Below are 72,089 nucleotides of genomic sequence, written 5' to 3'. Positions count from 1 at the left end.
CAGGTAATGGAAGATTATATTCTAGTTGGTACATTTAGAGAAATATACTCCGACATAAAAAGGTTTAAATTTTGTTTTGTCGGGGCCTGTTTTAACTTGCTATGCGGTATGGGCTTTGATCATTTGGTCTCTTGTGGAAAGTTGTCTCATTGCGTATTATTCCACACATCTTCATTTTATACTGAGCAGTATTTTTATTTTTAAACAAATTGTTGAAAGGTTACTTGTATGTGTTCTGTTTGTCAACAAATGTGAGTTCAACTATCCAATGGTTATGCTAAATATATATTGTTATTTGCCGTGTAAAATATCGTCCAGTCTTGCTTTCAACAATAATGATATAAACATTCATTTAAAATGTATATATCATACTTGTAGAATATTCAAATGATTTGCACAGCCTCTAGACCATGATAGTCGTTTCGTTAAAGGTACATTTTTTTTCAATAGACAATCGGTATTCCTATTGGAAAAAACTGTGCTCATCTTCGTGCCGACTTATTCTTTTGTTCTTACGAGACAAACTTATTCTAAAAGTTTCTCACCTACATTGCTACTGGAAAATAATTTTGAACTTTACCTTTGTTTATTTGAGTATCTAGATATAAGAAGATGTGGTATGAGTGCCAATGAGACAACTCTCCATCCAAGTCAAAATTTGTAAAAGTAAACCATTATAGGTCAAAGTACGGCCTTCAACACGGAGTCATGGCTCACACCGAACAGCAAGCTACAAAGGGCCCAAAAATGACTAGTGTAAAACCATACCAACAGGAAAACCAACAGTCTAATCTATATAAAAAACGAGAAACGAGAAACACTTATGACAACCACTGAACATCAGGTTCCTGACTTAGGACAGGTGCAAAAAAAATGCAGCATGTTCAAACGTTTTATGAGGCGCCAACCTTCACCCTACCTGAAACAATAGTGTGAGCATCACAACATAGAAAGACACACTATAAAATATTTATTGAAATGGCTTAACTCAATCAAAAGACATATTAACAAAAACAAGTGAACATACATTGAACGAATAAATTTGATCTATGACACAATGTTAATACAAAATTGATAAAACAAGGGGGTTAGATTTAAAACAATATCAGAAAAACAACCATAACCTTGGACAAAATGCCGCCAAATAAAATAATGTACACAGGTAAATAAAAATAATATCAATAGCATTGAAAATGAAACTGGGATATGGAACAACGTCAAAAATTCTTCTGACGTATCATATCCAATAATAAGCATCTGTTTACATGTACTTACGATTTTGATGACCTTATATACAATCCTCAACTTCGTACTTTATTCATCCTTTTTAACTTTTTTTATTCTAGCGTCACTGATGGGTGATTTTTTTATGAAACGCGCGTCTGGCGTACAAAATTTCAATCCTGGTATCTATGATGAGTTTAATTATACCTTGTTGAAATTACAATTGTCCAAAACCATATGGCTGAATATTTTCATGGAAGAAGTTTTGAAACTAAAGTCAAGGGCAAATGAAGCCTTCAGATTCACATTTTATTGCAAAAACGAAATGAGTCAATCTATCATCTATATCTTTTTATTACTAATCTTAAATATCTGTGTAGTGTTTTGTGGACTATTTCTTTTTTGCTGAGTGTGAAACCGCATTGCTATAAGACGTGTCACGGTACTTTTCTATCCCAAATTCATGTATTTAATTTTGATGTTATATTTGTTATTCTCGTCGGATTTTGTGAAATGTCTTAACGTCTTTTCTGTTATATTCGTGTGTTATGGTGAAGATAATTAATCACCCCCTTCATTTATTAGATTTTAGTTTGGTTCAACGAAATTTATACAATATATTTGGTTTACAGTTTGATTCAGAAGAAACACCGACATAGCTAGATAATACAATTAATTATCTAATTACTACCACAATTTGATATTAATAAGTATTGTAATTTTCATTGTTATTAATAAATGTAATGTCAGTAGTATTACAAATCTAATCTTGAATCAATCCTAATCATATCTTATTTTTGGAAAATATTTTTACAAATTCAAATGTGACGTCACTTTGTGTGTTTTTTTAGAATTTCAAATGTGACGTCACTTTGTGCGTTGAGGCTTTGGCTAACTCGGCTGTGTATTTTTATGTTTTGGATTAAGTTGTTTTATGTAATGTATCCGTTTTTATTCTGTAGTTAGTCCCCACTTCGGTTTTATCATGTATATCTGTTATATAGTCATTTAATAAAATTTACTGATTGCAAAATTATAAATTATTCTAAATAATAAGGATGTTCTTGTCCCAGGCAGAAAACCCTGGCCGTGTTAGGCGCAACTTTTTGGAAGTTTTGGTCCTCGGTGCTCTTCAGCTTTGTACTTGTTTTGGCTTTCAAATTTTTTTCATCTGAGCGTCACTGGTTGGTTTTGTGTGGACGAGACGCACGTCTGGCGTATTGAATTTTAAGCTTAGTACCCTTTGTTAGCTATTATTCGTACGTTTCTTTGTCCTATATGTTCTCCCATTTATTTGTATTGTGGTCCTGTCATGTGATGTTGTCGTTTTGGTGTTGTGTTTGACGTTGCCATAAAAGCGGGAGGTTTGGCATGCCAAAAAACCAGGTTCAACCCACCATTTTTTTCTAAAAATGTCCTGTACCAAGTCAGGAAAATGGCCATTGTTATATCATAGTTCGTTTCTGTGTGTGTTACATTTTAATGTTGTGTTTTTGTTGTGTCGTTGTTCTCCTCTTATATTTGATGCGTTTCCCTCAGTTTTAGTTTGTAACCCGGATTTGTTTTTATCTCTATCGATTTATGAGTTTCGAACAGCGGTATACTACTGTTGCCTTTATTTTGTACCATGATAATGTCTATTTTTCTTCTACTTTTTATTTTTGATTGCCCCCTTGGTGACCTCTCCCTTTTATTTTGTGATAAAGCATATTCTTAGAAAACAAAGCCACATACCCAATTGTATTGTTATGTATGCTTTTAAAAGTACAAAGGAAAATATTTCTCCCTGAAAACTGAACCTTGCTTCTGCAGTATCCTACTAATATACATAAGAAATATTTTTACTAATCGAGGAAAATATCTGTACCATTGCCAACACAAACGCATTGTTCAACTTTATATTTAGTTACAGAGGACATAATTCTGAATAAAAATCAAACACACCTTGAGAAAACAAATTCTTAAAGGCAACTTCACAAAACTAGATCTACAACATACGGTCACTGTAGGTTCTGAAATCGGAACGATAATATCTTACGACGGATGGACACATTACAAGCCATTGGCGTAAATGATTACAATGTATACATAAGACACCTTAAGGTCAGAAAGATTTAGATTGACCCTCAATAGTTTCAGAATAGGGCATTTGAAATATGTGGTTTAATCATCCATTTTGCATGTTATACGTTTAAAATATATAGAATATTGTTATCATGTCAAACATAATGCCTACCCTTAGGGCATTATGATCATTTTAAAAGGAGTTGCATATAAAATTAATTTTAAAGCTTTTTCAAACTGATCAAACTAATTATTAAGATAAGTATTCAAGTATTCAAGTAAACGATCACATGTTTTACCGCTACTTTATGTTATTACTAAAACTGAGTCGATACCTCTGTTTGTTGACTGTTATTCCCTGAGGGATTCACCAGCCCAGTAATCGAAGTACTGGCATGAACATACGGATATTGTGTTATTAAATTTTGAAGGCATACAAAGCTATGATTCCTTAACCGGCATTGGCAATATATTTTTGTCCTTTTTTTGGACTTTCAAAGGAGAGGCGAAAGATACCAATGAAGGGACATTTATTGTCGAAATGCGCATCTGGTGCCATTAATGTTATTTTGATAGATTTTTCTGTTTTTAAATTATTCTTCGAAGATTATTTTCCGGTAGGCATTTAATATATATTATGTTAAATCATTGATTCCACCAAGAATCGGTTTACATTACAAAGTTTATTAGGACAGAAATGACAAACAATTTGTGTAGTAATGACAACTGTCTTGGCGTGAAGGTAGGATTATCCCAATTTAGAATTTACACATGAAGGAAGACAGATATGCACCACTGTAACTATTTGATATGACGAATATTTTAAATATACAACATGCATATAGATAAACAGATATATCAAATGAAATATATGTATTTAAAACATCAAAATCACATTTAAATAGATTAACAGTCAGGTGATTACAAATCGTATAATTCTTATACTGGTTGATCTACATTGAAGTATATCTTATAAAAATAAGAAGATGTGGTGTAATTAACAATGAGACAACTCTCCACCAGAGACCAAATGGCATAGAGGCTAACAAATATAGGTCACCGTACGGCCTTCAACAATGAGCAAAACCCATACCGCATAGTCAGCTATAAAAGACCCGGAAATGACAAATGTAAAACTAACGGCCTGATTTATGTACAAACCAATGAACGAAAAACAAATATGATATACAGCAACAAACGAAAACCACTGAATTGCAGGCTCCTGACTTAGGACAGGCACATACATAATGTGGCGGGGTTGAACTAGTTTGCTGGGGCAAAACCCTCTCCCTAACCAGGGACAGTGGTGTAACAGTTCAACATAAGAACAAACTATGAAAATTAGTCGAAAAGGACTTAACTCATCAGATCGATACATAGCCGAAAAACAACTTTAAACAAAAAACACAGACCGGACGCGGAAGGGTATATATACATCCCACAACAACAAAAAAAAAGATACTACGTACAGGTCGTAGAGAACTCGCAGTTACTGAAAAGTAAAATAACAAAAATACCAAACTCCAAGGGAAATTCAAATCGGAAAGTCCTTTATAAATTGGCAAAATCAAACGCTCAAATACATCTAACGAATGGAAAACAACTGTCAAATTCCTGACTTGGTACAGGCATTTCCTTATGTAGAAAATGGTGGATTACACCTGGTTTTATAGCTAGCTTAACCTCTCACTTGTATGACAGTCGCATTAAATTCCATTATATTGACAGCTAGTTCAAACCCAATAACAACTAATAAAAAAAATCATGTATCAAAGAATAAGATATCAATCAGTACTCATCACACATCCTATGGATTTAGTGTAAAGACGTCATTAACAGTCAGAGATAAACATGACCTTGTGCAATGCCAAGATAAAGGTATCGATAGATAGAACCGTGAATGTGCATCTGTATATAACAATGATATTTATTTTATTTTAATTTACTGATAACAAAATTAATAAATCAATATCTATACCAATAAAAACAATCTTCTAATTACAGTGTTGAATTAGTAACATTTTAGAATAAGTTAATTGAAAGGATCGACATTGTTACCTGGATCTTATCTAATTTTCTATGTATCTATGCAATTTAGTAAAGTTTTTAAGTGATTTGTGGTGACGAAATCTCCCTGACTAAATAGTTTACCAGTAATACATAGATTATGTTCATTGAAATAAAAAAACGTCACTACAGACACGGGCATAGCGAAGAAGTTGTGACATATAAACACCGAAAGATGATGCCATAAGGAACACCACCGTCCTAAAAGGGAAAATTAACAATAGGAAACGTTAAATCGTCTCTTTTCTCGTAACTTTTTGTGTACAGTTTCCTGTGTAAACTGAAATATCTATTTCTAGGAAAGGACAGTTATTACCCTTTATATTTCATTTATTTAAAGTATGTTCCTTTGGGTAAATGTCGGTAGTATATTTAGTAAATTCTCGATTATTTCAAGAAAAAAGTGTTGTTGAATTTATTAATTAAATGCCATTTAGACGGGACTTTAATGATAAGAAGAGACGAAAGATATCAAAGGGACATTCAAACTCATATGTCGAAAATAAACTGACAACGCCATGGCTAAAAAAGAAAAAGACAAACAAACAACAGTTCACAAAACACAACATAAAAAATCTAAAGACTGGGCAACACAAACCCCACCAAAAACTAGGGTGATATGAGCTTGGCAATAAACTGTAATTCATAAAAGTACAAGAACAAGACTGCTATTGAAAGGGCACAATTGGTGCGCCAAGCAATATCTACAAATTGTCGATAAACCGTATTGCCGAAACGTACATAAATATTGTCAAGGAGAAAATTAACAGCTTAAATCATCTCATCATACTTCCAGTAAGTATATCTAGCATATTTACATTTCTTATAAGAGAAAAAGGCTTTAAATGAGTTGCAGCAAATATATTTCTACTTCAGAGGACCCCATAAAAAGTACGGGAAACTATAGTAAATACTAGTATATAGGGATTGATCGCGCCAAAAAGTTAAAAACGAAAATAGCCTAAAAATCAGAAAAATAAGGTCAAAATCGAATTCCCCAGGTGAAGTTTTGTTTAAAAAACTTGTTTTAAACAGTTTTTTAAATTAGAATTACAATATCTAACAGAAAGACGTCTGGGTAAGTGTACAAAATGTCCACGCTTCCGTTACTCAGGTAGGTATATCACGTGACAAAAATTCCATTATCGGTGACCTCTACGTCATGAATATTCCTGAAATAAGTTACGTCATTGTCAACCGTAACGTAAAATCAGCTGGGTTTGTTTACAAACATTACAATGTAAATACGGAAATGCCGATAAAGTTAAAAGATTTGTTTATTATATGTGAAAGTATTGAGAAAATTTTTCAGTGGTGTATTTCTATAGGATTAATTCTAGATTTAACTGGAGAGGTATGCAAAAGAGGGAAGAAAGATACCAGAGGGACAGTCAAACTCATAGATCGAAAACAAACTGACAACGCCATGGCGAAAAATAAAAAGACAAACAGACAAATAATAGTACAGATGACACAACATAGAAAACTAAAGACTAAGCAACACGAACCCCACCAAAAACTGGGGGTGATCCAGTGGGTGATCTCAGGTGCTCCGCGAAAAAGTGTAGCCACGGACATTTTGGATTAAGAAAAGACAGTTCTTTTTCAAACGACATTTTTTATTAGAAGTGCAGCAACAAAAAATGCTGTAAAAAGGTTTCTATCAGAAACGGATCCTGGTTTCAAGGACATAATTTAAGTTTGGAAAAAATATTATTCACTACGTATTTCTGGATTTACAAAATAGACCAAGAATTTGTAAAGCATGAACTTTCCATTTGTAACCAAACAATCGTAGATTGGTACAATTATTGCCGTGAAGTCTGTATAGAAATTTTGAAAACAGATAGTGAAAAAATAGGAGGAGATAGCGTAATTGTTGAAATTGATGAAAGTAAATTTGGGAAAAGAAAATACCACAAATGGCGTCAAATAGAAGGTCAGTGGGTGTTTGGAAGTATTGAAAGAGACAGCCAAAAAAGTTGTTTTGCCACAGTGGAAAATCGAACAAAAGAAACATTACTCAAATTAATAAAACACAATATAAAACCCGGAACAACAATAATTAGTGACTTTTGGAAAGTATATGATTGTCTAGGTTCAGAGGGATTTGAGCATTTGAAAGTCAATCATTCCGTGAATTTTGTAGACCCAGAATCAGGAGCGCATACAAACACCATTGAAAGTACCTGGCGTGCACTTAAAAAATCACTACCAAAATACGGCACGGTAAAATCACTTTATGATACTTATTTCAGTCAATATTGTGTACGAAAGAAATATATATTCGGCTCTGAAGACCTTTTCATAGCATTTATAACCCTCATTAAAAAAGTGTATAACCCAGAAAAACAAAAACAAATATTGATTACGACAGAAATTATCACCATCAGTGAAACGCAACCTGCAACCAAAAATCCCAGAGTACAACACGAAATAACAAACACATTAAATTCTAGTCTGGATGATTTTCAAGCTTAAATGGGTAAGTGCTTTAGATTTATTTTAAATTGTTCAGTTACACTAGTTAAAAGCAATCTTTAAAAATCATTTGCATCTTCGTCTTTTGAAGTGGTAACAAAAATGGCCGCTGTTTATATTCTAGCATAGCAACGTAAATTGGGGTTATCGGTCATGCGCATAAATTGTGCATCTTCCAACTTCCGGGGTCCGCTAAATTAACAGCTTAAATCATCTCATCATACTTCCAGTAAGTATATCTAGCATATTTACATTTCTTATAAGAGAAAAAGGCTTTAAATGAGTTGCAGCAAATATATTTGCAATCATATTTTGTAAACGACCATTTAATTACATAGGAACTCTTTTGTTATGCAAGATTGTGTGGAAGTGTAGTCTAAAAAGTAGAAAGACAAAACTGTCAACAGATTCAAAAGGACCATCAAATAAAGGACTTAATTAATCTAAAACATCAAAAGAATTTTTTATACTAAAAAAAATAGTTATTTCCACTATTATCATGTGTTTAAATACAAAAGTTAATGATAAGTTCTTTGATAGCAATTAAGGAACTAGTTACAAACACTGAAATATTAATTGCAGAACACTTACTAGAGGCCGAGATTAAACGATGTTTTACGGTTTAGGTAACCAATACATAGTAGAGACCTTCAAATGTTCAGAAGAGGCCCTAAGCTGCGATGCGGTTATGGTATGATTGTTTACAATATGACTCTTTGTGGAGCGCACGGACGTGAAGTAGATGAATTTACAATTTCATTCTTAAGGACTTCCGCGTAGTATCTACGGCATACCACCACCACATCGGTGGCTGCTTTTTTCGGCCGGTACAAACACAATACGCTTTGCGAGTGCTTAAAGTTCTTATTCTAGAAAAAGGCGTATCATATACTCTTTTATTTTTTATTAATCATATGTGTTGCAAATTATCGGCACATATATAAATAATTAACGATGAATATACATTAAGAGGCATGCAATTTCACATCAATTTGTTCGAAATGATTTCATACAGTATTTTAGTTATCAACTTTTACGCATAAGAAAATCCTTTCACAATTTAGGAATATATCTCCATCATTCAAAGCTCTGATTCCTTTCCCGGTTGTGGTTATACTTTAGGTCCTGTTGGTTGATCAGCTCTTCAACGTTAATTGTCGAAATGCGCATCTGGTGCAGTAAAATTGGTACCGTTTAAATTATTACAGTAAGTGTTGTAAAATTTCTAACTATCGCCAACAAGTAGTGGCTGCATGCAGATGTAAAAATAGCTAACATGCTACAATTCAACCATTTTAAGCAGCAGACCAAATATAAAATCATTCTCCTCCATAGAAGATACTAATATCCCTTATACTTTGCGTGCTGTAAATTTCATAAATTTTTACGCTATCGGTAAACAGATAGTGGCTACACGGCAGAGGTAAAAAAATCCTTACACACTATAAATCAATGTTATCTGGCTACAGACCAAATATAAAAGTATTCCCTTCCAAGAAAGCCATGAACAGTTTGACGAAAATTTTCCACACATGGGTGGACGCTTTAACTAGGTCAAAAGGGTCAAAATACCTCTGAAATATCTAACCTCTAAAAAATGGAACGAAAAGGGTTAGGACGATTCAAATACGGTCTAGTCTGTGAAAATGAACTCACTTCTGTCGTGTAGTTCATAAAACAAATTAACACTGTTATATAGAGGATGAACCTCTAATTTGAAAACATATAAACTAATGTGCGTATTGTTATGCGTTTACTTTTCTACATTGGCTAGAGGTATAGGGGGAGGGTTGAGATCTCATAAACATGTTTAACCCCGCCGCATTTTTGCGCCTGTCCCAAGTCAGGAGCCTCTAGCCTTTGTTAGTCTTGTATTATTTTTAATTTTAGTTTCTTGTGTACAATTTGGAGTTTAGTATGGCTTTCATTATCACTGAACTAGTATATATATTTGTTTGGGGGCCAGCTGAAGGACGCCTCCGGGTGCGGGAATTTCTCGCTGCATTGAAGACCTGTTGGTGACCTCCTGCTGTTGTCTTTTCTATGGTCGGGTTGTTGTCTCTTTGACACATTCCCCATTTCCATTCTCAATTTTATCATTCAAAAAACGTAAACGCAAAGAACAACACCAACAGACTATCACCCAAATGAATTTCTTTTGTCTGACAATCCAATAGTCTCTTGTCTATGTGTAGCAAGGGGGTCAATTCTCCCATGAGACATCGACAACAAGAGATCAAGTTGGATCACAATTATGTACGTTTACTGATTAATGAGTAAGATATTTAACACCCAGTCTACCATAAAATCATGCAAAACAGTCCACAAGGGGGTCATCAGATTTAATTGAAACTTTGAGTGCTTAAACAACATTGTAAAAGAAGTCCATAAAAGAAATATTTCAGCTGGTTCCCATGCCTTTCAGTTAGGAGATCCTGTAATGTACCGGGAACCAGTTTCCCCATGTTGGAGGCAGTAATTTACTATGAAAATGACAAATTTCAACTCCCTGAAACTTATGAATGCAGAAAACAACGAGATAAAAATGACGATTTATTGAATAATCAAGTGTTGAAGCTTTAGTAACTCGTCAGTACTTGAATTTACAAGAAAAAGTTTGTGGATTGTTCCAAGGGAGATAATCCAGTAAAAAAAGTATTTTCAGAAAATCATAAAAAGTACATATTCTTAAAATTATCTAGCCTTTGGTCCATTAAAAATATAAAGATAACTCCCTATGTTTTATTAATTGGAATACTTAATTGTGCATTTTAACTAGTAAACATGTTGGGGTCTCATTGTAGTACATTCCAGAATTATACCTTTTTCTCTCAACAAATCAATGAATTTAAAATAGTATTCTGTAGATAGTTTTGGAAATGTAGGTGTTTCTTTTTCAAAAGCGCTATAACATTTAACAAAATAAGTCAAAATAACGATGAACATAGTTCAATTACAATTTATGATGCCATAAATATTGAATTTCTATGGTACAAAGGGAGATAATCCAGTAAAAATCTTAAAATCACATTTTTTTAAACTTACCAGCTCTCTGTCCATTAAAAACATAAACATATCATCTCTATTTGGTTATTTTAAGTGACAGAGTTAATAACGCATTTTAGCATATACGATATGTGGGCTCTTGTTTTAGTACTTTCTAGAATTCTCCTTGAATAATGTCCAAATTTACAATTTCTCTTACAGAATCAATGAATTTTAAATATCAATCTGTAGATAATTTTGGAAATGTATACATATAAAATTTACTTTTTTTTAAAAGCATTATTATACTTAATAATGTGAGTTAAACTAACAATGAAGATAATACAATTACAATAAATGGTGCCATAAATATTGATTTTGTGCTGTACAAAGGGAGATAATTCTTATAAAAATGCATTTTCTAAAATCTTTAAAACGTATCTATTATTTCTTCAAATTAAACATTCTGCTCTTGATACATCATAAGTGTTTCAATATTTCTTTTCTTTTCATAAAGTAAAATATAAAACAAAGCATACCAAGGTGTAATAAGAGAATGTTTAGACCAAGAAACTGATTGTGAATTTTTTCTATGATTCTGATGAAAAATGTCAAAATTTGCAATATCTGAATAAATTTAAAATTTCAATCTGTATATCCATGTAGTTTTAAAGCGTATTTTTTTAAAAAGAGCAATAATCTACATGTAACAAGGTGTAGATAGCTAACAAATTACAGTCACCATAACATTACCAAGGGGATAATACAAAGAAATCTAATTATGAAAACAGGCTTCTAAAATAATTTGTGCTGTCATATTTTAATTAGAGTTAACTCGTCAAAATTAAACTCATCTCATGTATTTTAATTTTTCTTTCTACGAAATGATTGTAAATCTATTTTTTTTTATTGCTTTTTAAAGTTTCTATCTATAGATTGTATTTTTCAAGATACTTGGCAAAAATACAAAAAAATGTAAAAAATCTTCATTAATTAAATATTTCTTTTTTTTTTTATTTTACATATTTTACTGATAAATGAACTTAGTTCTTTTTACAGTTAACAAGTAGTTACAGTCTGGGGTTAAAATTTGTTACATATCTATTACTTTGGCAAACCTTCATAAAAGTTTATAGAACTTTGGCAGAAGCTTTTCTATGATTAAGAGATAATGTCTGAAGCGAACTTTTGAAAATATATTTTTTTCATTTCAGTATTTTTCTGAAAGATGGACTTAGTTTTTTACAGTTTACATTTACAGACAATCTGGGATGTTTTTGACATGGTACATTTGTTAACATTCATGGATTGTTATGAAACTTGGACAGATGCTAATCTTCAAAATCAAGAAATAGCATATAAAAAAATGATTTTTTTTAATTTAGTATTTACTGATAAATGGACTCACTTTTTAGGTCAACATTACACTTAAACCCTGACAGCAGCAATCAAGGGCGAGACACAAGAATCCGAGGACTCCCTTACCAATTTTGTATTGTAAAGTATCTATCTATTGCAAAATTTAAAATAATAGGTAAAATTATGTCATTTAAGGGTAAAAACTTCAAAACAAACTCGTCTGACAGTTTTGACGTAAATAGATGGAAGGGAGATCTCAACATTTTGAAAATTCCTGCCCCTTTCAGATTTTCTCTATCTATAGCAGTTTTAAAGATAATAGACAAAACTAGCATTTTACCCCGTAATTTCTATTTTAAGCCGTGTCGGCCATGTTGGTTGGAAAAAAGAAGGTGGTCATCGCACACTATTTCTAAAACTCGATACCCCAATGGTGGTTGTGGCCAAGTTTGATTAAATTAAGCCCAATAGTTTCAGAGTAGAAGATTTTTGTAAAATTTAATGGACGACCACAACGGACGACTGACACCAATTGATGGGAAAAGCTCACATTGGCCCTTTGTTCTTAAATTGTACTTTGAAAATAATTTCAGAGACTGTATTTTTATAGTTGGGTAATCTGTTCCATTAAATAAAAAGCGTGTGTTTACAAAAATAACTAGACATGATTCTTATACTGCCAAAATGTAGTCAAACTTAGAATTCAACTGCCAGACTTGAATGTACAGTTCATGCTGGATCCATGGAACAAACACTCAAGAAAATCATTTGACTACCAAATTGTGAAGCAACAGATGTATTTCATGATACATTCACAAATATTTCTTTTATATAAACACATATATTAGACAGAAGAAGAAGCCAACACCACTCGTTATAATGTCCTCAACTGATCTTGAGTTCAATAAATTCAATATTTACAGTAGCACTCCAATGAAGTCTGAATCATGTCCTACATCTGCTTCGTCAATTGTTTTCACTTTATTAGAATTGTCAACCAATTCATTTGTTTTCTTTTAAAGTAAAGTTTCCAAATAAGCTTCTGGTCTAAATTGATGATAACCTTTCTTTTAGTGGAAACATTTTATATGGTGTTGTTTTTAGAGCGATTGCAAATGCCTTCATAACGAAATCTGTTTCAAGTTTTTTTTCCTTACTCAAAAAAGCATACAATACAAAAATAAGAATATGTGGTATTATAATAACTTCTCTTTCAATTTTTGGGAAATTTTACAACTTTCTTTGGCTTTTTCAAAACTCAGCCTTTATTTGTCAAATCTTCATGGATTTCTTAGTTTATTTTGGAAATCTAACAAACTGACTTTTACATGTACAATGTATGTCGAAACTTTCTGATCGAGACCTTCAAAATATATTTCTGTAAATTTGAAAGTTATTGCAATATGAATAACACAACAGATTTTCAATGTCACCCGTCTACTAAATTTTTGAACAATGTTCATTTTCAAACTTGACTGGTTGTCTGTAGAAAGCTACTACATACATTTCATCCAAATTAGATAAGATTAATTATGCAAGAAAGTTTACAATCCGGACCGATGCTCGGACGGACGCAATTTTTATTCAATGAATATAATAAATCTACCGTTAATTCCCACCTTTAACCTACCGAATAGTAAAATTGATCGACTCGTGTAAGTAATAAAAATAAAACAAATCAGCTGAGTAATTACGCAACATCCTCAGATGAAAATCGTCGCTATGAAGTCAGTCGGCTGGCGAGATTTAGCGATTTTCAAAATTATTTGGCGACTTAAATCGTCATTTCGCCGGCAAGATTATGGCCTGCAGACGAACGAACAGCATTTATATTTTCCCGGCCGCAATGTGATGCTGAGTGGAATAACAAGAACAGATATGGGGTATTTGTCAAGGAGACAATATTTCATCTCAGAAGTTAACTAACCAAACAAAATGTACACCCAGAAGTCGCCACACGATCTGCAACAAACAGGGAAACCCACACCATATAGTTAGCCCTATATGGCCCAGACTGTGACATGACTTTTTTGCATTTCATTTTTTGTAAAATATTCAATATGATTTAAGTTTGCTTTAATTGTTCTCACATTTTTGACGGTCACCATGAATACGCAATAATAATATTAACCACATTAATTTCTGAATTCACAGTATTTCAAATTTTTCTGCCTAAAGTCAGAATTCTACCAAATTTTCTTTGAATTTAATTGCAACTAGGTAGAACCGTTTTAGTGAATTAAAACTAATGTCTCCCCTGTAGAAGTCACTCTGGTATAAAAAAAGATTGGCATTGCAAGTAAGAATATATGGTTAGTACGTGGAAATATACACTGTTTTCAATATATTTACCAATTTATGAAACGAGGGGACAGGGCATGAGGGGCAAAATATATGTTACACTTAATTGGTCTAGTCATGATATATTTATTAGAGTACATGGTTTAGGGGTGGGTATCTCTAGTTATGATATATTTATTAGAGTACATGGTTTAGGGGGTGGGTATCGAACAGATATATAAGAGGCACAAACCACAGAAAAACATATATGGTGTACTTAAAGGTGTTGTCATGCTGATTGAGAATATATATATATATGATTTAGAGGTAGGGATATGAACATATTTCAAGCTATTTTACCATCAATGGTATGTAGGGGCAGGGCATGGCCCCCATGTTGAACTAAAAAGGAAATTAAGATTAAATATGGGTTAAGAATGGGGTTCTGAACCCTTTTTTTTAAAGATAAATCTAAATAACAACATTATTTTATGAGGGACGGGGCATGACCCCCAGGCACAAACCCTTAGCTGCACTGAAAAGGTATTGCTTACTTCCACTTCATTTTAATTGTGGTGGATAGTTGTCTCATAAGCAATTAGTCCACATCTCTTCATTTTCATATTGACATGGCAAGAAAGAATATGTTTGGGTTTAGGGTGATATATGAAATTAAATATTTGACCTTGACTTTTTATTTGACCTTGAAGGTCAAAGATCAAGGTCATCATCCATGGTACGCAACACATGATATCGAGGTGCTGCACTTATGTGTCAATTATTAAAAGACTTTGTCAAGGGAGAGGAAAAGGAGTGCTCCAGATAAGAAAATGTAAAACAATCAAGTATTTTGACCTTGATGTCAAAAATCAAGGTCATTTGACGGTTTTAATTTTTATGAGATACACTGTTTTATTGTCATACACCTTCATGCCAAATATCATAAGCCAGTGTCAAAAGATAAATAAGTGTTCATGATTAAATACACGGATTGTTGTGAAAAATACGTGAAAATTACACATTTTTATTCTGTTGCCATGGTAACAGTGTAGGAGACCCCAGCTCAAAAATCATAAAACTTGTAGCACTTTATAGAAATATTTAAAACATTAAAAAATTCATTGTACTTTACAAGATTTCGTGTCTTTTTGTTGATCTTTTTAGGAAGTATCCAAAAAATGTCCAAAATGCCCTTTTTAGACCGGTCAGCCCCAAAATATAGCTATACTCAAGCACACATTTTGTCAAGTTTAGAAGGACGAATGATGCTTGTTATAAAATAAATTCAAATATCAGCTAAACATAACCATATCTAGCATATTCAGAGTAACAAAATTGTGACATTTTTGTGGTAATTTTGGGAAATTACGCCTTTTCCAATAGATGGCGCTGCAAAATCTAAAAAAAGCCTTAAATCAAATTTTAAAGTTAGAATTTTTTTTTCTACACTTGACTATCATAACATTTGTGCAAAATTTCATTACATTTGGTTGACATGTCATGTGGACCCACTTATAAGCCTTTTGCATGGTGTTATCAAAGACTGGGTGTTAAGAGCATAATATTGTATGATTGATAAAACATTTAATACGCATATATTTTGTATTCATATATCAAAGTGAACCAAATTACAGTTTTAACAACTCAGAAATGTTACCAACTAATCTTAAATTGCTATATACTATATATCTAAATATCAATGTATCCAGTTATTTGTGTGTGTTCAACCAACCACACTATAAATCATATATAATATCTTTGTTAATGATACATTAAAAATAACAATTATTTTGTTATTACTTAATTAACCTCAGCCTGGAGTAATCACTGGAAGGCAAACTTCAATCACTAATGTGACTGAGAGTATTTAAAGAGTGAATTTCTAATTATCATAGCTTATTACTATTTCTTTCTTAAAAATGTATTCCGAATTTTGTTTAGGTTCTCTTTGATTGCCGGAATTACTCAGCATACAGGATACTTAACAATATGTCATAACCTTAAAATGGAGAGAGAATGGGAGATGGGATAAATCATGGAACTTTACTCTGTTCTGTCTTAAAGTAGCAAAATAGCAAATGAGAAATAGCCAGAATAGTTTAATCTTCTATTTATATTTACTTTCTAGAAATTAAATTGAATACAATCTGTGTTTGGTTCTGATCTAAGTCCAGCATACAAGAGCAGAAAATGTCCAAATATTTGGAAACTTAGAAAAATCAACTGTACTAACCAAATGCAAAACTACACAATTTTGTATTAAGCCATATATTCTAAACTTCAGTGGAACTGCTTATAAATCTCATCAATCATGATAAAAATATGAAGAAATGCAGCGAAGATGAAATATATGACTGCAAAAACTGACCAAAAATCTGACAACATATCTGGAAGTCTGACTAGGGAGAACTAGGTAGAAAGAGCACACGGCAAACGGCTGGAAGGTTTAAATACCCAGGTAGACTGAACGGGACAACGATCAGTCTTAACGGGGTTACAACGGGGAAACGAAAGGGAAACTGGAAACGGGCGTGCACAGTACGAAAAAGAATCCCCGATTGCTAGGAATAAGAAAATAGAAAGTAAACAACATGTTTACGGAACGCAAAAATCATCTTAGTACAATTCACAATAATAATTAATAATGTGTTAATACAATAATCATGTAAAAATCAATCTACAATCACTATAGTATTCATACACTGCTTTGCGGTTGCGGTACGTAAAGTTCACCTGAGGTGACACATAGTCAAACTAATTTGCATTATCAATACACTAAAATCTCTGTGCCGGAAATGGCGGCCGAAGTACGAGAGTGAAATTTTACTTCATAAGTTATTTGTGTTATACATAAATAAAAATGATTGAACACTGGGAAAACCGAATGAATAGAACACTGAAAGAATATGGAATTGAATTAGACAGATGAGAACCGATGTCAAATCGAATCATAGCCGAAAGCAGGTGCGTTAAAGTTAAAACACACTTGTTTTTCAAAGGAATTTACCTGACCAAGTCGCTACAATATAACTGCTTAAAGGAGCATAATTGTTTTTAATCACCTTATTTGGAAATATTTTGTATCGGAAAGATTCAGCTATCAATAGCTTTCCTCTATCGACTAATGTGTATGCAAAGCATGCCCCCAAAACAATTATAAAAAATACGTAAACAAAAACAATCACTGAGAGGCAATAATAAACTCTTATATGGGATTTCGTTTACGTTGAATCGTTCGTTGATCTCGGCTAGCTGATTATTTTTTTCTGCCTTAAATTCTTTCTATTTAAAGATATTTTAAGATTGAAGCAGACAAGCAAAAAATCATTAAAACGGAAATGCATGTATCTACAACATATAGTTTTTTTTAAAGAAAAATGTATGGATTTGAAATTGGAGATTAACGATTTTAAGACAGATTGAAGAAAGATTTTCTTCAATATTATGTGCTTTCTATACAAATTTTCACCAATTTTGAAAGAATTCAATCAGTAATATTTCACAGAATGAAAAAGATAAAAGCATTATTTTTTTGATTTTCAGTTAAAGTTCAACGACCAAAAGTATAATGCCGCAAATATCGAGGCTCTCAACAGGGAACAAACACGAACAATTGTGTGAACAATATAAAGATATATTTCATGGACTGGGCAAACTTAAAGAAACACAAGTGAAAATTCATGTTGACAAAACAGTGAAACCTATAGTTCAGCCACATAGAAGGATACCTTTTCATATAAGGAAACAGGTAGAAACCGAACTTGAAAGGTTAGAGAAGTTAGACATTATAGAAAGGGTACATGGACCAACTCCCTGGGTTTCACCTATAGTTGTAGCACCCAAACCTAAAAGTCCAGGTGAAATAAGAATATGCGTAGATATGAGACTACCAAACCAGGCTATACAACGCGAGAGGCACATAACTCCAACTATTGATGATCTAATAGTTGACCTTAATGGAGCAAAGGTATTTTCCAAAATGGACCTTTTAAACGGGTACCATCAGTTAGAACTTACACAAGAATCACGAAATATTACTACTTTCACAACACATGTTGGACTAAGAAGATACAAACGTCTAAGCTTTGGAGTCACGTCTGCTGCTGAAATATTCCAAAATACGCTAAGTACAGCTTTAGAAGGTCTTAACGGGGTGAGAAATATCTCCGATGATATCATTGTGTTTGGAGCATCTCAAGACGAACATGATACACGACTGACAGCCTTATTTCAACGTATAAACGAAAAAGGTTTAACGCTTAACAAAAAGAAATGCGAATTTAATAAAGACAGCTTGGAATTTTATGGACATATATTCAGTTCAAAAGGAATATCAGCAGATCCGAGAAAAGTTGAAGCAATTCGTAACACCAATATACCGAGTGACATATCGGAAGTACGTAGCTTTTTAGCGATGACTAACTACGTTGGAAGATTTATACCAGAATATTCTACAATAACCGAACCATTAAGACGTTTAACTAAGCAAGGAGTGACATGGACATGGACTTCAGAACAACAACAATCGTTTGATTCACTTAAACAGGAATTAATGAACAAAAGGATAATGGCTTATTATGATCCAAGAAAGGCCACTGTTCTTATAGTTGATGCAAGTCCAGTAGGTGTTGGCGCGTTACTTACTCAGGATGGCAGAGTGAACGCATACGCAAGCCGTGCGCTTAGTGATGTAGAAAAACGATACAGTCAGACAGAGAGAGAAGGACTAGCCATAGTTTGGGCTATAGAACACTTTCATCTGTACCTGTACGGACACAAATTTACACTCGTTACCGATCATCAACCACTGGAATGCATTTTCAACAATCCAAAATCGAAACCGCCAGCGAGAATTCAAAGATGGAGATTAAGACTGCAAACGTATAATTTCGATGTTAAGTACAAATCAGGAAAATCAAATGCCGCAGACTACATGTCAAGACATCCGAATATTAACGAAGCAAATCGAACAGATCATTCCGAGGTAGCAGAAGAATTCGTGAATTATATATCAGAGAACGCAATACCGAAAGCAATGACAATTGAAGAAATTGCATTAGAGTCCGAATCCGATATGAATATTCAGAATGTTATCAAAGCCGTGAAATCGGGAAACTGGGAAAATTCATATGACAATAAATCTCTTGATACGTTTGCTCGTTTAAAGAACGAATTAACGACAGTGAACACAGACAAAGGAGAAATATTGATGCATGATAATAGGATTGTCATTCCGCACAAACTTACAGACCGAGTTATAACATTGGCACATGAAGGTCATCAGGGAATTGTGCGAACAAAACAGTTACTAAGGGAAAAAGTTTATTTTCCTGGTATAGACAAACGTGTAGAAGATACATGTAAAGCTTGTATTCCATGTTTAGCAGCCACGCCAAAGAAAACTTTTGAACCGTTAGCTATGTCAGAACTACCAGATGCACCATGGACATATCTTAGCATGGATTTCTGTGGACCATTTCCAAGTGGACATTATTTCATGGTGATAATGGATGAGTATTCACGATATCCAGTTGTAGAAACACTTACAACAATTTCTGCAAAAGCGGTTATACCACTACTTGACAAAGTATTTTCAACATTTGGAATACCAAATATAGTAAAAACCGATAATGGAAGCCCGTGGCAAGGAAAAGAATTCAGAGACTTTGCGACATATAGGGGATTTACGCATAGAAAAATAACACCATTATGGCCTCAGAGCAATGCAGAGTGCGAGCGATTTATGCGTAGCATTGGGAAATCAATCAGAGCAGCACACACGCAACATCAAAATTGGAAACAGGAAATGTTTACATTCCTCCGTAATTATAGAGCGACAAAACACGCAACAACGGAAGTTTCACCAGCAATACTTTTATTTGGTAGAAATATCAAAACCAAATGACCAACTTTAACACCAAAATATGAAGATAAAGAGATTCGAGAAACCGATCAGAGAAAAAAAGATAAAATGAAGGACTATTCAGATACAAGAAGAAATGCTGAACCGTCATATTTACAAATTGGTGACACTGTATTGGTCAAGCAAGACAAACAAAACAAACTGTCAACTCCGTATAACTCTAATCCATACAAAATAGTTGAAAGGAATGGTACAATGTTAACAGCTAAAAGAGATGATGGACACACGATCACTCGAAATTCTTAGTTTTATAAGCAAGTTAAAATACCACCGACAATTGTAAATAATGAGAAAAAAATAGAAGAACCAGCAACACAATTAAGGACGTCAGGAAGGATAAATAAAACACCGGCGTACTTAAATGATTATGTAAAGTAATGTTATGTAAAGTAATGTGTAGCTAGTGAACAGGCATAATAATCCTGAGCTCACATTTAACTAAGCATCACGCTTAGTATTTATGATCAAGTGAATAAGTTTTAATTTTCTGCGTATCGTATGATGTCTTTAGTACTATTTAGACCGAGAATACCAAAGGATTTTACACTTTAATTCAGTTGTGATTCATTCATTCATTCATGATATTAATTGCTATGTTTACCGCACAGAAAACTATGTTTACAACATTTAGACATGATTACACCGCTGTTTTATGGACATCGTTAATGTATTAAAGAAAATTCATTTTATGGCTAATTTCACAATTCATTAATTTTATTTCATTTTATTATTCTACTGACTGATAAAGATTAAATCTAGAAAGGGAGAGATGTAATGTATTGAAATTGTTTATCTAAGGTCACTACAGAACTTAATTACTTTAACAGATGCAGACCGTTATAATCGCGTCTTATCATGTGTGTAACTTGTATTAGTTTATCAGTTGTATTAAAACCATGAAACTGTGCAGACGACTTTATTACCTCTCTAGCAATTAGTAGCTATTTTATATTATCATTTTTTTTTATTCTTGTCTTTCATTTTTGTTTATGTGCTTTGTCTATATGCCATTTTGTTTTTCTTTGTTGATATATTTGTTTGTTTTTATAGTAATTAAGATTATAACACAATAATGACTAATGTACCCCTATTTTTGACATTTTTACCTATTACAGTCCTTGGATGGTGTAAACTTCCAACTCACACCATACACCATTCACCATACACCATTACACCATACACCTTGTGCCATTACACCATACACGTTACACCTTTGCACCATACACCTTACACATTACACCATACACCATTCCCCATTCTATCTACACGATCCGAAATTACCCATAATGCATTTAAATTTCAAAGAAAGCGTGCGACTACAAAATTATTTATTTGTTTTAAAAAACGAATTTTGATCACAATATTGTAAATTAATGTATAAAATTAAAATCTCCGTGGTCATGCCTATGATGGTTATATAAACAATACAGATTAAATATATATACATTTATTTGTAAATAAAGTACGCATAAAACTTTGCTTGAAATGCAAATTTATCCGCGATCTGCCTATCTATAAATTAAAAACGATATTGGTTACAATGCTATTATTATCGGTTTTAAAATGTAGCGTAAATCTTATAAACTTGGTTTTCAGATAAAATCGACAAACAATGCCAAAAATGAATAGTACCTAGGGAGCTACCATTTGATTTTTATGGGGCGGGGGGGGGGGGGGGGGGGGGGGGGGGGGGGGGGGGGGGGGGGGCTAGGATGAAAAATTTTGTCCTGCCTTTTTATTTTTCCCTCTATTCGGTCCTGCCTTTTTATTTTTCACTCTATTCGGGTCCTGCCTTTTTTTTAAGTTTATCCTGACTTTTTTTTTACATAAATTGTCATCCTGCCTTTTTTTTTTGCAAATAATGTCATCCTGCCTTTTTTTTTACTCAATATCATGTCCTGCCTATTTTTTTCAAATTTCATCCTAGCTTGTCTCGCAACAAAATTTCAGTAATTTTGATACCTCGATCATGCTGACTCATATCATGCATATAAAAAAATTATTTTAACGTATCAACCAAAACTGACCATATTTTCACTTTATTATGTAAATCTATATAGCCGCATATAAATCAGCAATATTTTGATGTCAGGATGGATTGTATAATACAAATGACAGCAACATTGCAATACAACTTGTACAATAACAACAAAAATTTGACCCCATCAATCTAGATTGCCAGCATGTCCTCTTTTTATTCAAAATATTGTCTCGCAAGAAAATTTCAGTAGTTTTGATACCTCAGGCTGACTCGTATAACCAAATTATTTAAACGAATCAACCAAAACTGACCATATTTGCACTTCATTATGTAAATCTATATAGCCGCATAGAAAATCAGCAATATTTTGATGTCAGGATGGATTGTATGATACAAATGACAGCATCATTGCAATACAATAACAACAAAAATTTGTCACCATCAATCTAGATAGCCAGCATGTCCTCTTTTTATTCAAAATATTGTCTCGCAAGAAAATTTCAGTAGTTTTGATACCTCAGGCTGACTCGTATAACAAAACTATGTTAAAGCATCAACCAAAACTGACCATATTTGCACTTTATTATGTAAATCTATATAGCCGCAGAGTAAATCAGCAATATTTTGATGTCAGGATGGATTGTATAATACAAATGACAGCAACATTGCAATACAATGACAGCAACATTGCAATACAATGACAACAAAAATTTGTCCCCATCAATCTAGATAGCCAGCATGTCCTCTTTTTATTCAAAATATTGTCTCGCAAGAAAATTTCAGTAGTTTTGATACCTCAGGCTGACTCGTATAATAAAACTATGTTAAAGCATCAACCAAAACTGACCATATTTGCACTTTATTATGTAAATCTATATAGCCGCATAGAAAATCAGCAATATTTTGATGTCAGGATGGATTGTATAATACAAATGACAGCAACAGTGCAATACAATGACAACAAAAATATGTCCTGATCAATCTAGATGCCAGCATGTCCTCTTTTATTCAAAATATTGTCTCGTAAGAAAATTTCAGTAGTTTTGATACCTCAGGCTGACTCGTATAACAAAATTATTTTAAAGCATCCACCAAAACTGACCATATTTGCACTTTATTATGTAAATTTATATAGCCACATAGTAAATCAGCAATATTTTGATGTCAGGATGGATTGTATAATACAAATGACAGCAACATTGCAATACAATAACAACAAAAAATTGTCCCCATCAATCTAGATGGCCAGCATGTCCTCTTTTTATTCAAAATATTGTCTCGCAACAAAATTTCAGTAGTTTTGATACCTCATGCTGACTTGTATAACAAAATTATTTGAAAGCATCAACCAAAACTGACCATATTTGCACTTTTAATATTATGTATATCTATATAGCCACATAGTAAATCAGCTATATTTTATTGTCAGAATGGACTGTAAAATAGAAATGACAGCAACATTGCAACACAATGACAACAAAAATTATCCCCATCAGTTAAGATTGCCAGCATGTCCTCTTTTTATTCAAAATATTGTCTCGCAACAAAATTTCAGTAATTTTGATATCTAAGGCTGACTAGTATAACAAAATTATTTTAAAACATCAACCAAAACTGACCATATTTGCACTTTATTATGTAAATCTATATAGCCGCATAGTAAATCAGCTATATTTTGATGTCAGGATGGATTGTATAATACAATGAAAACAAAAATTTGTCCCCATCAATCTAGATAGCCAGCATGTCCTCTTTTTTTTCAAAATATTGTCTCGCAACAAAATTTCAGTAATTTTAATACCTCAGGCTGACTCGTATAACAAAATTATTCAACAGCATCAAACAGAACTGACCATATTTGCACTTTATTATGTAAATATATATAGCCGCATTATAACGCAATAATATTTTGATGTTAGGATGGCTTATATAATACATATGACAGAAATATTGGAAAACAATGACTACAAAATCTTGTTCACTTTAATTTATAGTGCCAGCATTTCATCTCTGTATTCGTAATATAAAACTGTCACTAAAGTCAGTATTATGCAGTATTTGTATATCCCACTTCCATGACTTCTAAATATGGATGGGTACATCACAGATTCCTTTTGGGCTATTGTGTGATGGGTTGGTCTGCGCATAAATTAGTCGTGCTTGCATAAGTTCAGGATGGTTTGTATAATAAAACTATACCACCACATCATCCAACACTGTGACTGACATGACAGATTTCATTTGTACTTTATAATGAAAAGTATGAGAAGTTCTCTTCTAGGAAAAGTATACTGTTAGTATATTATGTCGGTTGGTTGATTTTGTTGGTGGCTAAATATCAATTGGCAAATATTTCATTCCTGTTCACATGAGTATATTTTTTCGGACGTTCATGATATCATTATATTCCGTAATGACAAATGTAAGGAAATTGACGAGATTGTTCACAATTATACAACACCTTATGTGCAATAACACTGTACAATTTTCCTTTGAACATTTTTTGGAAAACAGGATAAATCCAAGGCAAAGAAAGGTGAATTACGATGAAATATTTATAAAGAGACTGTCAAAAATGGGGAACGAAGCAACTTTAAAAATGATGTTGATAACCCATGATATAAAAATATTTTACCGATGCGTGGATAACCTTTTTATCCGCCTTCTAGTTTAAATAAAATCCTTTCTTTTATGATAACTGCATGACTTTTTGTGATCACAAGTGTGTAATATTATAGCCATTGTTTAATGTAAATAAAATTATGAAAAAAAAATAAAATTTTAATATGTGTATAAAATATATATAACATAGAGTCTAACTAGTAAAGTTATTTGCTATACTAGGAAAAAAGAACAATAGGATTATTATTATTGTTTATGTTTACAATCCGAAAAATTAAAATAAAATGAACCTCGGTTTCAACCAATGAAATGTCGTACACCATTCATTCACACCATTCCCGATCGCACGTTACACAATCACACCATTCCTCATACACCATTACACCATTCCCCTTACACCATACACCATAGCATCATACACCTTCTACCATTGCACCATTTGCCATACACCATTACACCATACACGTTTTTTTTGGGAAATTAACACCATCCAAGGGCTGTATGTCTGTTTGTTTTTTTACACCTTGTTGTCAATATAATTGAATTTCATGCGACTGTCATGAACGTGAGAGGTTAAGCTAGCTATAAAACCAGGTTTAATCCACCATTTTCTACGCAAGGAAATGCCTGTACCAAGTCAGAAATATGACAGTTGTTTTCCATTCGTTTGATTTGTTTGAGCTTTAGATTTTGCCATTTGATAAGGGACTTTCCGTTTTAATTTTTCCTTGGAGTCTGGTATTTTTGGTATTTTACTTTTTAGTTGATCATTTACGATTTTTTAGATTTGGCTATACTAGATCCGTTTTGATTTCTTTTGCTGTTCGAATGTTGTATTTGTGTTTTGGCTTTCAAATATATTGGCCTCGAGCATCACTGAAGAGATGTCAATTGTCCAAATGCGCATCTAGGATAATAAACCTAGTAAGGTTTATGTTAAATTTTAGAACTATGCAAAAAGGTGGCCTTCGGCTGTGTTTTTACTCTTTGGTCGGGTTGTTGTCCCTTTGACACATTCCCCATTTCCATTCTCTATTTTAATCATTGTTATCTTAGGGCCAAACTCCCATAAGTAGTCGAATGACGATACAATTTTATTTATTTGTAGATCTTGTCTTCGAACTTTTAGGGTTAATAATTTCCAATGAATTGTCTACTTTCTTGAAAATTTTAGAATCGATGTTTGGAGACAAATCAAAATCTCGGATACGAATTTGAACAATGATATACCAAGGTAACACAAACTTTAGTTCAAATTTGAAAAGCCGTTTCAGAGGAGAACAATTTAAAAAAAAAAATAAACGCCGACTACGGATTACGATTAAAAGGAGAGAGAGAGAGAGAGAGAGAGAGAGAGAGAGAGAGAGAGAGAGAGAGAGAGAGAGAGAGAGAGAGGATACACAGGAAACAATAATTTATTGTTGTTTTATTAGTTGTATTATAGCGATCATACAATGATAGTTAATTATAATTCTAATCCACATAAAATCGAACATGTCTTCAATACTTACAAACTTTTAATTTATATTTTACATTCAACAATACTTTACATGGGTATTGATTGACCGCACATGCGTAAAATGAATATCTTGTGTTCAAGGTCCTTAAACATTTATCGTTCAGTTACGTACTTGATTCCTTCCTGGAGTATATCACAGAAACTATGTCACTTGTAGCTCTTGTAGAAGCAATTTCTTCAGACGACAAACCATCATTGTCACATTGATCACAATTCACTCCCATGTCTAACAACATCCTTATTATTTCTGTTTGTCCATTGTCACAGGCAAACATTACAGGTGACTTTCCATCATTGGCACATTTTTCAAAATCTGCTCCTCTGTCTAACAATATCCTTACGATTTTTGTTCGTCCATTGTCGCAAGCACAAATCAAAGGTGACCAACCATTACTGTCACATTTATTATAATCTGCTCCTCTGTCTAACAACATCTCTACTATTTCGGTATGTCCATGTATACACGCACACTGTAAAGGTGTCTTGTCGTCACTGTTCAATTGATTATAATCTACATCCCTGTCTAACAACATCCCTACTATTTCTTTGCGTCCATGTTCACAACCACAAACTAAAGGCGACCGACCATAATTGTCACATTTTCTATAATCTGCCCCTCCATCTAACAAAAGCCGTAATATTTCTATTCGTCCACTGTAACAAGCAGACATTACAGGTGACTCACCTTCATTGTTACATTTATTATAGTCTGCCCCTTTGTCTAACAAAATCTTGACTATTTCTGTGTGTCCTCTTTCACAAGCATACATTAAAGTTGACTCACCATCATCGTTACATTTGTTATGATCTACACCTCTGTCTAACAACATTTTTACTATTTCTAAATGTCCACTGTGACACGCAGACATTATAAGTGACACACCATCAATGTAACATTTACTACAATCTACTCCTCTATCTAATAACATCTTTACTATGTCTGTATGTCCACTGAAGCAAGCAAACAGTACAGCTGACTGACCACCTACTTGTGAGTAATTATAATCTACTCCCTTGTCTAACAACATCTTTACTATTTCAGTATATCCAAAGTTACAAGCATACAAAAAAGGTGACCAACCATCGTTATTACATTTATCATAATCTACTTCTCTGTCTAACAACAACTTCACTGTTTCTGTATGTCCACTGAAACAGGCATACATTAAAGGTGACCAACCTTCACTGTTACATTTATTATAATCTACGTTTTTTTCTAACAACACCTTGACAACCTCTCTGTGTCCATTATTACAAGCAAACATTATAGGTGGCCAACCATTTTTGTCACATTTATTATAATCTACTCCTTTGTTTAACAACATATTTAATATTTCTATATGGCCACTAATACAAGCAAACATGACAGGTGACTTGCCAGTATGGTCACAGTCATTGTAATCTACTCCTCTATCTAACAACATCCTAACTATTTCAGTTTTACCATGTCTACAAGCACACATTACAGGTGACCATCCACTATTGGTACATGCTTTATAATCTGCTCCTTTGTCTAACAACATCCTTAATATTTCTGTATGTCCATATATACAAGCAGACAATAAAGGTGACTCACCAAGATTATTCCCTTTATTACAATCTGCTCCTCTGTCTAATAACATTCCCACTATCCTTGTATGACCTTCACGGGTAGCTACAAAAACTGGAGTTGTATCATTCTGCCTACACTGATTGATATCAACATCTTGTTTTAAACACCACTGTACCATAGGACCATCACCATGTAAACAACACAGTAACAGTGCAGTACCTTTGTTTGCAGAGTCGCAGGTGTGTGCTAATTGTCTCTGGTATAGTAAATCCAGTGTATTCAAATGACATAAAAATCTGTGCCTGATTTGTGGTATTTTCATATTAGAACTACAAAATACTTCATTGACTGCACCTTTTGACCAGTCCTCAATCATTCTTTCTATGTACATTTGATGATACTTAAGGGGCACAATTGTTACAAAAGGATCTACACCAACGTGTCTTTCCAAAGAAAATCTTTCCATGATTAACCTGCAATGTGCATTCTTTATTAAGCATTGAATTATATTCTGTCCGAAATAAAATGTAAGAAAGTCAAATATTTTATCATGTATACTTTGGTACACATTTTGGTTTTTTTTAATGAATGTACCTGAAAGCGAATCAAGTTCATCTTTTAAAAGAAGTCTTGATGTTCCTCTGTCTAGTCTGCATGCCTCACATATGTTACCAATGATTGTTTTTGTTTTTTCATCCACTTCTTCAGTCAACAATTCTTCATTCAGTCTGTTATTAAACATTACACATAAACCCAAAGCACAGTACTTAGCGTAATATCCCCTTTTCCGTAGTTTGTCAACCTCTGCTGCATAAACTGAAAAACTGATTCTGGAAAATGTAATATTAAAATTAGGATTATCATAAAACAGCTTACATATAAGGGGAAAACAATCATATAAATCATAAAGGTCAGTGATTTCATAGGCTTTTGTTTTCAGATATAACTCAGCTATTAATTGTTTTTCACTCTTTAGTAAACACAGCTTCTCCGATAGCATGTTGCAGACACACGACTTAAAGACAGACAAAAATTCAAACTTGTCATCCTGGTACACTTGTAATCGACATGCAACAATGACTTTTGCCACTTCATTTTCAAGAATTCCTTTTAAACGTTTCATGACAGGTTCCCACATTTTAATGTCAGCATCGTTTAAAGAATAGTTTCCACATAAATCATCAATAACAAACAATCCTTTCTGGTTTGGATTATAAAACTTGACAATGTCACCTGGATCTGTTACCAGCAGAACATCATATCCTTCATCTGTCATCTGTAAAGCGACATGTCGGAGAGTGACTGTCTTCCCTACACCAGAACTAGCCATAATAGTTACGCAATTGTTCTCTTTTATACATTTCAGTACACGTTTTGCAGCTCTGGTTGTAATGAACATCTGATCGTTGTCCTTCCAGTATCTGATTGATTTGTGCTGAAATGAAACAAAAATACTTAATGATTACTCGTCTATTTAAGATAATTTTATGACTCTATATTTGCTTGTGTTTTTTAGAATCTGCTCACTGACATTTTTAATTGACAGTTTTATGCACTACGCTATATACAGGTAAGATAACAACACTAAACGACAAAAGAGACAATTTCAGCTCCCCAATTGTGAACTTTCCATATCTATGTAGCAACATTCCAGCAGCACCTGTTTTGTTTTGTTTACACATTGTTGTCAATATAATGGAATTTTATGCGATTGTAATACACAGGAAAGGTTTACCTAGCTATAAAACAAGGTTTAATCCACCATTTTCTACATAAGAAAATGCCTGTACCAAGTCAGGAATATGACAGTTGTTTTCTATTCGTTTGATGTGTTTGAGCTTTTGATTTTGCTCTTTGATAAGGGACTTTCCGTTTTGAATTTTTCCTTGTAGTTCGGTATTTTTGTTATTTTACTTTTAACCCTTCTGGAGCACCTGTGATCATCCCCGGTTTTGTGTTTTTTTTTTTTGGTCAAAAATTGCCATCTTTAAACGTAACTCTGACAATGAAGGATTACGATTTTAATCATATTGACCTATCTTTTGGTGTTTTACAGGTTCCGTACGTTTGGTCATTTTTTGTTTTAGAAGCTTTTCATTGTTTGTTCATGGCGTTCAATTGCAATATGACATACGTTCATCAATGTAGAACCGATGTGGAAATGAAAATCAGACATCGTAGATTACTCTCACAGCTTAGGATCAGATCAACACATAGACTTTGAATAAGTGTTTATCAAAAAGTAAAATCACAAAAATACTGAACTCCGAGGAAAATTCAATCGGAAAGTCCCTAATCACATGGCAAAATCAAATGACAAAACACATCAAACGAATGGACAACAACTGTCATATTCCTGACTTGGTACAGGCATTTTCAAATGTAGAAAATGGTGGATTGAACCTGGTTTTATAGCGCTAAACCTCTCACTTGTACGACAGTCTCATCAAATTCCGTTATATTTACAACGATGCGTGAACAAAACAGACATTATAAATAAAATATCAAGGTTTTGTATTATGCCTTTAATACACAGGTATGTACTAGGAATAGTTATAGGCTAGACACATTAACTTGATTCTTTGTACCATATATGTCAAAACCGTGATGAAAAGTTTATTTATTGCCGTTTAACATGTTTTAACCTTTTATATTTAAAAATTTGAAATTAACTTCACAAGAATGCAGACGCTGACATGTCTCGCCTGCTTTACGTATCATAATTGAACTGATATAAAAGGTCTGTAAAATGAAAAAAAACATATTACAGTATAGCATACACTTAACATTATCAATGTAAATGATGTCAATGTCAGATAAATTCTACTAGACAGATATGGACACATTTGAATCATATCATACACAAAATATAGTGAGCTTATTGCTAATAGTATCTGATCGAGAAATATACTTAATTTCAAAAACTAAACATTAACCAATGAACTATGAATATAAGGTCATGGTCAAATGAACAACATGTACACAATGGAGTCATTCAATACACCAAATATAGTTTCCATATTGCTTAAAGTATCTGAAAGACAGACATATCCACGAAAAATAAACATTTACCAATGGACAATGAAAATAAGGTCAAGATCAGATGAACCCTGCCAGACAGACATGTACATCTTACAATAACTTCATACTTACAAATGTAGTTACTTTTTGCTTATAGAAAAAATCAACTTGCACAACCATGAAAATTTAACATTGACAAATGAACTATGAAATTAAGGTCAAGGTCATATGAAACCTACAATATAGACACGAAAACTCTACAAACATTCTATATACCAAAGATAGTTTAAAGAATCTGAGATACGGACTTGACCACGAAAACTGATCCACGAAATGAAGTCAAAGTCAGGTTGACCCTGTCTGGCGGATATGTTGACCTTGCAAGGATAACATATATGCCAAATATAGCTATTGTACTATTCATAATTAGTATCTCACATGACAAAAAAGTATATACTTTTTTAGCAGTCACTGAACCATGAAAATGAAACCAAAGCATCATGGACATATGACAGGAACTGCGTAAAATAAGGCATCTGCATACAGTTAAATATAGAGCTGTATACAAATAATTATCGCCGTCGCCGCCACCGGATAGTAATCCTATTATATTGCGACTTTTGTCACAGGGGAGACAATAAAAAGCATACAAACGCCAGATAAGAAAAATGACGGCACATTAAGAATTTAATTAAGTAGTTTTATTATTATTTTTTATATCAATATGAATATTTTTACTTTGGATTTTAAACAAAAATTTTCTTCACACTTTTCTTTCTTAACTTCTTGGGAATCAGCTAAATTTAAATAATGTGATGAGGTTTTTTATGAACTGGTCTGTTAAATTTGTGCCACTTAATATGCTGTAATACGCAAATGTGTCCTTAGATCTGTCAAAATTTCTGACGAAGTGATTCCGATAGTAATTTACGAGTTACGTCAGTTTTTGACACTTTTCAAGAACAAACTTATTTCTAATTGTATATATACTTAGCACCATAAGCTCATATTTTATATATGTATACTACAGATATATGTAACACATTCAGGTCAACATTTTTATCATTTTTAAAACAGTTCCAGGACTGAAATAGGGCTTTGAAGTTACTCTTGGACATGATATGTTATTCCATGAGTTATATTTTAGTATATATTTTTACTGCTGTAACCGAATGAGACCAACACAGAAATATATTTATACTTCATAAAGGCTTGGGCTAGCCAAAATATGAATAAATACTAGACAAGGTAAAAATGTCATATGCAAATCTAATGTTGAATTCCCTTAAAATACTTTTTAAATATATGTTTAAAAGAAATTCATAATCGAAATCATCTCAATGAAAATTCTTCATAATTTCAAATATAAGAAAATTTGATTGCAATCTGTGTGTATGTTTATCAATTACACTAAACAACTCTACATTTAGTCTAATTCCATACAGGTTCTTCTGAATGAACTCAGATTGTAAACAAGAAGCCTAAACTAATGGATAATAATTCAAATGGTAAATCATGAACTTACGAATAAATAATAATGAGAAAGATTCGATCTCATATTTTTTTCTTCTACTTAAAAAAATAACTAGGCCCATTTCAGTGAAGTTTTTGAGTGCTCAATTATTTTTATTTTGAAACACAAATATAGTCAGATCATATGTTTTCGTACGTCATATGAATTCGTACTATGCATGCTTTTTCAATGGAAATTGTGACGTCACAATGCATTCTTAATAGCACGAAATCCCATGAGACGAGGATATGTCACTGTTGATGACATTATAAAAATGCATTCAATAAGAGTGATTAAAATGCAAGTCTGATAGAGATTGCCTTAAGGTCAGAGAACTAGACTTTTATGTTTCCATTGTACATGTAATAGGGGGCATATTTGTATCAACTTTTACAGGAGTCCTTCGTCACAAAAAAAAATTAAATATGAACAATGAATGTTTTTCCAGTCATCCTAATTCAAGCTTGTGCATAGACAGTATAACATTACCTCACCTTATTGTTTCAGTTAACATCAAACATTTAAGTACATGAGAATAATTAATCCAGTAAAATCACAGCTGAATAGGCCCTTTCATGGTTATTGCAACCATATTGAATAGGTGGTAGATTTTTATAATTGAGGTGAAAAATGCTTTAAAAAAACGGTAAAACATCATTATAACAGTCAATTTGCTTGGAAACATGGATAGGTTATCTCATAATTTCTTACTGTTTCCCCTCCAACCAAAATATATGCTCCCTATTCAATATGGCTGCAATAACCGTAAAGTGGTGTATTCGCCATTGCTTTTTCAACACAAAAAAAACCACACTAAATATCTTTTCACTTGCATGATGACATCGATGTGTAAAACAAAAAAACTACAATGTCAACAATGTCTTTCCTCTTGAATTTAATTCAAACGGTGTTTAATAAGGGGTGACAGAACGTTAGACCTGAAATATTTTTGTAGCTTTGAGATACGTAATAACTTTTTAACTTCTCTAGGTTATATATATTTTTTAGCTTATCTTTGAAAACAGAAGAAAAAAATCAACAGTCAATTTTGCATAACTTTAACGTATTTGTTTGAGGACGACCAATTTCAGTTAAATTTTCTTTTATAATAAGACACATTCTTAAGAGATAAAAAGAGATCAATTTATGACTCCAACGGCAAGTAATAAACAGAAAACAGAAAAATTTCCAAATTGCCGTCAATTTCATTTTTACACGAAATTAAGCAACTTCAGAATGGAGGTCTTTAATATCAGTCCCATTGATGTCTTTAAAAAATAGTAACAACAGTCATATCTAAGGGCTTGCTTTCCGACCGAAATTTACTCTTGACTGTTGATTGCTTAATGTCCAGTGGCGTATATGTCATGCATATTTAGAGTGAACATAAAAATTACAATAAATTAGTTTTGTACAGTAAAATTCATCGTTTACTAAGTTAATTGTTTTGTACTAATATACTCCGGTGATGACTAACTATCTGAATAATATATGAGGGTATCGCACGACCTGCTTCCGACAGAAGTGGTGTCTTGGCTTTCAAAGAGTTAATGTCCCGGTTTTACAACAAAAAAAAAACTAAGGTTCCTATAATGATATCATTTGGATTTGTATTTGAACAACATATGTAATGTCAAATGACTATTTAATAACCGTGGACACGTTTGGGTGTTTATAAATATGGACACGATTGAGCGTTCATAAAATGGAGACGTTTTGGCCTCATATGGACACGTTGGTATTATTTTTTTTAAAGTGGACACAATTCGGCGTTCATAAATAAGATACGCTTTGGCGCCCGTTAGCAACTAGACATGTTTTACAGTTCAGTGGCGTCATATGGACCCGTTTGATGGAATCGGACACGTTTGTTGGAATGAGCACGTTCCTGAGTGTTACATATATGTAATTCCTATCCAATGAGAAAAAAATCGGTATCGATTTTACTTTCCGCAAAGGAACTTATTTCAAATAAAGGGTTTCTTGATCGTCATTAATTGTTGGAAAAGCCGTTCTTATTTTAATATCAAGGACAAAAGAACTTCGATGCTTCTTTTTACATTATAGCAGGGAGTGATGAATTTTGAACTGAAAAAAACTTATAGATTAGTTTTTTTCAAAAAGTAATCAAACACCAGAATGATTTATTCTAATCATTATATTATTATTTCTGAAATGGAAAATATGAAACTATTAATTCAATTGAGGTTATGGGTAAACTTTTTCCCAGAGGGTCATAATGACCAAGGTTGGAAATATGACGGTTTTACGATAGCAATATATACAACTGGCTTTAAAAATAAATGTTTACACGTAGTTGAAATAAGTCTACATTCAGTCGATAGTCAATGTAGGCTTTGTTTGGTTTAATTGTACATACAACTGTAGGTATTCAGAACGCGCATTTTATTTTTGAATACTTTGGTTAAATTTATACTAATATTATGAACAAAGTATGCAACGATTTATTAGTCGCCAAATAAACTAAAATTAAAACTCAAATATAGCAATATTAATTCACATTTTTACCTGAAAATATCTTCCCGAATTGATTTATGCGTTATTAAACAAGTGGCGAGTGCAAAAGCTGCCAACATAGTTAGCTAAAAATCAACATGAAACCACCTAACAGGCACAGAAAACCAACTGGAAAATCAAAATCACCAACTAAAAAGAAGAAAACACAAACAAAGTCGACGTTAGACCAAACTAGGAGAGAGGATCTGTCGACATACCATGCAACAACGCCAACAGAACCGCAAAGAATGACTTTACCATTCCAGAGGCAGAGAAATTAGAAACAGTACCCTACCACTACCAGAACAATTGGGATTTGGGCCGGAGAAGGAACCTATACCGATACCATTTTAAAGACAGCAGTCGGCTCTAGGCAGTATTTTCTTGGCCAGTGACCAACCGGAGATGGCTGGAATTGACCAAAACCACGTACCAGGACAACATACAGCTACTACCGGTATGTTTAACAATACAACAGGTTTAAGTGATTGTAACAGGGGTTATTCACAGGGTCTTAATTTAGACATTGTACACGAAAGTGTAACGCCAGTGTACACATCAAGTGTTTTTGACCCTGTAGGTGCCCATATACCGGTTAAAATTAAGGAGAAAATTTGGGCCGGAGAATATCTTGATTTAAATGTTTTACTTTAATCTGCAAAAGATTTAGCCACAGACTCCCATTTAAATGGCGATCTTTTAGTAAAAGGGGGACTATTAATTATAACTCCACAAAAGCAGAGCACCATTACAAATTTGCACGTGTGGACATCTGCTTTCATCATCTTTATGGATATAATGCTAGAAAAATGGCCTAATAAAGGTCAAGAGTTCCTAAAATACACGTAAAACGTCCGACTAGCTTCATCTAGAGGGTTTGGCTCAGGTTGGGCTATATATGATGAACAATACCGCCTTCGTAAGGCTAGATGTCCACAATCATCTTAGGCATAGCTGGACATGGATCTGTGGGTAATGTACGTCTCTACTCCTCCGAGATTTGTTCATTCAGATACTTATCATTCTTTTGGGGGTCAAAAGGGATCACAGTATGTCCAAAATACTAAATCGGAACAGGTACAAAGATTCTCGGCACCATGCAAAGGTTACAACTTCGGCAGATGTACTTATAGGGCAGCATGTAAGTTTGAAAATAAATGTTTCAGGTGCTCTGGAAACCACCCTATTGGGGCCTGCAAACAGAGGTAAGGATTACCAGTTGTACTCTTTGGGATACTCCCCTATTAGTGTGTATGAAGTAGAAGAATCTTTAAAATTTTATCCACCAAAAGCAACAGCAAACGAACTTATAAATGGTCTTCGATTTGGTTTCAAATTGCAATATTCCGGTTCACGATTACCTGTTCATGCAAACAATTCAAAAGTGTGACTGTACATGCAGATTTTGTAAGAGACAAAAATAATAAAGAGATTACTCTAGGTAAAATGGCAGGTCCTTTTGACCACCCACCATTCGCCAACTCTACGCATTTCTCCTATATTTTTGGCCCAAAAGAAGAACGGGGATTATCGTTAAAATTCATAATCTTTCCCATCCCCTACATAACTCTGTGAATGACTTTATAGATGAGAAATATTGCTCTGTGCAGTATTCGGGTATTGACGACGCCTAGGTTGGTGCAAAATATAGGAATAGCCAGAAAACTTTCAAAGTCCGACGTTAAAAGTACGTTTCGTTTATTAAGGGTTTCGCCTTCTGATTTTGACCAGTTGGGTTTCATTTTTGATGGCAAGTTTTATTTTGTCGTTGTTTACCACGTGCACAGGGAGCCTCAATCAGCTGTTCACTCTTTGAAAAGTTCTCAACAGCACTTCATTGGTTTACGGAACTTACCAGAGGAAATCCAAATATACTTCACTATCTAGACGATTTCCTTTTTGGAGGCGAAGCAAATAGTCCAACTTGTCAGAAAACACTTGAAACGTTCAAGGAAATTTGTTCAGCTTGGGGGGTTCCATTAGCCGAAGACAAAACCGTTCAACCCACAGAAATTTTGACCTTCTTAGGTATTGAATTTGATACCTTAAAAACGGAAATGAGGCTCCCTGGGGGATAAACTGACCAATTTAAAACAAACTTTGCAGCTGTTTCATCATTCAAAAAAAGTAACCTTGCGTCAGTTACAGTCCCTGATTGGGTTGTTAAACTTTGCATGCCAAGTTATCGCCCCTGGAAGGGTTTTTTGCCGAAGATTAATAGATGCTACTTGAAACATAAGAAAAGAACACTAAAGGGTACGGGTATCATGCAACATGTGTGAAGACATTAAAGTTTGGAGCTCTTTTTTAGACCAATATAACGGAGTCACGATCATGATTGATAGTTTATGGACTTCCAACGATACGCTTGAACTGTTTACAGACTGTTTATAGACAGTGCCGGGGGTCAAAACAGAGGTTTTGGCATTTACCTTCATGGGAAATGGGCACAAAACTGTTGGCCAAAATAATGGGTAGAACATGATTTCTTGAAGGACATTACGTACTTGGAACTTTTCACAGTTGTTATATCACTTCATATATGAGGAGTACATCTTAAAAACAATCGAATCATTTTCTTTGTGGATACTGAGGCCGTTGTAACTATCATAAGAGAACTTCTAAGTCGAATAGAATTAAGTCCCTTATCAGGAATCTAGTTTTTTCCACATTGAAATATAATATCGTATTAAAAGCAGAACACATTCCTGGTAAAATAAATATCATAGCCGATTCATTATCCCGTTGTGATTATCAGCGGTTCATTAACCTTTGTCCAGAAACAAATCAGTACAGAACAGCGATTCCAGACCACCTGTGGACGCCTTAGAAAGCGAATTAAACCATCTTCTTACAAGTGCTATGGCACAAAAAACCTGGAAAACATACAATACGGCAGTCGAGTCCTTTAAAACTTTTCGATCAACATACAACATACATGATATTTGGCCAGCCCCACTTAGCGATTTAATATTTTACATCGCCTTCATTTAATTAAGGGGTATGTCAGCCTCTACTGTCTTAACATACATGTCAAGAATTAGTTATCAACATAAGATTCAAGATTTAACAGATAGTACAAAATCCTTTTTAGAAGGGAAAACATTAGAAGGTTTAAAAAGGTAAAATAAAAAAAAAAACCGATTTGCGGGTACCGATTTAAATTGATTTATTACAAAAATTAATCAGGTCGCTTCAACAGGTCTGCTTTTCGTCGTACGCATCAGCCATGTTTGCTTCAGCTTTTAATCTAAGTTTTTTCACTTTACTTTGCGTTGGTGAGATAGCTGCGGAAAGTAAAACTAATTTAGGGGCAAATGTTATACACATATATCTGACGTTTCAATTGTCAAATCTGACCACAAGGAAGAGCTTCGCCTGTGTATACGTAGTTCCAAAACAGATCAACTATACTCTTCTTTAATTTTGATTTTTAGTGAGCAAATCGATAAATCTGTGTGTCCCATTCACTTACTTAAGAAATGTTTGCAAATTCGATATCCTTCGCCCGGAAGTAATTTATACATACATTTTGATGGATCAAGTCTTACTCGTAATCAATTTTCGTCTATTTTAAAAAAGAGTTTGTCATTCTGCAAAGTCAATGGACATTTCAGAGCACATTCTTTCAGAATCGGGGGACCAACTGAAGCAAAAAAAGCTAGGAGTAGATAAGGACACATTAAAGAAATGGGGTCGTTGGACATCGGATGCTTACACAAAATACATCCGTTTAAACATTTAAGCTTATACATATAACACCGCAATAGCTCATTGAAATAATACATACATTAATTGTAGGTGCCAAAACAATTTGGTTAATAGGATCATCCATAGTATATTGGGCAAATAAAGAAGCTACATCTAGACCTGGGGGACTTCACATTGGCCTACATAATACAGCTGCTTATATAGTTTGGACTGGTCAAAGGGGTATGAAATGGGGTGATTTAAATAGAGTCTTTAAACAAAGGTTGCTTAACCGCCCCCTTCCGAGTTTCCTTGTTATTCAACTTGGGTTTAATGATTTAGGTATATTGACATCAGGGAAATTATTCAGTGACATAGAATGTGACCTGCTTCGGTTACATGCATTATATCCAGCGTTAAAAATAATATGGCCAGACATATTATTGAGACGGTACTGGCACAATGCCAATTGTGGTCAAGCTGTTGAAAAGGCTCGTAAACGAGTAAATCTCAGGGTCAATAACTTGGTTCTGAGCATCGGTGGATGTGCAATTAGGCACAGTAACATATGTGCTAAAGAAAGTAATTTGCTTAGATATGACGGAACACATTTATCAAAGATTGGTAATGATATTTATCTGAATAATTTACAAGGAGCACTGTAAAAATTCATGACACCAGAAGGACCACTTATTTTTCCTCAGTGAAATTACAAGAACTGTTATAAATGAGATTATTTTAATAACCAGTGAAACTCAGTTGAGACTTAAAGGTGGCACCAATCCGTTTAATTGGGGTTCAAGGATAATTTCTTTGGCAGTTAGTGGGTATGCCCAACTCATTTGGCGGGAAATGGCAAGATGAAAATGGAACATGTCCCCACATTGTACGCTAGCTTATATTTGGGGTTATATTCTTCTGTGTTCCCACAGAGATTAGATTGGGTCTTCTTTGAATGTACCAAAGAGACCGGTTCCTGAATTGGTCCCAGTTTGGAACTTAGGGTGTTCTCTTTGAATTCTATAATTAATAAGCTGCAATGGAAACCAAAGAGTTCATGGGGGGAATATTTGCTACGTATCGGGGCTCATTTTTCATACGATCTCTCTATTTAGCATTTAACGTAGAGGATTGTAGCTTGTATTTGAAATTACAGTCGGGTGAGCACAACACTTTATGACAGTTGGAAGGGTTCCATCTTCCTTTTTCCAAATATAACAGCTGTTTTCCAGTCGATCCATTGTTTGATATAGTCGGACGTTTGGTTTGTCAAATTTATAGACTTCCCCTTTCTGCATTTACCTTGGAGTTCGGTATTATTTGTTAAGTCATTATTTTCAATGAAGCAACATTCCGACAGCGCAAGTATATGAAGTAAATGTCTTCCAGTCAATAGGATATTTGCGTTTTCTATTATCATTTCCTTGATTGAGGATAGATTATTACTTACAAGGAAGCTATTGAATCAAGGGTTCAAAGTGGTAAAGTTGAAAGTATTACGAACGCTATCCCGAGTTGATTGACTGTTATAGTATAGTATAGTGTACGTATATTACAGATGACTGCGGATATGTTCCAATCATCGTTACCACAATCCTTTTCTTTTTCCTAGATAGTGTAACACTGAATGAGAATTATCAATGAATTTGTACATGCCATGATCAACTTGACGGTTGCCCTAAGTGGAGCAGAATTTGCTTCCACTTCCGGAGCACCTGTAATCAGCCATAATTTGTTGTGGGGTATGCGTTGCTCTGTCTGGTAGTCTTTGGGTTTTTATACAGTCTGTCGTTAAATGGGTTATCTTTCGTCATCTTTCGTATTTTGCCATAAAGGTTGTCAGTTTCTCTTCGATATATGAGTTTTAAATGTTTTTTCCTATTGTCTACATTCTAGAAACTAAAATAGTATAATTATCAAGATAACCTTTGTCAAGTGTGTCGGACTCCACCAAGGTCGTGTATTTTTAGATTATCGAGACATTTAAATTCTAATGCGACCAATTACCCAAAAAGTGCTAGTGAACTATGAGCTTTGAACTAACTGCCAGTAACTGCGAGTACTTTCAGATCTGTACTTTGTGTCCTTTTTGTTGTTATAGTGATGAGGGATGGATAAATACCCTGTCACGTCCGGTCTGTGATTTTGTTTTTGATGTTTTTCTGCTTTGTATCGATCTGATGAGTTAAGCCTTTTTCAACTGATTTTTATAGTTTGTTCTTATGTTTTGCGGTTACACCACTATACCAGGTTAGGGGGAGGGTTGAGCGCACACAAACATGTTTAACCCCGCCACATCCTTTATGTGCCTGTCCGAAGTCAGGAGCCTGTAGTGGTAGTCGTTGGTTCATGTCTGTAATATTTGTTTTTCGTAAATTGTTTTGTTATAAATTAGGCCGTTAGTTTTCTCAATTGAATTGTTTCATATTTTTCATGTCGGGGCTTTTTAAAGCCGACTATACGGTATGGGTTTTTCTCATTGTTGAAAGCCGTATAGTTGCCTATAATTGCGTACATCCACTTTATTTGAACTTTGGTGGATAGTTGTCTCATTAGCAATCATACCACATCTCATTATTTATAGTGGTCTTTTGATGTTTGTCGCCTCAAATACTGAAACTTCATGTACCATCTTATGTTGCGTGAAATTAAATTAACGGTTGGTGATAATGTCTTTTTGACAACTCTAGGGCCTTATCTAGGCAGAAAATACTGAGTGAAAATAGGTCATGTCAGGTCTTGACAAATGGCATTGGAAAGAGTTGTGGTTAGCATTTTAACTGATGGTGGATAGTGTGTTTTGTACATTCAAGGAATTTCTAAAGCTTTTACAAGGATTTCTCTGTAGAAACGATTCACTGGAATTTGTCTCTGAACGATTGAACCATTGGTCATCTACACAACATGCACAAAGTTTCCGTTCTACATTGAACAAGTATATGATTTCTAGGGCCGGGGTTGGGTGGCTTGGATGATTTTGACAATTACTATAAATTGCCCTGGTAATATAATTTTTTCATAAGGCAAAATGAAAGTGAAAAACATCCATATGTTCGGACACATGAAATTTTTAACGTGTTGTTTACATTTTTACAGCACTGGGTCGATACCTCTGCTGGTGGACTAACAGTCCCTGAGGGTATCATCAGCTCAGTAGTCACTACTTCGGTACTGACATGATTTATAACAAACCTGTCTTATATTGTCCGTTAATAAATTTTAAAATTATAAGACACTTCGGTTTCAACTCCTTTAGGCAAAGTTGACCTTAAATGGATTTGGATATTTTTTAAGGTCCTTTTTGGTCATATAGCTCCTCAACTGTTTCGGTTCTTATATATTCCTGGCTTTTAAATATTCGTCTCTGAGCGTTCCTGATGATTCAGAAAAGCGCGATGGACTCATGACATTTATAACTCATTGTTTTTATTTTTTATGTAAGAATATTTGCAGGAAAGTATCATGTACAAAATCATATTTATTATAAAATAACTTTTCCCAAGCGTAAAACAAAGACGGTCCCAAAGGCATGATGAATATCAATGTTCCTCCAAGCATGTAGATTTATATAAAAATAGGGAGATTGGTATGATAGTCAATGAGACAACTTTCCACCAGAGTTCAAATGATGTGTATGTATATTAATGTATGTTTTAAACCTTTTCTAAAACAAGATGAAATGAATCCCCAAATATTTAAGTATGTTTTGTGCGAAATAATCATGATAACTGTTCACAAAATACAAAAAAAAAAAAAAAATCTGCGCAGAAAAGCCTCACACAAATTAATATCAGCACTGACCAACCATTTGATTTCGGCGAGTAAGGTTGCTTGGATGATTTTGAAAATTAATATTGACCTGGTAACATATCTTTTCATGATGTGTTTTGTGTACTGTTGTTTGTCTGTTGTTCTTTTTCTTTTTAAGCCATGACGTTTTGAGTTTATTTTCGACTTATGAGTTTGAATGTCCGTTTGGTATCTTTTGCCTCTTTTTTGCCCCAAGACAAAATCAAAATGAAAACCATCCATTATGTAAAAAAGATTTGCAGAAAAGTATTGTGTACAAAATCATATCCATATCTTTCCCACAGCTTAATACAAATATCGTCCGTACAGCAGTATGAAAATTATTATTCCAGTCCGAGTAGGTAGATTTATAGTATTAAATATGGAGATATGGTATAATTATGATTGTCAATGAGACAACTGTTCACAAGAGTTCAAATGATTTGGATATATATCTATGTATGTTCGGGAAAGATTAATATAGATAAATAAATTCATCATAGATACCAGGATTGAAATTTTGTACGCCAGTCGCGCTTTTCGTCTACAAATGACTATCAGTGACGCTCAAATAAAAAAAATGTTAAAAAAGCCAAAACATGTACGAAGTTGAAGAGCATTTAGCACCCAAAATTCCTAAAAGTTTAAAAAAAACCTTCAATTTTTAAGAAAAGATGAAATGAATCCTCACGTATGTTTATGTTAAAGAGAGATGAAGGATACCAAAAGGATATTCGTTATGTGCGAAATAATCATGATAATTGTATCCAAAATTAAAAATAGATATTTGCGCAGTTGAGATCAGTAAAGCCTCACAAAATTTAATTACTGCCTAGCGAAAGGCGAAGGTGAATATTTTGCCAGTTAAAAGTCCTCCTCAAATGTGATATTAAAACAAGCAGTGGTAGATATTTCAGCTGACAAATGGGTCATGCAGGCCAAGAAAGCATGTTGAGGGTCAATATCAAGTCTATCATTTCAAGAAGAAAAGTGTTTCAAGATGAATTGAAACAGAACAACTGTATGCATGTAATATACTGGTACGAAAAAAATTAATTTTGGTGAAAATGTGACGAACTAAATCTATTTTTCATCCACTCTTGGACAAAAAAAAAATGTATGGTCAAATATAACAAGCATGCTGATATAAGTGGGTTTTATTTTGGTTAGATGCATGCATTCACTATATGTTTCTGTCCTGAAAAACCAATTGAAATTGGCCTGTTTCAATTAATCTGATGGAAAATGAAATTGACACCAATTGCTAAATCATTTAAAGAATATTGACCAATACAGATATATGCACCACATGCACTAAGTACCAGTAACATGAGTAAATATTCAAGAATAGATGGCCATGTAACTATCTAGCCATTGTTATAACTATTATTTGTTGTGGTACTTTATGTAATAGTGATTATATAAGATGTTGAAATATCTGTTAGAAATAGGGGTCAAATAGGGCCTTTAATGAACAGACTCTTATTTTTGTGATAATTTGAGCTAAAAAAGAGGAAGGGCCAATTTCTCCTGAATTTATTTCACCCCAAAGAGCAAACAAAGTCTTCCAATCTTTACTTTAATGTATAGTATGACATCTCCACATGTATACTTTGAGGTTTAAACAATATTATGTCTTCCTTATTTGATTAGCATTCCAAATGTTTAGATTTGAGTGCACTGAGGATCCTTATGTAGACTATCGTACCAAAATTATAAGCCTGATATCCATGATGAGTTTTTTCAAATCAGATGGCCAAATGGAAAATGCGCGAAGATTGCCGAGAACAGCACTTCTGACAGATTTTGTCAAATGTTTAGCATGTTTCCTAAAATAAATCTATAAGGGAAATATTCGTGTACAAACTTGTACTCGGTTCCGAAGGAAAGCTTAATATTGTCTATTTATTAAAACCGTTTATAGATGTGGTTTTATTGCCAAATGAAACAACTATCAACCAGAGTTCAAACGACGTGGATGTAAGCAACTATTGGTCGCCATACAACTTTCAACAATGAGAAAAACCCATACCGTAAAGACCGCTTTTAAAGCTAAGGCATATATTAGAAAAATGAGAAACAGTTCAAACGAGAAAATAAATATGACAGACATGAAACGACGTAAATCACTGAATTACAGGCTAATTACTTTAGACAGTCACATAAAATATGGGATGGATAAAACATGTTTGTGAGCACTCATGCTTCCTCCTAACCTGGGGTAGTGGTTTACATTTGTAACAACACAATATGCCGTCAGTAAAAACTGTAAAAATCAGTTGCAAATGGCTTAACTCAATAGATCTGTACATAGCAAAAATAACTAACATAAAAGCAATAGACACAATTGAATTCATTTTAGCATGCTTGATAAGAGACTGCCTTCTGTTTTTAACAAAACCAGTAACAGTTCGTGTTGTCAAAGTAACATTTTAATTTTATGAATATATATGGTTTCGATAAGGTTTTGAAATGGCTCTTATTTCTAGCTACAAATAAGAATTAGATTCATTGTCCAATAACACAATGAATCATATATACAATAATACAATACCTAGATAGGAACAGTCTTTTTGTTGAACATTTACGTACTTACGTTCTTTTCGGGACGTCATAAAGATCACTCATTATGATTTTTCGTTAAAGTTTAATGAAAACGGGTAAATTTCTATTGATTCTTTAGACAAGAAAATAGAGCACGTGCGTCGACAAAAACGATATTTTAACAGTATGTTTGCTTTGACATTTTATATATCTTACTTGAATATTGAGTTTGTAGAAGCCTACATTATATGTTTCAAACGTCTAAATTTGCTTGAAATCCGGACGATTTTGTCACATTTCACAACAATCTCTACTTTTAGCCTATCTGCATTGAAAATATAAACACTAAATGAGAGACTATACAAAAAAGTTCTATTTTACTGTCTTTTGTGTCTTTTCAACAACTTATAACAATGGACGTAATGTTCGGGGCCAAATATACCTTTACGACTCTTATTCGAAAAGTTTTAAGTATATGATGTAGATCCTTTAAAATTCAAATTCAAGGAAGAACTTTTCAATTTTGACAATGAATTCAACTGCAATTGTATAAGCATTGGCACATCTCATTTTTGATGGAGATTAGCCCGCTCGGTCATTGTTTAATGACTTTGAAACTTTTGCTTAGTTTACATAAGTATTAGTTTGTGATTTAGTCAGTTTAATAGGACCAATTAGTGACAGTTCAATGATATTTGGTAAGCAAATGTATCAGCATTTGCAAGTCTAATTTCAATAAGACTATATGATCCCCCCTTTTTTCCCCTTTTCATCAAGGGGACTTTGATACTTTTCCATAGTTTACAAGTTAAAGTTTAAAGTTTGTGTTAATAGAAAAAAGGAGATGTGGTATGAGTGCCAATGAGACAACTTTCCATCTAAGTCACAATGTGTAAAAACAAGCAAGCTATAAAAGGCCCCAAAATGACTAGTGTAAATAAAATTCAAATCGGGAAACCAACGGTCTAATCTATAACAAAAACGAGAAACTAGAAACACTTAAGAACCACATCAACAAACGACACCCGCTGAAAGTTTAAGGTGGACCACTTATCATATGTCAATGGTATTTGGAATGCTGGTTAACCAGGTTTTATCCACCATTTTCTTCATAAGGAAATGTCTGTACCTAGTCAGGAATATGACAGTTATTTTCCAATCTTTTGATTTGTTTGAGCTTTTGATTTTGCCATTTTATGAAGGACTTTCCGTTTTGAATTTACCTTGGAGTTCGGTATATTTGTGATTTTACTTTTTTTAATAGGCATTGTCTTTTCTTGTTTCAACAGAGGTTATTTGGTACTGTACTTTCAATTATGACTTCATATAGGGAGAAAGAAAAGAAGTTAGTAGTATCCTTTAACTTAACTTTCCGCTATATAGATGATTTTTCTCTCACTAAATAATTCAAACTTCGGTGACTATGTTGAACGCATTTTTCCCATCGAACTTGAGATAAAGGATACAACAGATACAGTAAAGTCTGCCTCATATCTTGACTTACATCTAGAAATTGACAATGAGGGTCATTTGAAAACAAACCTTTACGACAAAAGAGATCATTTCAGCTTCCAAATTGTGAACTTTTTCCATTTTTATGTAGCAACATTCCAGCAGCACCTGCATACGGAGTATATATCTCCCAAATGATACGATATTCCCGGGCTTGATTTTCTTGATAGAGGTTTGCTGAGTAGGCTATTAAACTAAGAGTTCCAAGTGGTGAAGTTGAAATCATCACTTCAATTTTTCGGACGCCATCACGAGTTGGTTGACCGTTATGGAATATCCGTTTCATGGATGACAGCGGATATGTTACAATTGTCGTAACTTCAATCCCGTCCTCTTTTCCCCGAATGTGACCTACCGAAGTTTGTTATTTATAAAACATAAATACATAACAAACTTCTGGAATTAAAGTAGATCAGTGTTGTTATTCTTTTACCTTGGACTATAAAATTGTGCACTATCTTTTTCATTCCAAATTTTACTACATATTTTATAATTTTTATAACTGTTAATATCTTCAACATATTGTCTACCAAGCCTTGTGGGTCTAAGCAGAAAACATGTTCAAGGATGGCACTGAACTGTCAAAAGACCCAACTTTTGTGAGTATTATCAAAAATTTGACTCCATTGTCTTCCTTGAACTTCTCACATTTTGTAAAATCTTCTTCTGCCAAACAAAATTTGCTAAGTGGAGCCAAACTTTGCAGTTATCTTCATTTGAAGATACTCCACAATGTATGATATTTTGAAGTTGATCAGAAATTCCAAATGACTGTTGGGGCAAAAAAATTGAAATTGCAAAGACTTTTTGAGAATCGCTTGGTACTGTGAATAGGGATTTTGAGGTTTGTGTACCTGGTTTTGTTCTCCCATTTATTTGTATGGTGGACCTGTCATGTGATGTTGTCGTTTTGGTGTTGTGATTGACGTTGCCATAAAAGCGGGAGGTTTGGCATGCCACAAAACCAGGTTCAACCCACTATTTTTTCTTACAATGTCCTGTACCAAGTCAGGAAAATGACCATTGTTATATTATAGTTCGTTTCTGTGTGTGTTACATTTTAAACTTGTGTTTTTGTTGTGTCGTTGTTCTCCTCTTATATTTGATGCGTTTCCCTCAGTTTTAGTTTGTAACCCGGAATTGTTTTTATCTCTATCGATTTATTGTTGAATATAACATTAAAATGACAACATTACATGACAGGATTACAATACAAATAAATGGGAGAACATAAAGGACAAAGAAACACAAGAATAATAGCTAAAAAAAGGCACCAGGTTTAAAATCCAATACGCCAGACGTGCGTCTCGTCCACACAAGACTAACCAGTGACGCTCAGATGAAAAAAGTTTGAAAGCCAAAACAAGTACAAAGCTGAAGAGCACCGAGGACCAAAACTTCCAAAAAGTTGCGCCCAACACGGCCAGTGTTTTCTGCCTGGGACAAGAACATCCTTATTATTTAGAATAATTTATAAAAAAGGGAACAAATATAGTAATACCTCCATAATATTACTATTTGTATCATGCATACCGTGCAAACTTCAGTATGAAAGTCACACAGTACCATGAATCAAACCAAACTATTAATATGCACACTGATCTGTGATCACACTTGTTCTTGTACAAATATATCTTATACTCGATAGGATACCTATAAGTTCCCGTTTGGAATAATTCTTTTGATATATTCCCGTATTAAATTTATAAATCCTTTGTGACATTAGTACCATTTTGATTAATTTGTTGTTGTTGGCAACGATTGTTTTCTTAATTTCTCTTATCAGTACAACATTAGATTTTTTTTCAATTCCGGAATTGTAATTTGGTCCGCAAGGTTGTGAGTTTTTTTGTAAAACAAATAAGAGGATGTGGTATGATGACCAATAAGACAACTATTCACCAGACAACAATTAACGTACGGCCTTCAACCATTCAGCAAAACTCATACTACGTGGCAAGCTATACAAGGCCCCGACATGACAAAACGTAAACCAATGCAAACGAGAAAAACAAACTGCCTAATTTATCTACAAAACAATAAACAATAAACGAAATACATATATGATATACAGCAACAAACTGCAACCACTGAATTACAGGCTCCTATTTTGGGACATGCACATACAAAAAATGCGGCGGGGTTAAATATGCTTGCGGGCGACCAACCCCCTCTAACCTCAAATTTCTATCTTTTGCAGAAATATTGACCTCAGCAACTTTTATTTTAAAAAAAGCTTTCTTTAATCTATTTACATAATCACACTAAATATGAAAGTTTATATTGACGCGATCATCATTGTTATATTCGAAAAAATTGATAAAAAACAAGGAAAATCGCAAAATCTACAAATATGAAAATATTCTGATTTCGTCATAGCTTTTTGCCATGGTACCACTTTATATTGGAAATTTTTAAACCTCTTTAACCTTTGGCAGATTCACGATAAAGTAAGGTAATTTAAAAAATTTCACTTATTTTTAGGATAGAAATGAACCTTATTGCATTCTCCGTTGATGTTTATTGCACATCATTGATCATGTTGATAGTCTATGTTTTAATTTATTCATAACTTGACTACTAGGAGCTTCTGAAATTTGATATATTGTGGTCTTATTTTAAAGATCATATGTTATCCTCTAGATAAGGTTTTTTTTCCGTTTCATTGGTTGCTAGGCTATATATCTATTTGATTCGTGTACATAAGGTTTTGTTATCAAACTGCAAAGATGGAAATTAAATACCTCTCAAGGAATTTTACCCGAAGAAAGTAATTTTTAACCAGGCGAATTAGTTTTAAAATTAGTGTTTGGTAAAAACACCTAGTATTAGCCTAATGAAGGCAACAGTGATTTACTGACATACAATTCTCATTAATCGATTCGGAAAATACAAATCAAGGTAACAAATAAAATCTGAGGGCATCGCATTAATTCTAGAAGTAGTGAGACCGGGTGAGGCGACAGGGTAAGCGTGTCCTGCTATGCATACATGGTCCGCCATGCGAATCCACACTTGGTCAAAATGTCAAAATCGGGAAAAGGACACAATCGTCAAAATAACAGATCAAACGATTTTTTTCTGGTATTTACGGCTGCAAACACATGTCAGTAGTAAATGACACATAGACACATCGTATCGGTCATTTAATTTTGGATTTTGACCATAAAACTTATGAAGTGTCGATTTAAGTCGTTTTTCCTCATAACTCTATTTAAACACGTTTGTGTAATGAGAAAACACATGAGCTCTCGATCATAAGACTTTACTCAGTACTCGGAGTACACAATGTGTACTCAAAACACCAAATCAATGATTTTGACTGGTCGATTTCTGAGTCTGAGTACGATAATCGTGCTCGAAATCTTTTTAACTGCAAGGCAGGTAGTAAAGTCCGTATAGTGTGAACAAGCACGTGCGTAACGTAATAATTGAGAAATGTAAATGACATACGATGGGGAATAGGTAATGTTACTGCTGAGAATGGGGTCATTCATAGGTGTCTACCATGCCCTCTTAGTCAAAGCCTCTAAAAAACCAAGGCATCATCCAATTTTTAATTTCTTACACTGAAAGGCATTAATCATGAGCTATAAGTGTTTATCTTTATCTTTCAAAGGTATTAACCATTAACAATAAACTCCAAAGAGTTATGTCTGACATTCTACAGTTTCAACATTAAGATTCTTCACTTGCCAAGGTATCAACTGTAACATGTCAGTGTTAATTGCCAGCATTTAAAGGTATCAACAGTGAACTTTCATTAATTACTCCTACATCTCACAGTACCTGCCATGACTTTGCACTATGTCATACTAATTTATTATATTTGACCTCTAACATGACGTCCAAGTTTTAATCTTTCATATAAATCACCAAACCCAGTCTATACACATCACTAACATTAGATGATATTAACCAAGACATCCCAATGTTTACTTAATACCCTCAAACGAATGACCCATGACCTCCGACTGTTAGTCTCTTAAACTATGATAAATATTGAAGTCTAGGTAAGCCTTAATAAATAATTTAATGTAATCCTTGATTTTTTTTATTTATCTCTAAAAAACGCTGCATCCCCAAATTGTATTATTATAAAAGTTTTAATCGTTCAGTGAGATGCATAGGCTTAACGTATTGAAATGTTAGTATCTATGCATCCCCTCATAGTCGAAATCCTTCTTTTTTGTGACCTCAATTGCAAAAAGACAAACGAAATACTGTTTTTATTTATTTACAATCTACGTTTAACATTTCATAAGAGGTGCTAAGCTTTTCACATAATCAAACTACGTCATCTATTTGTATATATTTGTCAACTCATCAGTTCTGTTTATTATAAATTTCTCACCAATTTAACTACACTCATAATAACGTTTTTATGTATTTAATAATTTAATCAATAAAGTTCTATTATCATTGTCAAACTTTACCTCCAACATAACTATATATCAGTTCTGACATCTCTTAAGTTGTCAGCTGTTACCTCCAAAATCTTTCCCTTAACATCCAAAGGTATTAATATTCACTTCCTGTTCTCGTAGTGATATAACTCTGATATAACAACATACTGACCATAAAATCGCAGCCTTTACAGGGCTCCGTTTTTACCAATTTTACAGGTAAAAAGTTAAATAACCAAAATACCGAACTCCAAGGAAAATTCAAAACGGAAAGTCCCTTAACAAATGGCAAAATTAATAGCTCACACATCAAACGAATGGAAAACAGCTGTCATATATAAAGGCAACACTTGTATACCGCTGTTCAATAGTCATAATTCGATTAAGCAAAAACAAATCCGAGTAACAAACTAAAACCGAGGGAAACACATCAACTATAAGGGGAAAACAACGGAACAACAGAAACACTGAACTACAACAAAAGCAAACGCCAACATACATAGAAACGGACTGTAGATAACAACTGCCATATTCCTGACTTGATACAGGACATTTTAAGAAAAAAATGGTGGGTTAAACAGGGTTTTATGGCTAACCAAACCTCCCGCTTATATGGCAATGTCAAGAATACCGCTAAAATGACAACACTACGTGAAAGGAATACAGTACAAACAAACGGAAGAGCATTCAGTCTAGAGAAATACATAAATAAATAAATAATATACTAGTAATAGTAAATTACAACATGTAAACCGCAGAATAACAACGGACTCCTCCCATGAATTTACGACAGCACACCAAGACACCACAAACAAAATATAAACTGCGCGTCATATCAATGGACCAACGTCACAAAAAGTGACGTATTTTTTTGTGACGTTTATATTATCATAGGTAAATTTCTAAAAATAAAATATATTTGTTTTATTTATAGACGTACAAGAATATCAAATTGGGATTGAGTTTTGTAATGGTGTTATTTTATGTATTTTCTGATAATGACAAGAATATTAAAATGGAATTGTGCTTGTAATGGTGTTATTATTTGTATTTTCTAACCATGCTGGTTTTTCTTCTAAATCAAAACTGTGTATAAACAAAAAAAATAATATTCCTGACTTGGTACAGGCATTTCCTTATGTATAAAATGGTGGATTAAACTTTGTTTTATAGCTAGCTAAACCTCTCACTTGTATGACAGTCGCATAAAATTCCATTATATTGACAACAATGTGTGAACAACACAAGAGACTAACAAAAGGAGCGAAATATACAAAAGGGACATTCAAACTCACAAGCCGAAAATAAACTGACAACGCCATTGCTAAGAAGGAAAAAAATTAAAAGACAAACAACAGTATACAAAACACAACATAGAAAACTAAAGAATGAGCAACACGAACCCCACAAAAATCGGGGGTGATCTAAAGTATATTTTAGTGGAGAGAAAACAATCCTACGTCGAAAAAAAGGACTTAATCGAAATACCATTTACCAAAAACTTGCTAGACGGACAGCTGAAAAAAGTGAACAAGGGCTCCAACATTCTTAATGAAGGTTCCTTAAAAAGCACCGTTATTTGTAATTATACATTAAAAGTGTCAGTTTGATAAGGCCATATTTACCTCTAACATTCCAAGGCACTGTATCTCCACTGTACTTTTTCAAGCTTTCAACTGACTGTTTCAATTCCCTTATTTCATCATGTGAATGCTTGATCTCAAGCATTATCTCTTTATTAGTTTGGTCTAGAGTTTTGATTCTCAAATCATCACACTCTTGCTTCATATCCTGTCCACCTAACCTGCCGATGGCCTACAAATTCACACAGGAATTGACAGAAAGTTAATCAAATCATGAAAATAATTAGTTACTAGATACTACTAAATTGATAAATGTGTTGTTATTAAATTAAGGCGACAGTAGTTTATCGAAGTTTCAATCTTGTAAATCGATCAAGAAGAGAAAAATTAAGGGAACAAACAAGCGGTACATTAAAGCATATACCACACGATATGGTATCTTAATATTATTAGTCTTTCAGACATTTAAAATATAAAAACAAGGTAACTTGACAGTTCAAACACATTTGTTAGTTTAGTACTAGATAATTTTATGAACTTTTTTTAAATGAGTCCCAATGACGAAAAATGCACAAGAAATTACTTTTTACCGAGGTCAACTCCGGTAGTTTGTAGTGTTCGAGTCTTTAGTTTCTACAGAGTGTTTCGTGTTCTTGGTTGTCTTTTTTCGTTCTTTTTCGCTATGGAATTTTTCTTCGTATTATGAGTTTTTAATATCCTCTTGGTACCTTCCGCTTCTTTTTATTCTACATAAGTAAACGTATTTTAATCTTAAACGGTCATTTTGATTTTGGCAATATCTGAAAAGTCGGAACCTAATAATGTTATGTGTTGTTAAGAGTTTAAGTTAAATTTGAGATATTTTCTTGTTGGAAATTCAGTACCGTTCAAGTATATGGTTTGCAATCAATCCAGTAATGTTTAGTAACTGTTCAGACAATTCAGTATGTTGTTGACGTGCAGGTAAATAACATATATATACAATGAACAATCTGATGATAGACTAAACAGATCTTAATTGACTGCAAGAGAATTGTCTGAAGAAGTCTGAATTACTATTTTGAATACTCTTGAAATCTGTTTACCTATTTTCAATTCAACTTATACCATTGCGAGGAAGACAGGCAAAGACAATTTCCCCGATTCAAACAATTTACTGTATCATTTAATGGTTTCTCAGAATAAGCTTTCCACTTAAGGGTTTTAAATAATCAGTGGCCATAAAATAGGTAGAAAAGAGAATTTTAACAAGTTCATGATTTTTTTTAACATAACGAAAGTTAACATTGTTAGTGGCTTTTTCAGATGTATGTTTTTTTTCCCTACCAATAATATCATATCACTTTGTTTTATCATGTTGTACTTATAAAGTTCTTATTAGCCTTTTTTTGTCTTTTAATGCAAGATACTTGTTCTTACTTTTGAATGATTCTGTTACTTTATTTTTGTGTAGCCATTTTTTTTGGTCAAAACCAGCAAAAACTTGTGCAAGAGTAACAGACTGTTGACTTTTACCACATTTAACTAGAGTTTCTAAAGAGCCTGTGTTGCATACCTAAGTCTATTTGCATTTTAAACAATGGACACTCCCAATCATTATAGACTGAAATAGAATTCTTGACAAAAAATTTCATTTTTGTTGATCTTGTATTGCTGATCTTCTTGAATGTTTGACCAAAACACAAAAAAGGTTAACTAAACCCGTCATTTAAGGGCAATCACTCCTACAAAGAGTCTACCTACGATTGGCAGTTCTTGACTTATTTGTAGATCATGTTTTGCCGATAATTTTTGTCATTTAAAGTGTCCATGAATCTTTTATAGTTTTTAAGATAATGAGTAAAACGTCAAAAATTAACTCTAAACACGAGTCGCTTGCCGATTTCAGCCATGTTGATTTATTTGTAGATCTTGTCTTGTTGATCACTCTTGTTTTTTTTAAAGTGTCTCTCTTTACATTATAATTCTCAAGATATTAAGCAAAAACACTAAAAGTTGGTAAAAACCGTTATTAAAGAGCAAACACTCTAATATAACGAGTCGACGGAAGATTTAATTCATAAGACTTATACGAAGATTTTGTCTTGCTGATCATTTTTGGTTTTTAAAGTTTATATATATCTATTATAGTGTTTAAAATATTAGACAAAAACCCCAAATAATATGTAAAATATCGTTATTAAAGGGAAAAACCTCAAATAAGGAGTCGTCTGGTGATTTCGGCTGTTTGACCTATTTGTACATCTTGTTCTGTCGATCATTTTTGCTTCTATAATATTCTATCTATCTAATACAGGTTTTCAAATATTAGGCAAAACCGCAGAAAATGGTAATATTGGTCATTAATTGGCAATAAATGTAATAAAGGGTAGTCGGATAATTTCAACAATGAGTAGACTTATTTGTAGATCTTGTCTTCCTGATTATTTTTGCTTATTTAAGTTTCTATCTATATATTATATCAGACAAAATGATAAAATCGTCATTAAAGGGCAATAATTTTAATAAGTAGTCGTCTGAAGACTTTGGCATTTATGTGTAGATCTTGTCTTGCTGATCATTTTTGCCTTTTAAAGGTTCTCTCTATCGATTATAATTTTCAAGGTAATAGGCAAAAATGAAAGCAAAAATGGTACAATTTGTCATTTTAGGGCAATAACTCCTATAAGTAGTCGTCTGACAGTTTTGATACAAACAGACAATAGGTAGATCTCATCATTGTGAACATTTCTGCAACTGTCAGATTTTCTCTATATATAGAGATTTTCAAAATAATAGAAAAAAGTTGCATTTTCCCCTTTGTTCTATTTATAGCCATGTCGGCCATCATGATTGGCAGGCGGGGTTATTGGATACATTTGTTAACTAGATACCCCAATGATGATTGTGGCCAAGTTTGATTACATTTGGCTCAGTAGTTTCAGAGGAGAATATTTTTGTAAAAGTTAACGGACAACAGACGACGGACGATGGAGGCCAAGTTGAAAAGGGCTTTACTCAGTAGATTGATACAATGCACAAAAAGAACTTACTAAAACACTGAAAAAACAAACAAAGTACCGATTTGTGAGTACTCGCAGTTACTGAAAGCTAGTTCAAAGCCAATAACAACAAACTAATAAAAAACGCTGACCCGGATTCAAGGGAAAACTATTATATAATACGCTTTACAGATTATTATTTTTCTCGAAATAAATTTAACTTCAAAAACATTTTTTTTGTATCGATCTGATGAGTTAAGCCTTTTTCAACTGATTTTTATAGTTTGTTCTTATGTTGTGCTGTAACACAACTGTCCCATGTTAGGGGAGGGTTGGACGCTTACAAACACGTTTAAATCCGCCATATTCTTTATGTGTCTGTCCCAAGTCAGAAGCTTGTAGTTCAGTGGTTGTTGTTGGTTCATGTCTGTCATATTTGTTTTTCGTAAGTTGTTTTGTTATAAATTAGGCCGTTAGTTATCTCAATTGAATTGTTTCATATTTTTCATGTTGGGGCCTTTTATAGCCCACTATACGCTATGAGTTTTTCTCATTGTTGAAGGCCGTACGGTTGCCTATAATAGCTTCAACTTTGGTGGATAGTTGTCTCATTGGCAATCATACCATATCGCCTTATTTCTATATAGAATTTTTAACACTTCAGCAGTATAATCTAGTTAACCCGTTTGGTTCTAAAAAAAACTCTAAAGAACTTATTGATAATTTTAAATCTCGATCTTTCTCTGAAATTAATTCTATCAACCCTGTATACCACTCTTCCCCATGTGAAATTGAAAAATCGTCTAAAAAAAAATAATCCATAATGCTTTTCAATATAAAAATGGCAGCAAACGCTATAAATATATTGCTTTGGGATACCATACGACATATTTTGTTAATAGTGAACAAAAAGGTAAAACATGCTACCCAGAGGAACAAATGATCAGTATGCCAGAGTTTCTCATTGACAACATATTTGTTGAATTTGGAGGTAGACTTTTCAGCAAGTTGTCGGCATTCCAATGGGAACATTCTGTGCGCCTCTCCTTGCCGACTTCTTATTTTCATATGAGTCGGAGTTCCTTCGGACACTTGTCAAAAACAGGAAAATCTAAGAAGCCCGATCATTTATTTTTTTACATTCAGATACATCGATGATGTTCTTTCCATTAACAATCCTAACGTTTCTGATTGGGTTCTATTAATATATCTTACAGAACTAGAAATCAAAGAAAATTGGACACGACTTCCTCCGCCTCATCTTTGGACTTACACCTCGAATTTGACATAAGTGGTCATCACAATACCAGAATCTATGACAAGCGAGACGATTTTAATTTTGAAATTATAAATTTTCCCCACCTTAGCAGCAATATACCAAATTTACCTTGTTACGACCAGGATCACCATTAAATTGTAGCCAACAAAAGACACAAATCAATAATAAAATTCAACAAGATTTATTATACATAAGTTTACAAGAAGTATTACACAAATAGAAATGTCAACTTAACTGTCAAAATATATGTCCGATCTTTTGTCTTCTCTTTATCCGGAAATTCATATCGGGAATCCAAACAGTATTACGTCCAATAGGTCACAATCTAGTATGATGTTGTTCGTAAATAAAAGTGTCAATTCAACAACTGCAGAGAACTTCTTAGAATCCAATGTCTAAGTCTATGTCTGAAAGTTTAACTTTAGTGTCTGTATATATATAGTTGTCACGGAAACTTCTAGAACACTATAGAAAGGAAACTCCTAGAAAACTTTAGAACGGAAACCTCTAGAACAATGTAAGAAGTTTAAATTACGCATCTTTTGTTATAATCATTCTGGAATCGTTATGTAAGTCAAATAAAAAGTTCTAATCATTCCATCAGTCTCTATGATTGTTGCAGTGATTTCTAAAGTGCACAGTTACAATATCATTTTGTAAACAAGTACAAATGTGTAAACATATCATAAGGCCACACAAAACAAATTAGGCCAACTAAATAAATATGATAGTTACAATATCATAACACCTCTCCCCTTAAAAAAAGTTTGAGTGTAACAAGAACTGTTCATAAACAATATATACGAAAATACATAGTATGTATACAGTGTGTTAATAAGATCTAGATAAAGCATCTGTTATTACATTATCTTTACCTTTAATATGTTTTACAATAACATCATATTCCTGGAACAATAAACTCCACCTAGTGAACCTCTGGTTCTTGTTTCTCATTTTATGTATGAAGGTGAGAGGATTATGATAAGTATTAACAAGAATATGATGCATAGTGGGATTTAAATATACATCAAAATGTTGAAGTGCAGACAACAGTGCAAAACACTCTTTTTCAATAGTTGAATAATTATTCTGATGTTTATCTAATTTCTTTGAAAAATATGAAATAGGTTTATCAACATTATCATCTGTTTCTTGATATAAACAAACTCCAACTTCTACATCGCTTGCATCAACAGCAAGTTTGAATTGTTTTTCGAGGTCTGAGGTGATCAGAACTGGACTATTAATTAAAACTGATTTGCTCTTTTCAAAATCTTTTTGACAATTATCACTCCAGATGAATTTAGAATCTTTCCGTAAAAGATGAGTCAATGGTTGAACAACAATAGCAAAATTTGAACAAAATTTTCTGTAAAATCCTACATGCCTAAATATCTCATAAGTTGTTTTTTATTTGTAGGAGGAGGAAATTTGGTAATTGCATCCACTTTAGCCATAATAGGTTTCTCTTGATCTTGGCCAACTGTATGCCCTAAATAATCAGCAGTGGCCTGACAAAATTCACTTTTACCAAGATTTACAGTTAAATTTGATTGTGACAATCTATCAAAAGTATCATATAAATGTGTTAAATGCTCTTCCCAGCTATCACTACATACAATAGGATCATCAATATAAGCATAACAACAGTCCAAATCTTTTATAACATTATTGATCATTCTTTGAAATGTAGCTGGAGCACTTTTCATACCAAACGGCATGACAGTATACTAAAATAAGCCGTCTGTTTTTACAAAAGCTGATATTTCACGAGCTCTCTGTGTCAATGGTACTTGCCAGTAACCTTTCGATAAATCAAATTTTCTCACAAATTTTGCTTGTCCAACGTTATCAATGCAGTCGTCTATCCTTGGAATCGGATAGGAATCAGATTTTGAAACTTTATTTACTTTTTCTGAAATCAGTAACGAAACGAAAGGTTTTATCTGGTTTAGGCACAAGGAGACAAGGAGAACTCCATTCACTGTTACTCGGCTCGATAATATCATTGTCAAGCATATATTTAATTTCTTGTCTCATAAATTCAAGTTTGAGTGGATTGGGCCGGTAAGGATGTTGCTTAATTGGAGAAGCATCACCTATATTGACATCATGACAAACAGCAGTGGTTTTGTTTGGCACATCTGGAAAAAGATTTTTATAAGGGAATACCAAAGTTTTCAATTTTTCTCTACGACCAAAAGTCAGATGTTCAAGTTTTGAGTCTAAATTTGACAATCTAACAGTTTGTTTCATAATCTTGGAATCAAAAGATGGTTCAATTATATCTGGCTTGTCATGATCATTCTCCAAGTTAACCATGGCTAAAGTGGCAACTGGTTTAGTCACCTTCATTAGTACGCTCAAAATATGGTTTTAACATATTAATATGTCACACTCTATTTTGTTTACGCCGACCTGGTGTTTTTATAATATAATTCAAATCATTAACTTTACTCTCTATGGTATAAGGAACACAATATTTAGCCTGTAAAGAATGTCCAGGGACTGGCAAATATACAAGTACCTTATCACCAGGCTCAAAAACTCTGTCCCTGGCATCTTTATCATACCATATTTTCATCTTATTCTGAACAGTTTTTAAATTGTTCTGAGCTATTTGACAAGCAGTATACCGTTTTTCTTTGAATCTAGATACATAGTCTAGAAGATTTAAGTCAGTGTGTTTAGTACGCCATTTTTCCTTAATCAATTTTAAAGGTCTCCTTACAGTATAACCAAATACCAACTCAAAGGGACTAAAACCAAGGGATTCTTGAACAGCCTCTCGGACCGCAAAAAGTAAAAAGTGAACACCATCATCCTAGTCCCTGTCAAATTGAAGTCAAAACGTTCTAATCATGTTCTCAGATTTAATTAAATGGTCTTTTGAAAAATCTCATTGCAAATTTATTTGCTGTAACTCGTTTAAAGCCTTTTTCCGTTATGAAAAAGGAAAGTAAGCTAGATACACTTACTGGAAATGTGAAGATATGATTGAAGCTTAAAATTTTCTCCTGGACAACATATATGTACGTTTCGGCGATATAGTGTATCGGCAAGTAGTAGGTATTCCTATGGGCACTAACTGCACCCCTTTAATAACAGATTTATTCCTGTATTGCTATGAATCTCAGTTTATGACCAAACTCAGTAAAGACACGTCATTATTACATTTGGTTGATACATTCAATAATACCTTCCGTTATCTGGATAATATTTTGTCGTGAAATAATGTCTTCTTTGACTGTCCATGACGTTAAAATACTAAATCCCTGGGATGTGTTTTAGTTGATTTTAGTCTCTGATGCATGATTGTTTATTATTAATTGTTTTTGGCTTTTAACTAGCTGTCAGTAGTTGCGAGTACTCTCAAATCGTACTTTCTTGTTTATTTGACCTGTTGGTACTAATTGTAATGCTTTTTTGTTATTTAATGTTTACTTATTCGGGGTTATATCTAGTCTATATACCAGCTTTGATAAGTGTTTTGTATTACTCTTAATTTTCACTTCTTCGTACTATGAACATCAAAATTATTTATTTTGTAAAAATATTTCCTTTCTTCATTTGAACTGTACACGTATACCTAACAACAAAATTATTTTCATTTACCTGTGTTTAAAGTAATTGCAAATGGCTGATTTTTTTGTTCAAGCATATTGTTTTTCTTAAATTGTTTAACATTTCACAGCTGTATAACATGTTACTTTAATTATTCTTACCTTGGTTTATTAATTTTGTATTTACATTGTATCATAGATCAAATGTATTTGTTCAGTGTATGTTCACTGGTGTTGATATGTCCTTTGATTGAGTTAAGCCATTTCAATTCATATTTTATAGTGTGTCTTTCTATGTTGTGATGTTACACTATTGTTTTAGATAAGGGTGAAGGTTTGGTACCATTAAAACGTTGAAACCCGCTGTAATTGTTTGCACCTGTCCTAAGTCAGGAATCTGATGTTCAGTAGTTGTCGTTTGTTGATGTGGTTCATAAGTGTTTCTCGTTTTTTATATCGATTAGACCGTTGGTTTTCCCGTTTGAATGGTTTTATACTAGTAATTTTTGGGGCCCTTTATAGATTGCTGTTCGGTGTGAGCCAAGGCTCCGTGTTGAAGACCGTTCTTTGACCTATATTGGTTTAGTTTTATAAATTTTCACTTGGATGGAGAGTTGTCTCATTGGCATTCATACCACATCTTCTTATATATCTATCTTCAATGTTTGATGAAAACGTTCTTAGGCACCTTGAGATTCTGGAGGATAAGCACTTGAACTATACTGAGCAATCCCTAACTGGTAAACGACCTGCTGAAATAAACCTGACATGAAATTTGAACCCTGGTCGGACTGTATAGACTTCGGAAGTCCTACTAGCGTGAAAAATTTGATAAGAGCTTTGACAATAGTTGGTGTCTTGATATTCCTTAACGGAATAGCCTCAGGAAAGCGAGTGGATGTAAACATGATCGTCAATAAATACGCATTTCCAGTCTTGGTCTTCGGTAAAGGTCCAACGTAATCAATGAGTACTCGATCGAAAGGTTCTTCAAAGGCTGGAATTGGCAAAAGTGGTGCTGGTGGTATTTTCTGGTTAGGCTTACCAACAACCTGGCATATATAGCATGATTTGCAATATTCTGTGACATCATTTCTAAGTCTGGGCCAGTAGAAATGCTGCAAGATCTTAAGGCAAGTCTTCCTTATACCTAAGTGTCCAGCTAAGGTAGTGTCATGGGCAAGACCAATAATTTCTTGCCTATAAACTTTAAGCACCACCACTTGGTATACCACTTTCCATTTCTCCTCTGGGGTAGCATCAGGGAGCCTCCAATTCCTTATTGAAATGCCGTCTTGATGGTAGTAGCATTCGGCCACTTTGTCTGCTTCCTCCTGTGGTTGAGCCCTCTTGCGGAGCTGAAGAACCTCAGAGTCTTTATTTTGTTTTTCAACAAATTTCCTTCGGTCTAAAGAATGGTGGTTCACGTCTGGCCATGGCATAATAACATTCTTGTTAGTACTAGGTGGTCTTACTATTGCCTTCTCTTAGCTACTGGGACCTTCAATGTCGGCAAGGAAAGTGTCAGAAAGGTCCAAATAATCAAACTGGTCTTCTTGCAAATCCTCATTTTGTTGTTTTCTTTCCATTGCCCTAGTAACAACACAAGCTGGATACAGTTCAGCTTCATCTTCCGATGATTTAACATCCACAACCGGTTCACTGGTAACAATTGGTTCAGCAACCACTTTGTTCCTAGCTAGATCATGTCATATCAATTATGAAACACAATCAACAGGGAGAGTAGGACGAACACCCACAACAACTGGTCCAGTAATCAAATCTGACTACAGATAAACACGATGAAGGGGAACATCTATACAACGTAACTCCATACCTTGTAACAAAACGGAGGCACCAACAGAAGTCTCCTCGGACAAAGGCAACACACCTTCTAACAATAAAGTCTGAGAAGCTCTAGTGTCCCGTAAATTCTCAATAGGCTGAGGAGTAGTATTATCAACAATAGAAACAAACCCATTACAGAGCTCCAGATAAGAATTCACAAATTGGGGTTTTTACCCACCATTTTTTTATGTAATTGGGTGATAAAGTTTTTTTATTGCATTATCAATTCCAATTCACCCCTCAAGCAAATATGAAATTGGGTTTTTCACCACCAAGCTCCTTAATGTATTGGGTTTTTTCATCAACACAATATTGAATATTTAGGCATGTTATAATCACATTATATCAACCCCAGATGTGTTTCCATCTTAAATGTGTTTCTTTCTTTGTATATGTGCTTAGCTGTTTTATTTGGTTTATTCACTGACGAGCAATTGTACGTTTAATTTGTGTCCCATTTTAAACGTTCTGTCAGTTTTGTATTTTCTCAAAACTTATGTAAACTGCAGCTGGTGTCACTAGTTGGACAGTAACTAATTGCCTTTCTAGATCCCATATGATCACCTACAGTTTATAGTTGGGGTAGGTGTGGCTAAGTGTTTAGATTTTTATGTAATATATGTGAAATTTAGGTGCTGTAAGAAAGTTTTGCCAGTCCTTTCACCTATTTGCCAGATCTACTTTTTAATAAAAATAAAAAGTAGTTCCCAGATTTAAGATATACCCCCAAAACTTTGAGATTTATAGGGTGGTTTAATGATGGAGACCACATTCAACTTAAATTTACAAATAATTCTGCAACATCAAGTAAATAAATGACAATGTTATACTGCACTTGCCAATAAGACAACTATCTTAAGCATCCAGAACAATTAGACCAAAACAAAGAAAGTGTCAAGCTGCATAATTTGACGTAAAAAACGGATATGTGTATTCATTCATCAACTAAAATGACAAAAAATAATATATAAACTGTTTTTGTTTAATTCAATTTACATAAATCTGGGTTAAGTTGTCCCTTATCAGAACTTTTGGTTTCCGATGCTTTCCAACTACATATCATGTCATAATTGATTTGGCCTTTCACTTTTTCCAACTGATTTCGTTTTTGACGAAACCCCGTATTTGTCGTTCTATAGCAATGTTCTCGTACCTTCAAACACGACCGTGCGTTCAATGGACGCTTCCTAAAATCACTAGCTGAGTCTTGTTATCATCATAACTTTCCCTCAGCTATCAAAAAGAAGCCGAAAACATGCTTCTATTCAATATTTTTATCGGACATTTACTTTCGTTTTAATTCATTGTATGTTATGATAAATCCCGAGCAATTCGAAAAAATATGACAGCATGTCACACGCTAATTGGATAAACGCCGAGAAGATCGAAATGTTTTCATAAACACGTGTACCTTTTGAGCAACGGAAAATTCCAACAGGGACCCATTACAGCTACTTGATGCAGGGCTCTATTTTAAGAACGAAAGGACATTTCCAATTATAAATATTTTAAAAATAGATTTACGCGACGACTGTAATCAGATAAGGGTAAATAACGCGAACGATAGCGAATAAATGCGTTAAGAACTCATGGTTTTGGCATATAATTGGGTTTTCCTTTGAATTAATTGGGTTATTGAACCCTGCAATGGGCAATTGCATTGGGTTTTTAATTATTTGTATTGCGTGATCACGCATATACGCAGCTTATCTGGAGCTCTGAATTAATTTTACTTTTTGGTATGATGACCTTTTATTCCGGTTAGTGACCGATATGTGGTTTAGTGATATCAATAAGATTTTAAAAATGAATATTTATATATACGGTGTTAGTTCTACAAAATAATAAAATACCATGAAAGGAAAAATCACTCTGATTACTGAAATTAATGCTTAATAAAAGCAGAAGTTCCTCCTGCGTTTCAAGAAGGAGACCAAGTACGATTTACTTTTAACAATTCAACTTGATGTATAACAGTTTTATTTTGGTTAAGAATCCCTACATTTATTTTTCAATGTTTGATACCCAAAGGCCCAATTTTGATAAAATATGAAAAGTTAATGTAGGATAGATGAATGATGAACCTCAAGTGATGGCAATATTTCACAAACGCATTTTGTGACCAATAAATAAATGTTTTACGATAAACAGAAGTGTGCATTAAATGCTACCTACACCAGTTATATCATCCCATGCTTTGAAAAATTCTGTATTCTTTATTTTACCATCATCAAGATGAGCCATGACGTTTCTATAGTATTTTATTCTGGCTAAATCAGAAGCAGGTGTAGTTTCTGAGGATGTAGGTAGAATTTCATACCCGCCACGAGGAGGGGTCAAGGCTGTCAGATGTCTGAGTAGTAATATCATTAAAGTGACATCAAACTTCTTAGAATCTGGAACATCTAGAAAATTATAAAAGAAATATATATCAGAAAAAGGTCTAGTTAAATTTCTTGTGACCTTTAGTACTAAACAAAAAGTCCAGAACACATGTGAAGCAAGAAACAACAAAATCTTCAAGATTTCTTAGTCAATGTGTATGTTCTATGGAGGACACATGGAAAAAAACCTACTATATTCGTTATTTCTAAATTTCTATGACACAAAATCAGTATATGCACAGTAAAAAACACAAAAGGCAAAGGAACAGCGCTTTTATTGCTGTTCTCCATCTGAAAAGTCCCAACCCTCATACCTTACTACAAGTTAAAGACTGCCTGTATGTACGTTTAGTGAGTGTTTTTGTTATCTCATTTATAGATAAAACAGAAACTGATAAATCTATTACTTTTACAGAAATTAAACATATAATTTCCCTAATTAAAAAAAAAAACAGGAAAATTAGCAGGACCAGCAGAATTTAAAATGAAAATATTAAATATACATATCCAGTGCTAGGATAGTCATTTCTTACACTTTTTTTTTATCTCATTTTGAAAACAGGCAAATATCCAAATACATGGAAAAAATATTTCATGATAGCTCCTCATAAATCGGGATACCTGAATGGTCCCAATAACTACAGAAATATTTCTTTAATTTATTGTCAACCAAATTTTTTTAATGCAATTGTAAATAGCCGATTGAAAAAAAATTTAGACGGGCAACTCAACGAAAAGCTATTTGGGTCCATTGTATGAAGTCTTTATGTATAAACTAGCGAAAACAGGTGTTGGAAAACATTCTTTTCAGTGTTATAAAAGAGCAATATAATAAAACAGAATCTTCAATTAAATATAATTTTCAAAATATTTTATTATTTCAAGTGGGGTAAAACAAGTGGATTAATTGAGTCCCTTATTATGTAATATTTTTTATAAATGATGTAATCAAAAAGTTAGATAAAAGAAATTTAGATCCAGTAACATTGATTTCTTGAAATATTTATTCTCTTCTATTTGCATTTGAATCTAAAGAGGGATTACAAAAAAATTTAAACAATTTAAGTCTTGTTTGTGATGTTTGGTAGTTTAGTGTTAATCTAAATAAAACTAAAGCTACGGTTATAAAGTAAAACTGTTCCAAAAAAGCTCACTCATTTGTAACATACAAAGATATTCCAATATCAGACACAAATGAGTATAAATTTTTAGGAATGTTGATAAAAAAAAAAATGGAAAATTTTCTCAAAGCACTATGGATCTAACCAAAAAAGCTAAATAATATAAAAATAAGAAGATGTGGTATGAAGTTCTCTTTGCTTTAAAGTCACATAGTAGTTCATTTAGCAAATGATCCTTATATAAATAAAGGCATAAGTAGTATACCGCTGTTCAATAGTCATAAAATCGATTAATCGAGAAAAAATGAATCCGGGTCACAAACCAAAACCGTGGGAAACACATCAACTATTGGAGGAAAACAACTGAACAACAATTTAGGACTAAAAAGAGAGCAAATAATTCAGGAAAACAATTAGACCCTTTTTATTTTATTGATAAAACTCCTTTAGAAAAGTTACACCTACAGTTTTGTAAATATATATAGGGAACTCGAAAAACTTCATAAAAAAATTTAGGTGCAAAAGCTGATTTAGAGAGACTTTCTCTAGAACTCAAAACCTTGACTCTTTCGGAATTTAATCTTGGTTTTCATATGTTACACGTATGTTAGAAGAAACGGGTATAGATTTGGACACATTGATAATGTTTCTCACATAAGATACCTCAAACTATAACTAAAATTGAAGTATTTTTATGAAAAACTAGTAAATGATAAAATAACAGATATAAAGGACAACAGTAAACTCACTATTTATAAACATGTAAAACTATATAATACAGAAGAAATACTGATAACAAAACGTAGAATAAGTGACCACAATTTATTAACAGAAAAGCGAAGATATTTTAAAATACCAATAGAAGAAAAATTATGCAAAAACTACAATAAAATTTAACACGAAATTCATTTTTTTATATTGTGATATTAACAGTAATATTAGAAAAGTTTGATTTTGATTTTTTGATAAATAAGAACACACAAGTTATAGATTTAAATGATATAGATTGAATGATATATATCCTCAACCCAAGATCACACATTAGGGTAAATAATCTTGGATCCTTTATAAAACAGTTTATATAACTGAGGACAGGGGACTTTTGAAATATTTACTTTCATAATGTATATAAATGATCTTATTGATATTGTTTGTTTTCATTTCGTTATGTTGTGTAACATTCTATTTAGTATAATTAAGTATAATGGCAATACAGATTTGAATTGAATTGAATTGATATTAAATAGAGAAGGTTGAGATATAAAATAACTAGTTTAATAACGTCTCATGTTCCTGTCCCTTGTCAGATATATCTTCAGTGGTAGTCTTTGTCATAACGTAACGTATTTGTTTGCCGTTTCTTTTTGGAAAATTTGGTTATCATGGGAGATCTTTCATTGTTAGTGTTTAACTTATTCACAACTTTAATAGACTTGACATATCATCTTTATTGTTGAAGACTTAAATTAACATTATGTTTCCCTCTACATGTCGTTTTTTTTTGTGTCGTCCGGTTGCTGTTCCATTTAGGTATAGGCAACGTTTTCTTTTATTCATAACAATTATAAAGAGTGGATTCGTGCAAATTTATAATGTCATTTACCAACCATTAAAGAGACATAAATCTACAGAGCTAATTATAGCTACAGTGAAAATCAAATTAAACCCGTATTTTATGCTAATTAGTTATATTTTAAAGAAACAACGTGTCCGTCCCCAGAGAAACAATTATATTATTATTTTAAGATCATTCAAGAGGAATATTAGAATAAGAACAATTATTGTGGCAATAGTTCAATTGAAATAGACTTACGTCCTTCTTATAGGAAGTTTAGCTGTTTGTCTAAATCTGATTGTTTTGAACAGGCAATATGTCTCGGTAAAAGTAGAGACTTTGTCTTCTTTAACATTTGTTTGGAAGACATTACAAAACGTTCAATTTCCGAGTTACAATTCTTTCAAATTTGCAGGTTATAAAACTACAAACTTAAACAAAAATATATGTGTCCAATAGGACTTCAATATTACTCCTCTCGCATTATTACATTACCGCGATAAGGTAACCTAGAAATCAGGGTCTAAACACTAAACACTAATTCGGCATCTTTTCACAAGTTCACATCACAATGAACATGCATATTTAATAATTTTTTAAGTAAATGCGATTTCAACTTCATGGTATTAAAACAGATAAACAGTTGGTCTAAACATACTGACGGACACACAGACCGAAAAACATATTACTGTAGTATAATAGGTGGGTCATACAAAACTGTGAGCAGAGCTGGGAAATTCATATACTGTTCCTCCACTAGTAAATATGGTATAATGTTCAGCTGTCTAAAACTTCAAAATTTGTTCAAAGTTTAAAAATGCAATAAAAATAGCATTTAATGCTATTTAGTGCTACCATCAATAACCAAACTTTTGCTAACAGGCATTTTACTATATATAAGGACAGTTACACGGTAACATTCATATTACTCAAAGACATATAATGAATTGTAATGAAAAAATCAGAAGGGAGTAGCAATACGTAATAGTAAACACTCGGCAAATTTAAGGATCAGACAACTATCAAGTCTTAATGGCATCTTTCGGGGCGTAGATTTTTTTCTGTGAAGAATTCATTACAAAACTCTTAGCAATAACCAATATAGCTTCCCATGTGGCTGGTCTTGTGCCACTCTTTACTTACAAAGACAATGCAGTTCTATTGCAATCGATATCTCTATATATATATATATATATATAGTTTATTGTTTTCTGTTTAGTTTTAAATTTATAATTAAAATCCGTTTATTACATCGGTGATCCGTTTATTTGGCAATCGCCAATGGCAGTCAGCAGGGTTAAAGAACATTTGTTGTTCGACCTGTTAGTCAAATGCGTTTTGTTAAAATATACTTTTCACTTTTTTTGGTCTTTTGGAAAATATTGTTTGTGCTGTATTTAGACCCCTCTAACAAGAAATTTGTTTTGCATGCACACGTATAAAAATTGCGGTTTTTATCCAACGCAATCATAGGTTTAAACGTTGTTTTCAATTTAGACTTGTTTATATTTTTTCGTTTGGGCTTGTATTATATTTGCCTTCGGGTTCATATGATCCGTTCATCCTATTTTGACTCCTCAATATTCAAGAGTCTATCCTAAATTGAAGTAAATTGTATGGCTTTCCAAATACCGTTTCGATTCCTAACATTACTGAAGAGACATTAATTATCGAAATCCGGATATGATGTACAAAAACCTTTGCACCTTTTGTTTGCGGTATACCATCTTCTCCGCAACTCTATTGTTTTCTGTTTAGTATTAAATTTATAATAAAGATCCATTTATTACATTGGTGATCTGTTTATTTGGCAATCGCCAATGTCAGTCAGCAGGGTTTAAGAACATTTGTTGTTCGACCTGTTAGTCAAATGCGTTTTGTTAAAATATACTTTTTCACTTTTTTGGTCTTTTGGAAAATGTTGTTTGTGCTGTATTTAGACCCCTCTACCAAGAAATTTGTTTTGCATGCACACGTATAAAAATTGCGGGTTTTATCCAACGTAATCATAGGTTTGAACGTTGTTTTCAATCTAGACTTGTTTATATATATATATATAACTGACTGCCCAAAGAAACACAAGGATACATACATCTTTAAATTTGTCAAATCGTTTACTCTTTAAACATTAAATAATCAGATATAACAACTATCCTTATTAAACTAACTTTCATGTAGTGTGAGCAAAACTCACAAAATGATACTCTCATCCTTTGGACATTGTTGAAAACACAATGATTTGCTAAATTACCCCTCCTCCTAAACAAAAATGGGATAAAATATAGATAGGTACAAAATGGCATGATACTGTTTCTGAGAAGTTTTGTTTAAACAAGAAACTGGTTTGGGAGCTGGTTTTTGTTTTCTAAACACGATCGATCGAGTTCAAAAAGCAGTAAGTTCCAATTTGACTGGCATGAAGCTGATTTCTTAGTTCTTACAAGGGAATCACGTAAACAGTAAGATCCAATGTGACTGACATCGATCATGTATTTCTGTACTTACCAGGACATCTATGGAACAGTAAGTTTCACTTTAACTGGTAATTAGAATGTTTTTCTGTACTTACCAGGAAGTTTAGTGTACATCAATTTCAATTAAAGTTGAGCAAGTTTCTCTGTACTTAACAGAATATCTAGGGAACGGTAAGTTCCACTGTTACTGGCTTGTCGAATGGTTATCTGTACTAACCAGGAATTCTAAGGGTATGTAAGTTCCAATCTGACTAGCATGTACCATGTTTCTCTGTACTTACCAGGAAATCTAGAGAGCAGTAAGTACCACTGTTACTTGTGTATAGTAGGTTTCTCTAAACATACCAGGAAATGTAGGGGAAAGTAAAGCAATTACCAGGTTTCTTTTTTCTTACCAGGAAATCTTGGGGTAAGTAAGTTCCACTGTGACTGGTTAATTACACGTTTCTTTTGAAGGTCCTTCAGTTTGTTGAACTCTTTCTTTAGTGAAGTATCTAGACAAATTGGAGCAAATTCATAATCAAACAGGATTCGCACTGCACGAGGAGAAATTCCTGTCAATAACAAGCTCATTCGGACAAAGTTTTCTTCTTCTGGTGAAAGTGACGCCATCTTGTTTATTTCAATCAAGTTAGTTTCTTATTTCCTTCATTTCTTTTGTCCAACTGTTAGTGCATGTATTTAGATCTTAGTTAGTTGTTTATGATCATAAATTTCATGTTGATATAAAATCAATATTACTACATATTCGTATGTTTGGTTCTTTTTTCCATTTAAGATATTAGGTACGTCCTGAAAAAGAAGGAAACAAAGACTCATCATTGGTTAATAATAATATATGAACACCATAGGCAACATAAGAAACCTGTATCTGTTTCTCTTCCTTGCCATTTTTCCATAGAATTAACACAATGCAACAAGAATATTTGTGTTTCATGAAAATTGTGTAGGCCAATTTATTTTTGCTGCCCAAAGCTAGTCTATCTCTTATAGTTTCATAGTTATGATATACAATACTTAACAAAACAATATGTAAAAAACATTGTAAAAGGTTCGTATAACCGTTTGTTGCACCTTCGTTTTCTGCATTCACTGTAAAACTGTAATGGTGACTGCTGAAAAGTTAACTCCATTTAGTGTATGTTATCGGCCGGTTTGTTATTCGTTATTCGTTATTCAATATCCAACCGGCTGCTTCAAATTTTCTTAGTTGAAAGTAATAAAATATTCGATAACATTAAAAGCAGGATAAGTAAAAAGGGATGTAGGAAATCTTTTTATGACCCCTTCAAGTTATCGTAAATTCTCGTTATGATATAATATAAAGTATGTAAATAATCGGTGTTGTCAAGATGTCACAGAAGCAAGGGTTCGAATCCCGCTGAGGGAAGAACAAAAATTTGATAACGCAAATTTGAAGATCGAACATTGTTAGAGTAAATTTGAGACGAATTATATATATATATCTATATATATTATGGTGTTAGCCTTGTATAACCACGTGTTATCCGATAGAGAATGTCTGTCATAATGTTGTCACATGTTTAGACGTGTATAATAAAATTAGAAATTTGATGTGGCGGCATGGTAATTCATATTATCATCCTTCACGACAAAAAAATAGCTGATCTGAAAGGTACACCATCAACTTGCCACCATACATCAAATACTGTTACAAACCTAGATAAAGCCGAAGAGGAAAGACATTACATCGACCACCGAAAGCTATACTTTATATGTAGCCTAGGTGGTCTAGTGGTCCAGGGCGCTGGACACGGTGCAAACGGTATTGCCACGATGTCACAGCAGCAAGGGTTCGAATCCCGCTAAGGGAAGAACAAGAGTAGATCTGATTCTGTACTTCCTCCCCGAGCGGGGCTGGAACCTGTACTTTTCACTTTTCACTTCTACGACAACACACATTGTTACGCTGATTTTCAAGGCACTTTATAAATATTCTAACGCCTGGTATTTCTTAACCATAAGAAATCCGATGGACAAGGTAAATTTGCAGTTGTCACTACACATAGGCAGACAAATTGTGTACAATTTGGAATTTAGTATGGCGTTCATTATCACTGAACTAGTATATATATTTGTTTAGGGGCCAGCTGAAGGACGCCTCCGGGTGCGGGAATTTCTCGCTGCATTGAAGACCTGTTGGTGACCTTCTGCTGTTGTCTGTTCTATGGTCGGGTTGTTGTCTCTTTGACACATTCCCCATTTCCATTCTCAATTTTAAATATATATAT

At 33.3% G+C, this 72,089-nt stretch overlaps 1 protein-coding gene across 1 annotated transcript; it reads right to left on the bottom strand.

Annotated features, from left to right (window-relative positions):
- Nucleotides 1-24,213: 24,213 nt before the first annotated feature.
- LOC127700499 (ankyrin repeat domain-containing protein 17-like) lies at nucleotides 24,214-70,458 on the bottom strand. The gene is made up of 4 exons (XM_052203992.1): nucleotides 70,233-70,458; nucleotides 64,479-64,708; nucleotides 52,675-52,864; nucleotides 24,214-29,492 (listed from the first exon to the last, which is right to left on the bottom strand). The coding sequence occupies exons 3-4, from the start codon at nucleotides 52,681-52,683 to the stop codon at nucleotides 26,610-26,612; spliced, it is 2,892 nt and encodes a 963-aa protein (XP_052059952.1). The 5' UTR covers nucleotides 52,684-52,864; nucleotides 64,479-64,708; nucleotides 70,233-70,458; the 3' UTR covers nucleotides 24,214-26,609.
- Nucleotides 70,459-72,089: the final 1,631 nt, after the last annotated feature.

This window comes from Mytilus californianus, unplaced genomic scaffold, assembly GCF_021869535.1.
Source record: "Mytilus californianus isolate M0D057914Y unplaced genomic scaffold, xbMytCali1.0.p SCAF_5, whole genome shotgun sequence".
Classification (NCBI taxonomy): domain Eukaryota; kingdom Metazoa; phylum Mollusca; class Bivalvia; order Mytilida; family Mytilidae; genus Mytilus; species Mytilus californianus.
Note: the sequence above shows the minus strand (reverse complement) of the source record. Positions and strands in the feature narration are given on the sequence as shown.